Raw genomic sequence first — 70,077 nt, forward strand, 5'->3', positions numbered from 1 at the left:
CCGGCTGTCATAACTATGTCTCCATTTCCGACTCTAATCGGCACGTTGATACTTCTGTCGATATTTGAGAAGTATCTCTCTTCTTTCGTCATATGGTTTGTGCAGCCACTGTCCACCAACCAAACATCTGCTCCTAATGTTGTTGTTGATTCCTCACTTGCACTAAACAGCATATGATCTTAAGTTAAGCCTTCTTCTTCTTCAAGGCTTACATGTGCTCTCTCTTTGTTCTTTGAGCGACATTCATTGGAGTAGTGGCCCATCTTGCCACACTTGTAACACTTGATGTTACTTTTCTGATTTTTTCTATGATCATCTTTCTTCGGTTTGTTTCGACACTCTTCCTCTGTGTGGTTGTTGCTCTTGTGAAAACCACACCACTTCATGTCATGATTGACATGGCGTTTGGTGTTGAAACGTTTGAAACCGGATTCTCTTCCTTTTGAGCGAACATAGAATGTTCCCTCATTTGTGCTTTCCTCTCTTGCTGACAATCTTGCTTCGTGAGCTTACAGAATACCAATTAGCTTCGTCATTGTTGTTGAAGTCAAATCGCTAGTTTGCTCCAAAACACTAACAATGCTATCAAACTTGGCTGGGAGAGAGATGAGTATCTTTTGGACAAGTTGAATGTCGGTTTTATTTTCACCATGATAAGTTAATTGATTTTCCAAAACAATTAACTTATCGGTGAAAGTCTTGATATCTTCGTTATCATACATCTTCAGATTTTCATACTCCCTACGCAACGTTTGCAGTTTGATCAAACAAACTTGAGGAGATCCTTGGTACTCTGCCTTCAATGCATCCCATGCCTCTTTTGATGTTGTTGCTGCCGCAATCCGAGAGAAGATTTGATCTGTTACGGCAGTTTGCAAAATTTGCAGTGCCGACGTATCATTTGACATCGCTTCTTCTCTTCGCGATTTTGCCCTTGCAGTTTCAGGGGTCTCTAGTGGTTGTGTCAGTTCTACCGGCACACCTTCTTCAACCACGGACCATAGTTTTACGGTCCTGAGAATGGTTGCCATCTTGATGCTCCAGAAGTCGTACTTCTCCCCATCGAAGATAGGGATCACTTGATGTGAGGAGCCTTGCATCGTCTCTGCTTTTTGTTGATGATGATACAATCTCTCTTGTTCTCTCTTTTAGTGTTTGTAACAACTCGTCTCGTAGACCCCACTAGCCTACCCGCTGGCTTGCCCCCATAGGCCTCAAGCTGGCCCTGCAAGGCATCGATCCTAAAATTGTACATAAGATTAATAATTAAATAAATGTTCCAAATAGACAAGTTAGGAGAGTTTGAAACTTGTCTACTAGGTAAACCTGAATCTTTTTTTTTCCGGCTAATCTTTCTTCCGCTAACCTTAGATCTGAATCTGCTTATTTTGTCCAGCTTGTCTTTTGGCGCTGGAGAGGACTTCTCTAGTTGACTTTCTTTCTTAGGTGTTCTTCCATCTCACGATCTCTCTCTTTGGTTGCAACAGATCTCTTTTTGATCCAGATTTTTAATTGGGATGTTTGGTGCTCGGTCGTTCCGGTGTAGCAGAGAATTGCTTTTAAACGAAGTTTAGGTAGAAGAAGAAAAATGAATAGACACATACACAACATATACACGAGTATGGAGATGATAAACTATTAAAAAAATTATTAAAAATTGAGATCTGTATGTAATGAAAGGACATATTGGTCTTTTTCAATTATCTTTGTCGTAGCCGGGAAAATGAATTTGCAAATGTGGTAGTTGTGTTAAGTTTTAGTATAGATTGTGGTAGAATCGTTAGTTTTCTCTTAATAAAAACCAAAAGACTAACGAAGTATGCAAAAGTATACCAAAATCACAATCTAATAGATTAAGAGCCGTGCTAGAGTTGAAATTCATTTTATTTATATTGTAATTTTTATATAAAATATAATTTATGTGATTATTTTTAAAAGTTTTTTTGGATAAAATATTATGCAATAAAATCATATGCTAAATATGATGGCTTGAAAAAAGACACAGATTTTGTAAGTTTTATATTGTTAATGATTCTAGATAAGTATCCGTGCTATAACACTGGTTAAATTTTATTTTATACAAAATTTTGTATATTTTATATTTTAAAATAAAATTTTAGTATGTTGTATTAGGTTATATATGTGAAGTTATTTCAACAATGTATATTCTACATCATGACTTGAATGTCGTTATAAGACATAATTTTGTAAATTTGGTTTTTAAAAAGCGAGTTATTATATTATGAGTAATTTTATATATTATTATACTTTTTTGTTTTAATATACTTGGTTTCTTGAAATTCTTTCATATTATAGTGAAATATTATTGACATTGCTATAACAAATCAATTTAGAGTGTTTATAGTTTCTAACTTTTATATCAAGTTTCAATATATTAAAAATATTTCAAAATAAATTATTTAAAGTTTATTATATTATATAAAATTATAAAATTCAAGAAAAAAATATGAAATTAAATTTAAATATTCAAATTTTGACTCGTTACTCAGTAAATTTTTTAATTTAATAGATATTATTTTTAAAGAATAATATTACTAAAGTTTGAATATTTTATAGATTGAACAATTTATATTTGTTTTTAAAAATTCAACTTATGGTATATCCATAATTAAAACTATTTTTTAATCATAATAAATAATATGATATTTATTTGTTTCACAAAATAGACTCATATATAAAAATGAGAGGTGAAGTATAATGATAATTAATAAATTAATATGTTAAGTTAGATACCAAAAGATTTAATTTAATGAATAATTTAATAAAGGAAATTAATATGGTAAGTTAGATGATATGATTCTTTAGAATATTCTCTTTAAGATTTTTGGTATAACCTATTTGTAACCAATTAATCTATCAATTAATGTGTAACCTATTTGTAACCAACTTATTAAAATTATATAGTCTACAAAACAATGTTGTGTACTTCCGTTTTATTATAAAAGGGATTTTCTTATTTAATTAGAAAATCACATGTTTGTATTATAGTCACAAAAGTGGTAATAATTATGTCACATTCTACGACTAAACGCAAAAGTAACTAAAAAAGGTGATTAATTATGACTAAATTGTTACAAAAAAATTGTAACTAAAAGTGACATAAGTTTAGTTACAACATCGTATAATTTAGTTACCATATTTAGTTGCAAATCCGTACTTGTATTTTTAACTATATATTTTGTAACAAATGCCACCTAATTTGTGACCAAAGTTTGTTACATTTTGTTTAGTCACAATATTAAGACTAAATAGTGACGTAATTTTTTATGTAAATCGTCACAAACTTTTGACCAAACTAAGTGTCACACATTTTTATCACAATATTCCCTTTTTTTGTAGTGTATACTAGCTAATATCCCGCGCATATGTGCGGGTTACTGTATTAGACTATTAGTTATGTTAATTTATTTTAGTTTATGTAATAATCATAAAACTATAGAATTTTCGGAGAGAAGATTTTTTAATAAAGTATTTTAAAATGCTATTTCTGAAAGTTATACTGAAAAAGATTTATTTTTGAAATGCTTATTAAAAATACATATATAACAAACAAATTTCCTAAATGTCAATAATACACTTTATTTAATTAAATCATAAAAATTTATTATGATATTCAAAATTTACCTAAAACATTAAATAATTAAATTGCAAAATTATTTTTGAAGTATCAATTAAATACATTTCCTATAAAAAATCATATGAAATGCAATTAAAAATCCCAAATATTAATTTAATTTTTAATCTCTTTTATATTCACCTTAATTTAAGCTATATTGCTAGGTTAAATTCTAATGATTTCCTCTTTGTAGTAAAATTTTGGAAATGGAATATCAAATTGTTTTTTATATAGAAAATCATTAAATTACAAAATTTTTAATTAAAGAAACATTATAATGATCTTTATATAATTATATTTTGGATCACAAGAGCTAAATATAATGATGAGTATACAGATTCTCAAAAACAAATTGGAGGTAAGAGAGAGTTAAAAATTTGGATTTAATAATTCTATTATTATAGTTAATTTTGTAAAAACATTGCATACTTTTAAAAATAAAATATATATACATGTATGAAGATGATTTCTTTAGATTGATTCCCTCATTGGGCTGTGACTGAAATTAGTGTTGTTGAATTTGCATCGATAATTGTTTTTTACAGCCACCAAATTTTTATTATACATATGTAATTGAAAATTGAAAATAATAAGAAGAGAAAAAAAAAGGAAGGAAGAAATACATTAAAAAGGAAATAAAATTGAACAAAATATAAGATAAATCCAGCAAAATATATAATCACACTTTTACCATGAGTTTTGAATTCATGCAAGAACATAAACAAAACAAATAAAATATTTAAAATTTGTGATATGGTGGATGATGATGTGAGAATGGTTATTTATAGGATTTCAAGGATAGAAATTACATTCTAAAATAATTTAATTACAGGAGTTACAATTATAATTTATAGTGTGTTTGAGTGAAAATGAATGGAAAAGTCAATTATATATATTAAAGTGAATTATTTATGTGGCAAGACTCATTTTTACACAGTGATCGTTTAAAAGGAATAGGAACATCTAATTCTCAAATAAACTTGATTTTATTTGTTAAAACAACCATATGTGAATTTAAATTTAACTATGGAAATTTAAAAAATAAATATGAATAGATTAGAAAGGCAAGAAATATAAAATAAATATTTGATTAATATCGAAAACAATATTAAATATATGTAATACTTTCTAAATTAAAATATAGAATCAAACTCTTACAACACATATGAGATATAACAACATTTGATATTGGTGGGAGACGAGGAGAGAATGATTACTTATAGGATGATAATTCAAATCAGATAATGGAGATGAATCTTTAAAAAGAAGAACAATGTAAAATATATATAATGCAGTTTCTAAAATTTTAAAAGGATATTTCATTTGGTTTTTTGTAACCCATACAACAAAAATAAAAAATCAAAAACAAAAAAACGAAAAAATGAGTTAAGGTATTGTAGAAGAGAATGAGAGAGAAGTGGAAGAGAATGATAGAATATGAAAATGTGAAAGTAATATGAATATGAAAAGGCAAGAAATATAAAAGAAATGTTTTATTAATGTTGAAAACAATATTAAATATATATAATACTTTCTAAATTAAATTATAGAATCAAACTCTTACAACACATATGAGATATAACAACATTTGATATTGGTGGGAGATGAGGAGAGAATGATTACTTATAAGATGATAATTCAAATAAGATAATGGAGATGAATCTTTAAAAAGAAGAACAATGTAAAATATATATAATGCAGTTTCTAAAATTTTAAAAGGATATTTCATTTGGTTTTTTGTAACCCATACAACAAAAATAAAAAATCAAAAACAAAAAATGAAAAAATAATTTAAGGTATTGTAGAAGAGAATGAGAGAGAAGTGGAAGAGAATGATAGAATATGAAAATGTGAAAGTAATATGAATATGAAAAGGCAAGAAATATAAAAGAAATATTTTATTCATTTTGAAAACAATATTAAATATATATAATACTTTCTAAATTAAAATATAGAATCAAACTCTTACAACACATATGAGATATAACAACATTTGATATTGGTGGGAGATGAGAAGAGAATGATTACTAAAAAGATGATAATTCAAATTAGATAATGGAGATGAATCTTTAAAAAGAAGAACAATGTAAAATATATATAATGCAGTTTCTAAAATTTTAAAATGATATTTCATTTGGTTTTTTGTAACCCATACAACAAAAATAAAAAATCAAAAACAAAAAACGAAAAAATGATTTAAGGTATTGTAGAAGAGAATGAGAGAGAAGTGGAAGAGAATGATAGAATATGAAAATGTGAAAGTAATATGGATATAAAAGGCAAGAAATATAGAAAAAATATTTTATTAATATTGAAAACAATATTAAATATATATAATACTTTCTAAATTAAAATATAGAATCAAACTCTTACAACACATATGAGATATAACAACATTTGATATTGGTGGGAGATGAGAAGAGAATGATTACTTATAAGATGATAATTCAAATTAGATAAGAATTGATGGAAGTTACAAAAGAAAAAGTGAGTGCATAATTATAATTTATTGTGTTTGAATAAAATTGAATGGTGGAATATGATTAATGTATAATTTATTTTATTTCAGTTAGAATTTTATCTTAATGTGTGAGTTATAAATATTTGTGTTAATTGGGTCTTAAATATTATGTAAAGAGATTAAACAATTAGAAAACAAAGAAAAAATAAATAAATTAGAAAGCATTAAGTGAAAATCAACCAATAAGGAGAAATCAAAACCTTACTTTTATGTATATGATTATCTCACCATATGCCATCTCTATTGTTCAACATTTAAAAAATGAATAAGCATGCATAATTTAACAACACAAATAAATATGTAACTATTATCATCATACCTTTCCATATTCGTTACATATTCTTCATAATCACCGTAAACAAATGACCCTACCTAGCACTATTTGCTCTCAGCTGAAACAATAAACTAAGTCAATCTCTCTCAAAACTGAATTTAATAATAAATATTATTTCTAAATCACTTGCCAAATGATCTTACCTCTTGGATAACCTAAACCCTAATATACTTATGATATTGTTGATCATCATGAAGCGGTTATCCTATGTTATTATTAATATATCTTGAGGTGTGCGGTTCTCTGATTCTAGTCAATCCGTTATACTAGAAGCCTAAACAAAAGGACCGTACCTAGGACTATTTGCTCTCAGCTGCAACAACAAACTAAGTCAATCTCTCTCAAAACTGAATTTAATAATAAATAGTATTTCTAAATCACTTGACAAATGATCTTACCTCTTGGATAACCTAAACCCTAATATACTTATGATATTGTTGATCATCATAAAGCGGTTATCCTATGTTATTATTAATATATCTTGAGGTGTGCGGTTCTCTGATTCTAGTCAATCCGTTTATACAAGAAGCCATTGCAAAATCGGCTAGTTGGTTATTGGCGGTGCTCTTATTGTGCATACATATACATATATTTTGATAATTTTATGTAATTATTAATTTATATTATTGATGGGACCATAAATTTACAAAGAATTTTCAAAAAAAATTTGATCTTATTATATTATCGAATTTACGAATATATATAAGTGAATTTGTCTATTTTATTTGTAATTTATTGTTAATAATGTTTTCTAAATATTACAAATTCAATTCCAAAACCATAAAATTTATAACATCCGAAAGTCTAATCTTATTTTTATAAAGTCGTATCAATTCCTAATTTTCACAATTTAAACAATTAGAAAATATATCTATTAATTAATAATAAATTAATATCACTATATATTAATAAAAGAAAACCTCTATAAATTAATACTTTATAAATTAATAAACACTATAGATTAATAAATTTTACTGTTTCCAAGTCGGGTCAGTGTAAAAAATAACAAAATTTGATAAGATAATATTTTTTTTGAAATTCTCATGTAAAATACAGTCCCAATAATATCGTAAATTAATAATCATGTAAATTTACATATATTTATATATATATATATATGTTGATATATATATGTTTTAGAATTTTGAATTTTCTCATAGAGCTCATATCTAGAAAAAAAAATTGTTATGTTGTATTTTCAAACTATAATGATAGAAATCCTAGAAAATACTCTATAACATGTCATAAAAATAGCTAAGTTTTTTTAAGTTTTTAATTTCTACATATGCATCATTTTTATTTTGATATTTTTATAGATTATTTGTAATTTATTGTCAATAATATTTTCTAAATATTACAAATTCAATTCTAAATTGATAACATCGGAAAGTCTAATCTTATTTTGCTAAAATTATCTCAACTCATAATTTTTTTAAATTAAACAATTAAAATTTATATCTATAAATTATTAACAATGTCATGATCCCAACATTATTAATTTATAGAGGTTTTACATTATCTCTATATTTATTTTATTTTATTTTTAACTTAGGGTTGATTAGATAGATAATCAAAAAATTTGTGACTTAAAAAAAAAAAAAAAAAAATTGTGACTGAAATGAGTGTGAAATTGTTTTCTTATTTTAATTCGTAAATACGTAAAGTTGATTGGTGGAATACACAATTACTCATTTATGCAAAGTGCGAACAACAATAACGCTAAAGTGGGATTACAATATTCATTTTTTCAAAGTATAACTAAAAACATTAACAGAAAGGATTTAAAAAGCTATTCCCTGAGATTTCCTATTAATTTGAGGAAAAAGTAATAATATATCATCAAAACAGATTAGAAAACAAAAAAAAAAAAATCAGATATATTATGTTGTACTTGTACCATAGTTTCTTTTCTTTCTTCTACAGTTACAATTTAAGAAATCATAATACGTAAAAAAATGGCAACTAAAAATCTCAGTGCCAAGCCAAAGAAGATAAAAAGCGACTTTTGCAATATTATTCGCTAACGACTCCTCTTCAATTTGCATTAAGCTGAGAGGAAAGGAGCAAACGCTTTTTTGTGTGTGTGTGTTGTATCTCTTTCTTTTATGACAACATCTCAACGGTCTTCTCCTCAATGTCTTCTTCACCCTCAGCTTCACCTCCTTCTGTTGCTTCTTCTTGTCCTTCCTCAGCAGCGTAAACTACTTCTTCACCTTCTTCATAGGCGTATTCTCCTCCCTCTTCTTCATATCCTTCTTCGTAATAGTACTCTCCGTTTAGCTCATCGCCTTCATAAGCTTGCTCCTCTTCATTTCCTTCATACACTTCTTCCTCCCCAACGACTTCTTGTTCCTCCATCACCGTTCCTTCTTCTACTTCAGCTTCGCGGGGAAGGTTTGGTTCAGAGACAACCTCGGTTTTCTCTTCTGTTATGAGTTTGGTCTCATCTCCAGCTTCCTCTTTCGATATGGTCTCGTCCTTGTAGCTCCTACCACCAGATGCAGCCGCTCTTTTTCTCTTGAGAATCTCACTGAAAGGCAACGGAGCTGCAAATGAGTCTCCTGATCGCTTATGACTATGACGATCCTCTTCCAAGCTTTTCCTCTTCCCAAGAGACTGCTCTGGCTTACTTTCCACTTTGCTGCTTCTAGTTTCTGCAATGCTTATTGGAGTTAATTTTCTTTCTTCTTCCAGTTCTCTTCTTCTAGCCCATGGAGCCCGGAGTCCTCTTTCCTGAATACCACTATGGTTTTCCTCTAACCTACCCTTAATTCTATCTCGGAGTCTACCCTGAGATGATAACTCACTTCTGTCCCTTCCTCTCTCACTTCTCCTGTCGAAGTGACCTTCTTCGCCATTGCTTCTCTCACGAAGCTTAATTCTACCCTGAAGACGGCTACTGCTAATGGAGTTTTCCCTATGTGTGTCCCTACGAGAGTCTCTATATCCTCTGTCCATAGAAGAGTCAGGAGCAGCATAGTCATGGCTTCCTACTGATCTCTTCTGCTTAGCCAAACGATATCTCAGATCCGATTCCTGTATGTTCTTTGATCTCTCATCTTCTGCATAAACCCTTCTGTCCAAACGATCACCTCTCTCAGATGAAACTCGACGGTGGCCCCATGCATACCTGTCTTCCCTCTGCTCATATGGATCAAAACGCTGATCACGGAATCCTTCTCTATCACCATTTGCAATTGTACTGAAATCAGGGTCATATTCTGGGTTTCCTCTCTCCTGACTTCTCCGTCCATATCGATCTTCAACATGATAATACTCAGTATCTCCAGCCTCATTATCCACAAGAACATCAAACCCAGGAGACGACTCTCTTAAGACGTCATCTGCATCCTTACCATTGTTATTATCATCAGATCCATATTTATGAAGCAACTGAGTCGGACGGCCTCCTTCAGTAAAAGAAGGAGCTCCTGCACCCTTTCTCTGCACAACAGGCTCATAGCCCGCATGTTTTGGAACGTATCTCTCTACACTTCTATTATCCCTTAGTCCAGCAGAAGCGACTCTTGGTGCAGCTGATATGTCAGTACGTGCTTTAACCACCTTTGAGAGGCTAGCATCAGGAAATTTCTTCTCCCCAGTGTTATTTTCAGTTGGCTTTTTGGAAATCTGAGGATCAGTAGCTTCTACGGGATGCTGTTTCTTATAAGCAGCAGGATTCGGCATGTGCAAGAATGAACACATATCCCCTTTCACACACATGCCTTTTTGAAAGAAGACACATGGAACCGGCTGTTTTGCAACACCAGGATTCTGCACGGTGGCATGTGATGGCTGTACAGAACCTCCTTGATTTCCCAACAATCCCTCCAAAGGCTGGGAAAAACACAAAAGCACAAACATAAGCAAACTTGATAATACATCTTCAATGTCAAAGCAGAGACTTTGTATTGAGGAAGAAAGTAAACTTACAGGATGCCTAAAGCCACATTTGGGATTCATACAATTTCCATTCAGCCAATAATAGCAATCCCTTGGGTTCATACGTGCATACTCACTGTGGCGATACTCACACTCAGGTCCCTGTTAGCAAACAAAAAGATAATATAAGAATCCCTATAGCTGATCAGATCAGACTAGCTGCAGAAATTACAAAGATGATCAGATCAGACTAGCTGCAGAAAATTACAAAGATAAACTGAGGAGCCTTAGCACTGGATCTAGTTAACAAGACACCCTAAGAAACAAGCATACTTGGATTCACGAAGTTCGAAATCACCAGATCTAATGTGAAGTACGTATTATACATAAGCTTCGACGGACACAAAACCACAAAGGAACACGAAATCGAATGAAAGAAACTTGAGATCTCAAATCCAAAACCCTAATTGAAGCAGAAACTGGATAAGAACTAAGACGAAAACACAATCAAGATCAATTATACCTTCTTGCAGGTTAAAGGAGAAGCAAGAAAGTAAACACAATCGGTGTTCCACTTCAAAGCTTCTTCCTCAGCAGATGAAACAGTCTCCGATTGCTTCTGCTTCTGCTGCTGCGGCTGTTGTTGCTGTTGCGGTTGAGTCGCAGGCGCAAACATTATTATTATTACTTGGATAAATCTCTATCCCTTTCTAGTAGATCGCAAGGTTTCAGATCAAAACCCTCTAAAGCGTGAGATTCACCGATCAGAGAGAGTCTCCGTGGAAGAAGGTGAAGAAGACGAGCCGCCACAAAGAGCGAACCAGAGAGAACCTTGCGACTCTGTGTTTGTGCCCTTTAAAAATCTAAAGCCTAAAAAGTTTTTTTTTTTTTTTCTTTGTTCCTTTTGTGATGGGTAATATCAATCAATAGATGAAGTTGAGAAGTTCGGTTTAGTATATTGTGTATCAATCAACTACTGACACGTGGTAGTATCTTACTCGTTCATTCGTTAGCCACATAAATGAACCACAGAGATTATAAACTTTCGGGTTGATACAGCGACTTTGGAATGTTGTGATTTGTGAAACAGACAATATGATAAGGTATCTAAACCGAGCTTGGACCGAGTATGAAGTATTTGTAAACCGGTTGGTAGATCAAAAATTGGTAATGAAAAGACTAATCTGCTGAAATCGAACCGAAAATTCAATCCAAATTCCATACCGAAATCAAAGCCTTGCCAATCAATTTGGTAAGGACTTTACTGAACCGAGTAATTCGATTTAAACCAAACCCTCTCTGCAAAACGAAATTTGAAGATCTACGAAGCAACTAAAAAAGATCACAAGAAGAAAGTAGTTTTAAACAGCTTTTTATTATACAAACGATAACAAAGATGAGTTCTTGAGAATTAACAACACCATCCATATTAAGGATTGGATTATATGTTATTAAGAACAAAAGCTAAAGCAAGAGAACAACAATGAAGGTACTTTGCCTGTTCTTCTGATTTGTTCAGCTTGTTTCTCCGTTTTAGCTGCCTGACGATCTTTCTTTGCTTCAGCCGCTGCTCGCTTCTCCTCTGCTTTGCGCTCGATTGCAGCTAGTTTCTTCATCAACCGGTCTTGCGCTTGTCCTTTAATCCTCTCAACTTCCACCTACAATTTCAAGAATTCCACCAATCATAACTAAAGTTTTTACCAAGTTTGTTCACAATCTTCACTTGAAACTTAAGTACGTGTGTTTAGTGTACTTCACCTCGGTTTTCTTCATCTCGGCTTCAGATTTCGCCTTCTGATGATTCTCCCATGCTTGAATCTTCATCTCTTCCCGTCTGAACCTGAAGATTAGAAAAAGTTAATTCAAGCTTAAAGTTTTAATGAAACAAGAGAACTATAAAAAACAATGCAACTTTCCGGTACCTAGCCATGTGCTTAGCCTTTTCTGCTTCCTCCCAGGCGGTAGCACGAGCTTCAGAAACACTTTTAGAAGTTTGTAGAGAAGCTTTGGTCTTCAGTGATGTGGAAGCGTCTTTGTCTTCATCCTCTTTGCTAGCCCAAGCAGCAATGTTTAATTTACCAAGTTGAGTACCCAACACCATTATCTCTCTCCTAGTTTTCATTTGAAGCTCTTTCTCTGACAGTTCCTTCTTAGTCATAGGAGAAGCTGATGCTTGTCGCCCTGGACTTGAAGGTTCAGAAGATATAGGACTTCTGATAGGCGTTGTTGCCCTGATCGGTGTCCCGTTTCTTGAAGGTTCTTGGCTAGCTATAGGAGTCATTTCGGTCCCCATGTCTCTCATCGATACAGATCTTGCTGTTGAAGGCGGTTGAGCAAACGCAGTCGCAACTGACGAGTCATGTCGACTGAGATTAACTGCAAGCAAGCAAACTTTGGATTTAGAAGACAAACAAAACATACAAACTGAATAACTCAAAGAGACAGCTAACACCACCTTCAGTAACTGATCCTACAATAGAATTCTCAACCATAAGAACCGGTTTCACATATGAATCCGCAGCTGTGTATGCATCGACTTCCCAGCTAACAAACTTGTGTCCTGTCTCCTTTCTCACTTCGCTTACATCTATCCGCTTTGTATCAGGTTCTTCAACCGCTCTTTGATCAGCAACTTCAACAATCTTCATAGAAGACTGGCGACCAAAGCTAGGCCCTTTCCTCGAACCCGGAACCTGAACCTGTCCTCCAGTCTTTGGTCGGTTAGCTGTTGGACTAGCAATCCATTTCTGAGCATCATCCCATTTAGATGGGGCCGGTTTAGAGAATGATCTAATAGGCATTCTTTGAGGAACCTTTTCCTTTTCAGACTTTTGAAACTCAAAGACAGATGATGCAGCAGGAACACTCTTAATCTCATTCACATTATCATAATCAAGACTCGGATACTCTTGAAGACCCAAACTAACAGCTCGAGCCATCCCTGAAGTAGAACAATCAGCAATCTCACTCACAACATCAACATCTTTACAATCATCTAAACCACTAGCAACTGCAACATTTGAAGACAACAAAAGCAAAGCTGAGTTAAGAAGCTAAAGAGAGACCACATACATCAAAAAGAAGCAAACTTTAGATTACCCATTAAGCAAATAGAGACAAAAGCGTTATTAAAAAGAGTATTAAGAAATGATTAAGGGGCTCCACCATAAACCCTAGGGTCATCAATATGATTAGACCCAGATCTCATTGTAGGAGGAGTAGAGTCTTCTTCTTCTTCTTCTTCTTTCTTCTTTCTATCAACACCCAGAAGAAGCATACTCCTTAACTTTCCCGGTGAAAACCCGCCGCCGCTATTAGTAGTATCCTATTAACAAAACCCATCGGAGAAAATAAGAGTTCCTTTGTATATAAACTAAAAGCAAAGATTTTTTTTTCAAATCAAAGACAGAGATGAAGAAGTGATTTTTGAAAACAACAGAGATCAAAAGAGTTAGCTATGCCAAATCTGGCTTTTGATTTCCCTAAATTTACGCAAAACCCAGTTTGGGGAAACGTGAAACCGAAGCAGGAAAAAAAAAACTCACCTGGGTCTTTCCGATTCGTTCGTAATCCATCTAGAGAGAGAAACTTAAAAATCGTAGCTTTGCTTTGTTTCACTGTCTAGTCTTAAAAACTCAAATCTCGAGACCAATAAATCCTAAAAGGGAGTGATGAAAAAAGAAGATATTGGTAGATTGTGTTATTATATCAGAGAGCATTATTTTGAAAGAGTACAGTGATAAGAGAGAGAGCTTGGAAGCTTGTGAAAGTACATACAGAGACTGATACACTGTGTCTTTCTTTACTCAAAGCTTCTCTCTTTTTAATTTTTAAGCTGACAACAATATAAGGGACATTCACAGTGATGGGGAGCCTTTTTATGTTAAGCCACTGTTGTGTTTGTACCCTCTCCCAATAGCCCCAAAAAAAAACGTTTCTATTATTGTCACTATTAAAAATTTTGTATCTTAAATCATAATTCTTCACATTCAAAATTAGTTGCTATTTGGATCGAATTGGTAAGACTGTAAGTAAAACTATTATACTGTATGTAGCTAACTAAACGTTATGTATTATTGATCAGAAGTATATATTTTAATTTGACCTCAAAGAATATAAAATCATTTCTAAAAATAAAAATGGTGGCCTCGCGACCGTAGGATGCTTGCTGTCTTTAAAGGCCCGCCCATACGCAAGGCCATACGGTCAAATGATACAGTTGACTAAGATGATTCCTATTGTATTATGACTCAGAATGCCAAGTCGGTAACTAATCACTAGGATCATGTATTGTATTTATTCGAATGGGAGATGAGCGCTATCGTTCAAGTGAATTCACTTCCAATTTCCAAGCAATTCATTCAACGTATTCACATGTGGAAATTTTGGAGAACATGTTAGTTAGATTATGAATAACTTTTTTTTTTTATTGTCAACTATTGGGCCACAGCTGACCGGTTCATTAGCCAAATCCCTATATTTGTAGAGAACGAACTTGTTCACGGGTATGATGGTACCTTTTTTTATTTTTCTTTTTGAACTAAATGTAAATTCAATCACCTCTAAGCTTAAAACTATTTTATATATGTAAATGATTTACAAAAAATAGTAAAATAGTATGCATCTATTCATTGCCCTATGTATACATTATTATAAAATTAAAAATTTAAACCATTCTTTTATAAACCCAAAACGATATATAATTTCAATGTAATTGTAAAATCTAAATCCTAACCATCTCATTTGTAAACCTAAACCGACATATAATTTAATTCTAATTGTAAAATCTAAACCCTAACTATTTCATTTGTAAACTCAAACCGACATATCATTTCGTTTTTATTGTAAATTTTAAACCCTAACCATCTCATTTGTAAACTCAAACCGACATATAATTTCATTTTAATTGTAAAATCTAAACCCTAACCACCTCATTTGTAAACCTAAACCAACATATAATTTCGTTTTAATTGTAAAATCTAAACTCTAATCACCTTATTTGTGAACCCAAACCGACAAATAATTTTATTCTAATTTTAAAAATTTAAACCAATCCAATATTTAACTTTCGTTAATTAAAAGTATACATAATTTGTTTCCTTAATTTGTTTTGCTTTTTAATTTAATTTTGATTTATTTTTTAAATTAAATATTAGATAGAACATTCTGATTGGTTGAGAGGAGAGGGGGTGAATACAAAGGTTCACCCCTAGTGGTGAACCTAAGTATTTTTCAATTTTGTGGGACAAAACAAATTTTGAATTCGGTACAATTTGACCCGTTTGGCCTAGTTATATGAACTAGAAATCTAGAATTGATTATAAATTTTAGAATTATTTCTTTAAAAAAAAATATATTGGATATGTTCTCTATAATTTATAAAGAACTTTTATTTATATTTTCCACAAAAGTCATAATATATATTCAACTAATATAACTATATTGCTATATATAGAACCTACAATTTAAGTAAACTAATTAATATATTACCTTACGTTTTTGGTCAGCATATAATTATAGTCAACCAAATAATTATGTTGCTTCATCTTATCTATGTCACAACAATATATAAGAAAGGTTGAGTAAACATTTTTAATCACAAACAAAAATATAAAAATGATTATCAATCTCTCTTTAATAAAAATGGTGGTTACTCTGCTTCTTTTTGCATTTGGCCTTGTCCAGGCTAGATACCCGACTTCCTCAACTAAATCATTTCTATCTATACCAGACAGAAGTGCAAAAACATCAGTAAACCAATATCCCGACGTGACACATTCATTTTTACCTCCAACACATCCACCACCACCACATAAAAACGTGAAGATGTCAACAAACTAATATCTAGATGTGACACATCCATTTTATCCTCCATCACACAGAAAACATCCACCACCACCACCACATAAGAACGTGAAGATGTCAGCAAACCAATATCCGAGTGTGACACATCCATTTTATCCTCCATCACACGGAAAACATCCACCATCACCACCACATAAGAACATGAAGATGTCAGCAAACCAATATATAGGTGTAACACATCCATTTTATCCTCCATCACACGAAAAACATCCACCACCACCATAAGAACATGAAGATGTCGGCAAATCAATACCCAGGTGTGACACATCCATTTTTACCTCCAACACACGGAAAACATCCACCACCACATAAGTACGTTAAGATGTCAACAAACCAATATCCAGGTGTGATACATCCATTTTTACCTCCAACACATGGAAAACATCCACCACCACCACCTAAAAATGTGAAAATGTCACCAAACTAATAATATACATATAGTTTTGTCTTTCGAGTTATAAAAGTTACACCTCATAAACATATGTTTTCTAATTAAAATAAATGTAATACATGACAATGTAAAACTTGTTTGGTATTATTGTCCATTTTCTATCATAAATCTATATTACATATATATTAATTAATAATAGAGAAGCATTCTTAAAAATTATAATGAGGTGTCATCGCCAGAGAGCTCGAAACACCATTTAGCTAATCACATTCATTAGTTAAGATTAATTACAATTCATGCCATTATATATATCTCATTAAAAAAATAAAATAAACAATTTGTTATTTTCTAAAATTAATAACGTTCACCTATTTCCTAACATACTTTTATAAACATTTCAAAATTAACATATAAAATCTAATGTCTAACTCAATTATTAAAAATAGTAGAACTTATATCTCTACATTAAAATACCAAAAAAAAATCTTTAAAATACAAAAATGATTACATTTTATTAAAATGTCTTCCATACCAAATTATATTACATAATTGTTGAATATTAAACTAAAATACCAAGAGATATTTATATATTGTTAAATACTTATATATTTCATTTTGGCTTCTACCGTTAACCATTAGAGAAACAAAAAGAACAATACGGAATGGAATAAACAATTTTTGAGAAATGAAAGGAAAAGATGCAGAGAATGTACAAAATAATAAATGATGACCAAACAATAACATCTTTAAAAATATATTAAATATTAAACAAATGAAATTTCAATAAAAATTACTAATACTACTTAGCTTTGAATGTATATAAAATGAATTTTACATTTGATTTTAAAATATATTAAACTTTATATATGTCATATTAAATATTGATAGTTAATATTAACCTACAATAAAAAAAATTTAAGAGTAATTAATATATATTGACTATTCATACAATTTTCAAATAGAGCCTTAATATTAATTTAACAAGAGCCTTAAAATCTTATCCACCACATTCAAATATATGGAAAAATGATTACCAGCTACATAATTGGTTGCCAGCTATAATTTTCTGATACAAGACATTTTTATTGATTGTATGTGTAGCCATGTGTTGGCGTATACTTCATGTAGCTGACAATCATTTTTCCCAAATATTTCACGGATAACGTAATTTTACACACAATAAATGAAAATTAAAATAACAAAAAAAAATTAGTTATATATTTGTTTTAAGCAAATGAATCTTAGATCCCAAATAATAATTTTACTCATAATAATTTTATTTGAATCGATTTATTTCGCACATATTATGGGTTATTACCTAGTATTACTTTATATGTTTTATAATTATTATTACTTTAATATTTAATTTTGATTTCACAAATTTTTTTATTATTTACAAATTAAATTTACTTTTAATTATTTTATTACTTGTATCTAGCTAGTAAAAAAAATCCATAATGATTAGTTGTTTTGTGGTAGATCAATTAAACATAAATTACCATAACTGTGTAACTTAATCATAGTATTTACTTTTGCTTTCTCACTTGATTAGGAAAAAAAAATCATCTTTTTTGTTTTTTTTTGGGTCTGTGTCAAATCTATCATGCTAGCTTGTGTTTTCTTATATCACAAAAGATGATTTTCTTTAGTGTATTTAATGCATTTTCTTTTTCAAAGTCATGTAACAATTTAATGTGTTCACTTTTACAATACATAATTATTACATGTATATATGCAATATTGGAATTAAATGATCAGATCAAAGCTAAATTAATGTTTACTTTGTACTTTATGTCTCTATATAACATTCCATCGTGTATAGACATTTTTAATTACAAACAATAATATGAAAATAGTTAGCAACCTCTCTCCAATAAAAATAATGGTTACTCTGCTTTTTCTTGCATTTGGCCTTGTCCATGCTAAATATCCAACTTTCTCAGCCGTACCAGATAGGAATGTAAAAATATCAGTAAACCAATTTCCAGGCTTTACACATCCACCACCACCACATAAGAATGTGAAGATATCAACAAATCAGTTTTCAACTGTGATATATCCAGTTTTACCTCCAAAACACCGAAAACAGCCACCACCACCACATAAAAATGTGAAGATGTCAACAAACTAATATCGATACATATATTTTTGTCTTTTGGGTCATAAAAATTACACCCAATATAATCATATGTTTTCTAATTAAAATAAATGTAATAAATGACAATATAAAAATTGTTTGGTATTATTAACTATTTTATATAATATATTTATCCTCTATATTTTAATAGTGAAGCATTTTAAAAAATTGTGATGAGGTGTTGTTGCTAGAGAACTCGACACACTGTTTAGCTAATTATCCAAATAATAATTTTATTTGAATTATGTATTCCATACATATTATGGGTTGTTACCTAATATTATTTTATATGTTTCATAATTGTTATTATAATATTTAATTTTATTTCATAAATTATTTTATTATTTACAAATTAAAATTCTTTTTTATTATTTTATTACTAGTATCTAGCTAGTAAAAAATCTATAATGATTAGTTGTTTTGTACAATTCAAAGTAAGATTAATTAACCATAAACTAGATACTAACCCGCGGAAAACCGCGGACTGAACTTTTTGTTTGATGAAATTTTTTAATAATTTATTTTGTTATTATGTTATTTATAAAGATTTGTGATTAAAAATTTGGTTTGTTTATATTAAAATTTTTATATTTTAAAAATGGTTATTGAAAACCTGTCAATAAAACATTTGCATATAATGAACTTTAGATATTATTCAATTAGATTTTTAAAATTTTAGTTGTTAATTTTTTTAAAAAAATACGAATTAGTTTAGATTCTAATAATTTTTTTTTTACTTTTCTATAATTTATTTTATTTTATGTATTCTTAATTTTTGTTTTTTAATTAATTATATATATTTATTTAATTAATTAATCTTAATTAAGTTTTTCTAATTATAATTAAATATAATTTTTTATACATTTTAAAATTAATTTATATTTATACTTCCCAATTAATATAGTAGAATTACTATAACTGTTTAGTTTAATCATAGCATTTACTTAGGCAAAATCTTTCATCTTTTTCGTTTGTTTTTTTGGGGTGTGTATCAGATTCAAATGTATCATGCCAGCTTGTGTTTTGCTCTTTATCCACATGTGCCACGTGTAGCAGCGTGTCAGTCAACATTCACCAACAACTTCAATCTCTCGACTGATTTTACCGGCTATCTCCGGTTCTCACTTTAATTTATTTTCTAGACATTTTTTTTTATTTCGTCTCTCTCACTCGTCTCCGACGTCGGCCGTTTCTTTTCCATTTTTGTTGTTTTTCCAATTTTTAATTTCGGGACAAAAAAAAACAAAAAGAAAAAAAAAAAAAGAGGTGATACGAATCGAGACTTGTCATATGTATGTGTTAGTTCAAAAACAAGATCGAGAAGGAATCTGAATCGTTTTGTTAGATGAGAATCGGCGGTATTACGTCGTCGGCGATGATGATGTCATCTTCGGATGTGGTGGAAGCGTTGAATCTCAAAGAAGCTTCGAATTGGTGGTCTGATGTAAACGAGTCTCCGATTTGGCAGGATCGTGTCTTCCATGTCCTCGCTGTTCTCTACGGNAATTTCAATAAAGCTACTCATTCTTCTTCCGTTTTTTTTTTTTTTTTTTTTTTCCGTTTTCTGGGATTTTTTTGAAAATCATCGTCGCTTTTTAAGGGATTTGATTCTTCGACGGGATTGGTGTTTGTAAACAAACTAATATATTGAGTTTTGGTTAAGATTCAACTTGTGAGGATACAATTGAGAGTTCCGGAATATGGATGGACGACGCAAAAGGTCTTTCACTTTCTTAATTTCGTTGTTAATGGAGGTTGGTATTGCTACGAATTGTGTGATTTAGTATTCAGTGTGTTCTTATTGATTGATTGATTGATTTGGCTCTTCGTTTATCTCGTAGTTCGTGCTGTGGTGTTTGTCTTCAGGAGAAATGTGCAGTTCTTGCATCCAGAGGTTAATAAGTCTACATCTTGAACAAGTTACATACAGAAATGTGCAGTTTAGGTCAATAAATCTAAATTTGCAAATGTTAATCTTTGTAGATTATGCAACATATCTTGCTTGATATTCCAAGTNAAAAAAAAAAAAAGAGGTGATACGAATCGAGACTTGTCATATGTATGTGTTAGTTCAAAAACAAGATCGAGAAGGAATCTGAATCGTTTTGTTAGATGAGAATCGGCGGTATTACGTCGTCGGCGATGATGATGTCATCTTCGNCTTTGTATATAGCTATGTTTCTTTTATTTATGGTATCTTTGGTTTTGATTTTTGGCCAACACTCTTTTATTGGACAGGCGCGTGCAGTATCTACTGATGGATTGAGGCCAAGCTTCTTCACAATTAATGCAGTTGTATATGTAGTTCAGGTATACATTTCCCATCCTTTTAAGAATTTTGTGAACCTCAGACTTGAAGTTTGTTTTGTTGTTGGATCTTGTGCTTACTATATTCTCATTGGATGTATTACTTCCAGATTTGTCTTTGGTTGGTTTTGTGGTGGAAGCCTGTTCGAGTTATGATCATCCTCTCTAAGATGTTCTTTGCTGGTACATAGCTTCGATCCTATGGATACACTCTTGCAAGATAATCCATTGTATCTGTCTCACCTCTCTTGGGTATAATTGCAGGTGTTTCATTGTTCGCTGCCCTTGGATTTTTACTTTATGGTGGAAGGTAAATCTGTGGCCACTTATATGTGTTCGACATTTGACATTTCCATAGTTTCTTTCAGTACCAATAGAACTGTGTTTTCACCGTTGAGGAATGAGCTCGCAAATTGTGCTCATATTGCTTGTGCTAGCAGTCACAGTCACTTGCATTCTTGTCCTACTTTGATGCCTAGCTAGACTAGATTCCCTTGGTGCTAAGCCGAGTAAATATGCATTATGCATACCATTGAAAATGATTTTATAGTATTGCATTTGTGCTTGATTTTGTGGTCCTTTTATCTTGATCTTATGGCAGGCTTTTCCTAATGTTGCAAAGGTTTCCAGTAGAATCTAAAGGGCGCAGCAAAAAGCTGCAAGAGGTGAACCGTCATAAGTATAACCAGTCAAGTCTTTACTAGTATCTGCTGCTTGACTATTTACGCCTTTTCTCTCTTATGTATGGTAGGTTGGTTACGTGACAACCATCTGTTTCACGTGTTTCCTCATCAGATGTATCATGGTAAAGACGCACACAAACACATCGTTTTGTTGATATCTATGAATCCTTATCTTCTTGGTTGGATTATCTTCTCTAATATAGACTATGATCAGTCAATTTTAGAATTAACATCTAACCAAAAAGCTTTTGTCATTAAATATGGTTTAGATGTGCTTTGCTGCTTTCGATGAGGGGGCAAACCTTGATGTGTTAGAACATCCCATCCTCAACTTCATATATTACCTGGTAAATTTCTCTCTGACCTTTAAAATCCTTTCGTCAAACCCTCTCACTTAACTTAATCATATAATATCTGATCATGAATATCAACTTTTCCGTTTGTAACCTGATCCTGGTACTTATTTACAGTTGGTGGAGATATTACCGTCTTCTCTGGTCCTCTTCATCTTGAGAAAGCTACCACCAAAACGAGGCATTACACAATACAGTCAGATTCGCTGAAAATGTAAAGACAGGACAACTAAATGATCAGATGAAGAGAAGACCGTGTTTGTTTTATGCTTTTCTGTAATCAATAGAGAGAAAAGCATTAGATACGGAATGAAATAGATGTAATGCTGATTAAGTCGTTTGGTTGATGATGGGAATGAATTCGCTTAAATTTTTGAAAACTGGGTTTTGTTCCCTTTATAAGGTCATGCTGTAAAAAAATGTTACTGGAAAAAAAAATACATGGGAGGATTGTGCAGATTTGTGTTGAAACCTACTCTACGTAATTCATTGTGGTAATCGTTTATTGAGTAGAGAATGAGAAGCAAAATGTTCTCTACGGATGTAAGATGAAAGAGGTGAAACTGATTCTTCCTAATATGTATTATTATCTGTGACATAAAAATATCTTGCATATGAGAAAGTATTACATATAAAATGTTTTAGACAAATAAACAAATAAAAAATGAAAGCAAGCACAGTTGAATACTTGAATGAATCGTATTTTTTGAGTGCTTTTAACTATATTGAAAAGAGACCCGNTTTTTTTTTTTTTTTTTTTTTTGAACAAAACAAAGGAGGCCCAAGGCTCTTTTAGCCAAATTATCAGCTTGGTAGTTTTGGTTCCTAGGAATAAAATTAAAAGATACAAACTCGAAATTAGCAGTGTGAGAGAAAGAACATTGTGGAGAGTCCTATGAAGTTCCTTGATCTGGATCTTTTGATTCAAAGCTTGGACCAGCAAGTGATCGATATGGACCGCAGTTAGAGTTGCTATCGTTTCGGCCATCAAAACTTAGACCAGCAATTGCGAGTCGGAAGCGATCGATATGGACCGCAGTTAGAGTTGCTATCGCTTCAGCCATCAAAAGTGAGAGTATGTAGGTTGAAGAGGTGGAACTTCGGATAGACCGTGATAGCTATATATGGTATTCCCGTTCAAAATTTAGAAGATTAAAGACAATGTATATTAATAAATGATTATTTTTAAAAAAGTTCAACAAAATTATATAATATAAAATATTAAAATAATTTAAAAATTAGTCTAAAAAATTGAAACATTTTATATTATGAAATAGAATAATTTCTCTAACATTTTATATTATGAAATACAAATATATATATATATATATATATATTATCATATTGTGAGTTTTAGTGCTCTTTTTGTTTTTCCTATGTCGTGTACTTTATTTGTCATATCATGGCTGTTTTCATGTAATGTTGAATAAAACTATAAAATCTATAAGTAGACATCTTGACTATCAAAGTAGTACTCAAATCTTTATAAAAATTATAAGAAATTAATAATGATAGGATGAATACTATATATATCAATTTTCTGTCTTTGGGGATTGGGAAATCGATAGAAAGAAAATTGGAATATGCTTAAACTTTAAACTTTTCCAATGAATCATATGTTATATTTTGACCTCACAAAGTCAAAGTCTTTGAATATTTTTGGTCCAATGAGTTGAACAGTGTTTTCACACCTATTATTATGTTAATGAAAATGGATTTTTAACAAAAATTGACTATAGTTGGCCAAAAGATATTATTATGTTGAAGGCTAAAAGGAATTTTAGCTAACAAATTTAATTAATATTTCTTTATAAAAAAAGAAGCATCCAAAAAATTAACATAATCAACAGAGAATCCACAAAGCAAATCATAGAATAAATATAAAACACAAATTTTTAATGTGTTGCAAATATAAAATGCTTGAGACAGGTTTTTTCAAGAACTCATTCATTATTTCTGAAAGACTACAAAAGATTTTTTAGTTTTCTCGGACAGTACTATATGTTCTTGTCTCGTATATTCAATGTCTGAATCTTAATCATAAAATGAGATTAAAATGAAAAATAACGAAGAAACAAATTTATTCACTGGAAACTATTTACATTGTATCCCAACCAAAAGTATGAAAACCACTCCCTACAAAATGTATCACTGTTGTCTCGGGAGATTGAGAGAGATTGTTTTTTACATTCGTCTAGACATCATCAAGCCAAGAGACTAACTGTTGAGTCGTCGGTCTCTGTTTCGGGTTTTCACTTAAACATAAACAAGCAATCTCAAGAACCCGACACATCTCTTTATCTTTCTCTCTACTATAAACTAACGGATCAAAAACCTCGCTTGCTCGATTCTCAAGCTTCATCTTAACAACCCAAGAGATCAGATCCCTACATCCTTTAGGCTTACACATGTCCACCGGTCTTTTATCCGTTAAAAGCTCAAGAAGCACGACTCCGAAACTGTATATATCACCTTTGTAAGTAGCAACCGAAGCTTGCCCGTATTCCGGAGGAATATAACCTAGTGTCCCAACCAAATCCGTACTTACATGCGTCTCGTAAGGACTCATCAGCCTAGCGAGTCCGAAGTCCGCTAAATGAGAATCGAAGTTCTCATCGAGAAGAATGTTGCTAGACTTAATATCGCGGTGTAAGATGTGAGGATCACAAGCTTCATGCAAGTAAAGTAACCCTTTCGCAGCGCCTTGAGCGATCTTAAGCCGAGTTCTCCAATTCAATAAAGCTGGACCGTCGTTACGCTCGTGTAGCCAATAGTCTAAGCTTCCGTTTTCCATATAAGAATAGATAAGAAGCCTGTCGTTGTTGTAGAAACAGAACCCTTTAAGTAGAACAAGGTTCGGATGTTGTGCTCTCGAGAGTGTTTCAACTTCTGCTTCGAACTCTCTTTCGATTTGACCGCAGTCTCCAGATAACTTCTTGATTGCAACTTTTTTCCCATCTGGTAACGTCGCTTTGTAAACCATACCGAACCCTCCACAGCCGATGATGTTAGCTTGATCAAAACTGTTCGTTGAGTCCAAAAGATCATCATAGGAGAGCTCTTTATCATTGTTCTGAAACAAAACCACAAGCTTAGATCCCATCTCTCCGTGTTCTTTACGAGTCATGCTCTCTGACTCTTCTATCTCCGGATCAACTTCTCCTGACCGTCTACGAGAACGCAACACAATCAACAAGAGAAGAGTGAGAAGAAAAACAGAACCAAGCGCGATCCCAACCGCCATCCCAATATCAGCTCCTTTGCTTCTCCCTGACCGTTTGATCAATGGTCTCTCAGAACTACGATCCATTGTACTACCTCCAGAACAGGGGAGCCTATGTTCCCCGCATAGATCATTACTCTCAAAGCTCGAGTTTGGAAACGTCTGAAACTGACCACCAGAAGGGATTACCCCGGAGAGATTGTTATAAGCAACACTAAACTTGGAGAGAAACGAGAGTCTTTGCAGAGAAGCAGGGATGGATCCTGTAAGATGGTTGTTAGAGAGATCAAGAGCTTCCAAGCTAGTCATACCCGAAAGAGAGCTAGGAATAGATCCTGATAACTCATTCCACTTGAGATCAAACACATGCAGCTTCTTCAGATTACCAAACTCCTCCCAAATAGGCCCAGAGAGATTGTTATGAGCTAACTCAATCGTTGGCGGGAACCCGAATATCTGATTGTACTGCAACGCCCTCGCGCTCTCGTTCCTTTTCATGAAAAACGGGAAATCTGGAGATGGTTCATTGAACGAGATGTTTCTGCTAGTGAGACTCGGCAATGTAGTTAAGCTCCTAGGGATCTCTCCAGTAAACGAGTTGTTAGATAAATCCAAGTAGAACAGATCTTTGAAATCACCAATCCAGCTAGGGATAGCTCCAGTTAAACGGTTCCAAGAAAGATCCAACAACTGAAGATCATAACTCGAGCTTAACCAACTCGGCATTGAACCAGTAAGCCTGCAGTTAGCAACAACAAGCACCTTAAGCTTCTCGAAATGAAGAAGACTCGTTGCGTCAGGTAAAGCCTCTCCATGAAAGTTCAATGTAAGAACAAGAGTCGTCAAGTTCTTGCAATGCTGAAGTATCTCAAGCGCTGAAGAGATATTAACCAAACTCGAGTTCGATAACGAGAAGTAATCTAAGCTCTGGAAGTTCTTGAAACTCTCTGGGACTTGTCCATGGAAAGCGTTTCGAGCGAGGTTCACGTTCTTTAACCGCTTGCAACCAGGAAGATTCTCAGGTAACGAACCATTGAATCTATTAGTACCCAAATCAAGAGAGTTCAAAGCACTCATCGCTGTGCAATTCAACAGCAAAGGACCCGTTAACGTGTTGTTCCTCAGGTTAAGAAGATTCAAACTTGGTGAATTCGCCAACGATTTAGGGATTCCTCCGGTGAACTTATTGGTCTGACCTAAGAAAAACTTTAACTGAGGCATTCGATAGAAGACATCAGGGATCTCACCGGAAAACAAATTCAAAGAAACATCAAGACGGACGAGACCAGTGAGATTACCAATACTAGGACTCAATGGTCCAGAGAGACGATTCTCTTGAATCCCTAAAAGATTCAAACTTTGGAGACGGAACAGATCCTCAGGGATAGTACCGGTGAGGTTGTTCATACCAAGACAGAGATGCTCAAGGAGAAGGCATTTCCCAAACCCGGGAGTGAATTCTCCGGCGAAGTAGTTCACGGCGAGCTTCACAACCTTGATTTGAGTAGAGTTGTGGCAGATATGAGAAGGAACCGAGCCGTTGAACCCATTGGACGAAAGATTAAGACTTTGCAGAGCCGGGAGATTTATACTTGTTGGGATTTCGCCGGAGAGATCGTTAGAGCTCAAATCAAGAGTCTGTAGATTCGCCAAGTTGAATAACGAAACAGGGATCGAGTCGTTGATGAAGTTGAGAGAGAGATTAAGAACCCTAATCTCATCAAGCTTCCCGAGAGATTCAGACAGCTTCCCGGAAAGCTTTTTGTTGCCGAGCTCAAGTTTAGTAACCCTTGTGATGTTTGTAGAGGTTGAATTGCAGGTGACTCCGGTCCAGTTACAGCAATCAGTAGAAGAAGAAGGATTGATCCAACCATCTGGTTTTGGTTCGAGATTGGCTATGAAGTCACGCAAGGCATCGAGGTCACGTTGATGGCACGTGAAGGTGGTGGTCTGAGATTCCGAGGAGGAACAGAAGAAGCATAGTAGCTCTGTGAGGAAGATGACGATCACACACAAACGATGAACACGCATTTCAAGAACAGAGGAAAGAAGAAGAAGAAGATGATATTTTTTTAAAAGAAAAGTTAAAAAAGGAAAGAACTTTGAGAAGAATGATGAAGCAGTAGAGAGAATCAAGATTTCTATAAAAACCCTTGAGAAATCTGATGAGAGGATACGAGATGGGTTCTTTCCATTTCAGATGATCATCAATGAAGATGAAGCAAGAAAGAGAGAGAGAGAGAGAGAGAGAGAGAGAGAGAGAGAGAGAGAGAAGAGAGAGAAAAATGGCGACTTTTGACTTCAACACGCTACAGCAAGTAGTGGGTGTTTAAATGCAGGCAAAGTTCTAGAGAGAGAGAGATAAAGTAGAAGAGTTGTGTTTGGTCTTTTTTCTCTGTTAATCGAAAACAGTAAAAATAAAAGTAAGTCTTTAAAAATTAAAGGAAGAAGAAGAAGCTGTGAATACATAAATATTCTAATGACGGTCAATGAATATTAATCTAAGCATTGTTTAAGTTTTAATACTTGTGTTTATATTTGCCCGTTATGGAAATTTTGTTAGAAGATCCGTTATTGGTAATAACATTTCCGTGTTTTCTCAAATATAATCGAGTGCGTTTAGAAAATATATGAAGTCCAAATCAATAATTTTGACTTAAGAAAGTCTTTCTCTATTTTTGTTTTTTTTGTTTTTTTGCTTAATCATACTTTGAATAATAAGTTTGTCTAGCCTTGGTCTTCAAGGAATAGACAGAGGAAAATTTGGAACGATTAATGAATAATGAAAACGATCGAACGTTGAAAAACAATGCAAAGAAGGGAAGGGACCGGTTAGGTCAGCTTAAGGATTTAAAGATGAGGACAAGAGGAAGAGAGAAGTCAAAGCACGGACGTTGACACCTTTGCATCTCTCTTCTCAACTACAATTTTTTTTTTTCTTTTTGGTTCCATTAATTATATAGTTTCTTTCTTTGTGCAAGTTGATAGATAATGAATGAAAATAGACCTACAAGATATTCTTTAGTTTCCGATTAAAGCTTCGGCAAAAAAAATCATAGATTTTGCATATTACATGATATACTCCAAAGAGGAAAGTTATCGACCTAATTGTTGTTATTTGTTGGTTAAGGAGTTTTATCGACCTCTTACTTCTCACTCTAGCACACTGATTATGTTAACATACATGCACCATTTCATGTCCGAGTCAATACGTTATATTTCCAATAAAGATTTTTACCCCGGCCATATATGAGTGATATCAATTTAGTATGACCGAGGAATAGTTTTGTGATTTTTTTTAGTAGTATATCATTATGCAATAGTTTATTAATTATATTGTGTGTGAATTGTAAAGATTAAAAATCAAACGCCATTGTGCAAAAATATATATATATATATATATATTAATTTTATACATAAATTTTGGATATATATATATATATATATATTTTTAAATGGTTAATAACAACATTGTTCAAATATTTTTATTCAAAGTTTCATATGTATTTTAAAAAGAGTCACTAACAACATCAATTTCATCGTTCAAATATTATAGCGACTATTATGCAAAAAAATGTAATAACATATTTTATACACAATTCATACATTTCAAGAATTGGTCATTAAAAGCATCAATTTCATTGTTCAAAGATGATATTTTGTCGTTGATAGACTTTTTCTTTTAATAGCGACAAATTTAGGAAGCGTTACTGCTACATTTATGTGTACCGTTAACTAAATTTTTTGTCCTTAGAATCTGTCACTAATTAATTTGAAAGAATGGAGAAAAGAAACTTACGTCTGTCAGCGTGAAAAAATGGATTCTCTTTTAGTTATATATATGTTACTATTTATTTTATATGTAGAAACTAATAGCTTGAATTTCGTTTGATTGTTTGAAAAGAAAAAGAAAAAGAAGACAAAACAAAACCAAAAAGTCTCACAATTTCTGCCATGATTTATTGCTTAAAGAAAAATAGGTTGTTTACACAACTTTCTTTCATGTTTTACTTGATTTATAAGTAATTGAGGGCAATGTAGATGAATGGTGGAATAAACATAGACATAAAAGACTATATTGCATAATAACAACATTAATTTTATTGTTCAAAGATTGTATTTTGTCGTTAATAGATTTTTTCTTTTAATAGCGACAAATTAAGGATGCGTTTGTGCTGCTTTTACGTGTAAAGCTAACACAATTTTTGTCATTAGAATCTGTCACTAATTAATTTGATAGAATCGAGAAAAGAAAGTAACACTTGTTAGTTTGAAAGATTCTCTCATAGTTATTTGTACGTTATGTTATGATTTAGTTTATATTTATAAAATAATAGCTTGATTTTCATTGCATTCTACAAAGAAAAAAAAATATATAGCTTGTCATTTTGATAAAACAAAACCAAAAAGTCTTGGATTTTTTGCCATGACTTATTTCTTAAAGAAAAATAGGCTGTTTACACAACTTTCTTTGGTGTTTTACTTGATTTATAAGTAATTGAAGGCAATGTAGGTGAATGGTGGAATGAACACAGACATAAAAGACTATATTGCATAATAAACTAATTAGCCTACATTCAAAGTTGGTTTACCATATAAGAAAACACTTATATAGTTTTCCTAGTGTGTGCATGATCTTTTCATAAAGAGATTAAATATTGTTTTACGTAGAAAGTTAAGATACGATTCCATGTTAATAATAAAATATTAAGGTCGATATCTATATTAATGAAGGAGACAGTCAAAGCATGTGACATCGACTATTCAACATCTACAAATAATCTTCAATTCCATGTGGCTCTTAATGGCTTCCATATAATCGTTAGTCTTCCATTCTGCAATAATGTTTTTTCTTTTCTTTCCGAAATTTGACTTAAGTGGTTTAATAATTTATTTATAGCTGATTTTGATATCATATTACAAATATAATGAGTTTGAAAAGTATTTAAAATATCATAGAAAACCTTGGTTAACCATATTACTGAACTCATTATTATTATTATTATTATTTTTGGATAAGAATGTAAATATCATTTCAAATAATTAAAAGTTTATATGAACATCACTCTTGCTTTGTCACAATTCCAGAGTCTTCTAATAACAAAAAACCCAAGATTGAGAATCAAAGCCCATAATGTTGTTTCTTTTTTTTTTTATTTTTTTTATGAATAAATAATTTTGTGTCTTTCTTAAAGGCCTTCGAAGTTAGATTAGATTTTTATGAACCCACATTTACTTGCTTTTGGGTTTTATATTCTTCACATCACAGAAAGTATTTTTGGGTTTTGCTTTTGAGATCAGTTAGCTTCACCGAACTATATCTTTTTCAGGCCTGATCTTGAAGTGTGAAGATAGTGGTTAAGAGATTGCTAGATTACAAGTTTCAGAATTATAATGAATCTAGGAGTTTCAGAAACTGTAATGAATTTTGGTAGATTGGAAAGTAAAACTGGTGATTGATTTATATGAGTTTTGTTTATTGATGATACTTTTTATAAAATTATGATACTTAAATTTAAATATGCAACCAAATCCGTTAAACTAGCCACGAATACATATAGTGCGTGCTTCTGTTAAAGTTTATATGAACATTTTGTCACATATAATGTGTACATCAGTTAAAGAATGTGTTTTGGCAAAATTTAAGAAAATTTGAAATTGTGAACTACAAAAATAATAACCAGTGCGACGCAGAGCAGAACAGAGCGGAAACAAAGGTCTATCTCGTGGCGAATGTGTGAATCGTGGACACATGTTGCAGCTATCATAAGACTTAAAAAAAAGAGTTGTATATATTGAGCTTTGAAGTGTAGAATGAAGACTCAAAAATATGGGAGACATAAGAATTATGAACCATCTTACTTGTTGCTATTCAGATGTTAATTCACAAGAGAGACAATTCTCAAATCAAGAACTCCAGACACTCAAAGAGACATTTAAAAGACACAAAGTTCTTAGATCAAATCAGTTTCTTCTTTCAGGCCTTAACTCAAATCCCTGAATAATCAAACCACTCTTCCAATGTCCATTCTCAGTCTCCATCATACTAATCTCAATCTCATCACTGTCTTCATCACAACCTCCATCGCTGATGTAAAACTTCCCAAGCTCCACTTCACTCCATCCATCTCCTCTCTCCTTCGGCTCCTCCACATTCCTCCTATCACTCTTCCTCACTCCTTCATCTTCTTCTTCTTCCTCTTCTTCATGTTCTCTCCAAGCCCCCCGCATCCACGGCCGCCTCATTCTAAACGCTCTAGAAACCATCGCGTACGAAATCCCCGAGTAACCAACAAAATCGCTGCTTGAATCCTCCGCCCCGCCGGATTCAAGAAACACTGATCTCTTGGTAGCTTCTTTGCCCACAAAACCAACTCCAGCTTCCACAGGTACAGAATCAAACCCGTATGATCTATTATATGCCCTCTTGAACACTACGTAAACCGAGTAATGTGTCCCTTTCGATAACATTCCACACCTTATCTTCCCACGAACCTCAAACCAACACACATTACGCAACTCAGCCACTTTCTCAAACCTGAAAAATTCAAATCTAAGTAAACAAACTTTGCAATAGCACAATTTCAAAAACAGAGGAAAACAAAAAGATAAGAACTTTTTACTTAGATTCAGGAACTGTAATCCATTGCCAATAAGCAGAAGAATCTCCCCAAATGATCTTCAAATCCATAGCTGATAACATATAACACTTCTTCCCACTAGCTTTGTCCAACCAAAAGCTCTGATTTTTATCCCCAAAAACAAACAAAATCAGACATTTAGACAACAGAATCATAAAATTCAAAGGAAACAAAGCAAAACCCTGATTCCAAATTCCCGAATCGGATTCAAATTCGTTACCTTTTTGCCATCTTCAATCAAAACAGAATCATCAGCGAGAGATAAAAAGATCTCTTTTTTCGACAAATGATTCGCCGATCGAGGAACAACAAGTGACGAGTGCTCCGTCGGAAGAAACACCTCCCAAACCAAATCAGACTGAGCCGCCGATTTCACAGTTTTCGAAACCGAAGCCACAACGCAAGCATCTCGTGGACTAGTGTGTGAAATCACCATCGAGATACAATCTTCCGGCAATGTATCGAATCGTGTCGTCACAGCGATCTCTTCGCTCCGGCTACTACTACTCCCTCCTCCTCCTCCGCCGTGAATTTGCTCCATAGTGTTCTTTTAGGAATCTGAATTTAGGAATCTGCGAAGTGGATATTTATGAAACGGTGTGATGATGTGTTGTGAGCGTGTTAATGAAATGGATATTTATATCGGTAGGCTCGTGATTCGCGAAAGACTTAGAGGTTAAGATTTTAATATGAGTTTACGATAACACCCTTGTAAGTAAGTGTTAACGTCTTCATAATAGAATCTCAAAAGTTTTTTTTTTTTTTTTTGAGAAAAGATTTGGTCTTTATGAAATCAGGCAAAGCAAGTGACTTTGTAACGTGTTTAACTTACCTATGAAGTCTTTCTTTATTACTCAACGAGTTTATGACGAAGAGATATGTTTAGAATTAATCCCCAAAGCCAAAATCTTTATCAAGATTCATGTAAGTAAGGTTTTTATTCATGTGTCATTCTATTTCTAGCTAAGTCTGTAAAAGCATTGTGGATGACTGGATGATAAGAAGATAATAAAAATACAAACTGTTTCATGTGATGATGCATTGAGAATGATGAAATAATAAGATAAATTACTTCTAGCCAAGTGTCATGAATAAAAATCCAAAATAAAAGATAAGTTACTTCTCTTACTCCTCCTTACTAAGTAAACAAAGCATACAAAAGCATTGAGAATGATGAAAAAATAAAGACAAGTCTCTATAGAAGTTTATGCATTTGAGAGTGATGAAATATATATCATACATAATCAAAAACCCAAGTTCACACACATTACAAATCCAAAACGTTAAGAAGTTAGTCATGGTACAATACAACAAAGTGTTTCATCACTTGCTTAGATATATAAGTGAAGCAAACAAACATAAACCGGAATGGCTTTGGTTCTTACTTTTAAGGGGTTTTTTTTAATTTGCAGGGCGGAATTCGATTCCTTGAATGATCAAACCTCGTTTCCAATACGGTGACTTGATCTCAATAACACTCAACTCAACTTCATCACAACTTGCTTCGTTGAAGAATTCACCTAGCTCAGCTTCCATCCACCCATCCTCTCTTTCCTCCGGTTTCGTTACATCTCCCGTTTCTCTTTCTCCCCTACGAGCCCGAGGTCCAACAAAATATATGAATCTTTTAGAAGTTTCTTGTCCCACCAAACCAAGTCCAACTTCTACCGGCAAATGCCCTAATCGAGGACATCCGTCTTTTGTCTTGAAGACAATGTAAGCCGAGTAACGAGTTCCAGGAGATAGCACACGAGTGCTTGTCTTGCCACGAACCTCAAACCAACATACATCAAGAAGCTCTGCTATTTTATCAAATCTACATCACAACAATATATTGTGTTAACATCATCATCATCATCATCATCTCATCATTGCCAATTCTGAGAGGACTAGTACAATCAAAGGGGCAAAAAAGGGAGTTACCTAGCTTCAGGGATTGAAATCCATTGCCAATACTGAGGACTACTTCCCCATGTGATCCAAAGTTCCTTTGAAGATAACATGATACACCTTTTCCCACTAGCTTTTTCTAACCAAAAGCTCTTTGGTTTTTGGAAAAGATAATTAAAAAAAAAAAAAAGATTTAGAAATTCACATCTACACCAAAATGTTCCATCGTATCAAGAATATTATGAAATAAGGTTTTCAATCAAATCCTTTTTCCATAATTTACCTAACAGAACCCAATCATTCAACACATGAAGTTCAATTTGAACCCTAGACAGTTCTATAACCTATGCTTAGAATTAGATACATCTGACAATATATAAATTAAATATACCTTTCTGCCATCTTCGATTAGAACAGGATTGTGGCAGAGAGCGAGATAAAGCTCCTTCTTCGATGCAAAAACTGGCGATGGAGGAATCAGAGAGGAATAATCCGGCGGAAGAAACTTCTCCCATACGTTATCGGAGTTAGCAGCCGATTCAAAGGTTTTCGAAACCGACGCAGCGACGCACGCGTCTCGTGGACTTGTGAAAGAGATTATGTTAGAGATGCAATCCTCCGGCAAGCCATCAAAAGGTGATGGCCCTGGACCAACGATCTCTCCACCTGTATGATTTTGCCCCATCATCGATGATCGATCTGTGTCTTTGATCAAAACTCGACTGTGTTTATAGATTCCTCGTGAGTTCTGTCTGACTCTTTCAAAAACTCGCCTCTGTTGTCTTAAAAGGAAGAATATGGGTGCAAATGGTTGCAAGGTTGAAGAGATTGAATAAGTTGAAAAAAATTATTCAACCAATTTTCACCATTTGCATTGTAAAGGTTGAAGATGTTGGAAAAAATTATTCAGCTCGTTCAACTTAAAAAGTTGAAAAAATAAACTAATCCTACAACAAAAATATTCAACTTGTTCAACCACTATTTTGGAGATGAATAAATTGAATATTATTTAACCCAATTTTGTTCAACCCATTTTTTCAATTTTAAATAACTATTTGCACCCTATGATTCGTGTAAAGGTAATGTCGTGTCGTGCGCAGATATTTTGCAAAAAGTTACCCTTTTCGCTTCATGGTTTAATGTTGGTTAGTTGGTTTTGCTCAGTGGTGGTTATGAAAAATTATACACTAATTAACCAATTGAACCGACTATGATAGATTTTATCATTTTAATCATTTTAAGGCTTGGTAAAAAAATAGCAAAGGTAAAAGTGATTTTATGATTAAAATGTTCTTTTTAATATGGAGATTTCCAAAACGCCATTTATTCAAAAATACATTTTCTCTCGAAAGTTTATTAAATATTATTTGATTCAGATATGACACCACTAATTTGGTGTTTTGTTTTACATCATTGGAACAAAATTAAGCTGTTAAAAATTTATTAATTTATCAGTTCCAATAAATTAAACTGTTATAAATAATTTTTTTGACATACTATTTTTTATATGTATGATAGTCAAAATATAAATTTTGAATAAATACATGATTCATCAACCTTATTAGTAGTTATCATATTACGCTAAAAAGTAGGAAAAGAAGATTCAACAACAATTCTATTTTCAATCCATTAACTCAAGTAATAAACCAAATCCATTAGAGAAATCTTTGTGTCAAACATATTTTTCTGGTTTTTTTCATCTATTTATATGAAAATTTGGATCATTATTCTTCTATATATTTAAGATATAGATAACTAAATACATATTTGTTTTACTTCTAATATGTTGAATTAATATTGGTTAATTATCAAAATTTGAGTCTAATTTTTTTCTTTAACTCTTTCAAGAATGTCACAACCACTATTAAAGATGTTCATTTTTTACCTGTAAATTAGATTATTTTAAAATTTTTTTTTATGTTATTCGTATTTTAACTATTAGTATATATGCACTTAATGGTTTTTTTTCGGCTTTTCAATGAATGGAACATATATTTTTATTAACTATTCGAATATATATATATTTGTTGTTAAATTAGTTTCGACTTATGTAATTAAGATGTTTACTTTAGATTTTTTTTTTTATATTTGTCTTATTTAAATATTATGTTTGAATTATATATCTCTCACAATGCAGTTATCATGCAAGGTGTGACATTTGTCGCTTTTCTTGTGAACATTCTTGTCAGAATACAAATGTCATAGTTCCAATATATAGTCTTACTCGTCAAAGAACTTAGAGATGAGTTTTTTCGTCAAGAAAATATTTTGTTTTCTCTAATTTAGATAAATTTCTTTCTCGTAAGGTTGTTTATACTTACACATTTTATTGGTTGCTATATGCTTTTCTTATTGTTGATGATCATCTGGTTTTGTGATAGATCAAGTTGGTGAAGATTCTAATCGAGAATGGTGAGAATAATGGTAAAAATAATGATTTGTACTAGCGCATTGCTCCTTATTCTGATAAAAAACAATAGCTTTTTTTCAGATCATTTTTTTTTTATCCTCATCTTTTCTTCTTCTTTGTCTTAATTTTGCCTTAATGTAGGAGGTTGGAAATTGACAAAATATTTTTGAAACAATTTGTTTAATTAATTTATTGACCAATGTCCAAGATATCTTGCTTAATTAGAAAAATGCTTTTATCTACTAAACAATAATTTATTGGTACTAGAAAATAATATTTTTATGTAGCTTAAGATTATTGCGTTGTAAATAGTCAGCTATTTTTCAGTAATTTTATATTTTGTTGTACATTTGAGGTACAAATAAAGCCTATTGTTTTACTCCGTAATCGTATTATATTAATTAGGAAGTACAAATATAAAACCAACCTTAAAATGTGTAAAAAATTACATTTAATTGTCATTAGAAAAACTTAATTACAATTAAATAAATATTTCTAATTAAAAAAACGAAAATAGGGGAACATCAAACAAAATAAATTCTAGAAAAGAAAAAAAAAATCTGTTAGAGTCGCTTGCAAAACTAGACCCCTAACTTGAGTCAACTGCAAAACTGACTATCTTTTTTTCTCTCTCCAACATTTGCCACTTTCTCCCAATTAAATCCTTATGTATTCGTTGTATTCACAAAAATGTCATTATTTCTAATTTATTTGAATTTCTTGCGAAAATGTTTATTACATTCATATCCTCATCTTCTTCTTTTATTTACGGTTGTGTCACCGCCATCAATTTTCCAACAACCATGAACAACCAAATTTGAAGCTCTTAAAGCTTCAACAACCTGAATTTGTAAGCTTAAATAACATCCAATGCTATGAGAACTTCATTTTCTTCCATTTCCTCTCCATTTTAATCCAAGAAAATTTGAAAGTGCATTCATCTTGTTATATGTCATGATTCTTGGATAGTGATTAAATTGGTGTTGGGTTTCTTCCTCGGTGCTTGACATTGCGAAACAACCACCGATAAGGTTATTTTCCGGTAGATTTCGTGATTTTCTTTGTTTTTTTTTGCGAAATTAGACTTCATTTGTTAGTCTAACCGTCATAATATCATGTAAAGTCTACTATGTGGTCAATTTTGCAATTAAAAATTTATCGAGTTTCGAGCCTATAGACTGAAATTTCAGTTTTCTTAATTTCATTTGAAAACAAAAAAATATGGTTGAGACTGCATTATAACCTTTCTGTTGGATATTGCGTTTGCAGTCTACTAAGGAGTATTTTTGCAATTGATCAAATTCTTGACTTTTTAGTTATGACTGTCGGACGAAGTCTTCTTCCGATAATAAAAGAGTAGACTTCTATAGTGGCTATTTTTGGATTTGACCAAAATATAAAAACATTGAATTTAATATTATTGATATAAAATTAATTAGTTGACTCCAAAAGAAGTCTACTAGTTAAAAAAATTAAAATGTTGGTCAACTCCAAAAATGACCACGGCAGATTGCAAACGAAGTCAACATTCCTGGAGACTTCGTACGTAGTCCACTTGGCGAAAGTCAAACTTGGTCAATTGCAAAACTAACCACAACGAAGTTTACTTTTTTTAGTTGACGGATAGATGAAGTCTACTTGTCAGCTAGAAGTCTACTACCAAGTCAATGGTTTGGTCAATTGCAAAAATAACCAGAGTTGACTGTAATCGAAGTTAACTTGTTGAAACTTCCTAAGAAGTCTACTCTGTTCTATGTTTTTAATTGCAAAACTGACCAAAAAATTAACAAAGGAAGATAACAAAAGAAGTCAACTATCCTAGTAGACTTCATCCGGTGTCTGCTTTATTAAATTGTAATTGCAAACATAGACCACACAAAATAGACTTCAAGGGAAGTATCTTCATAGAGGCTAGTTTATGTCTACAAGGTTGATATTAACATGAAGTCTTCATAATTTGAAAACCAATTTATTGCAAATTGGTGAATAATTTTAAAGATTTTCTTGTTGTATTCTTTGATATATGATATGTATTTGCCTCTGTATGTTTTTGAAATGATAATATATTATACATATGGAAAAATCAAGTTTTTGGTTTTCTTAGGCAGTTAGGTCATTAACTTAGACTTATTTTGGAAGTCAACGTGTGGGAGTTCTGTGTGAAGTCTGTATAATTGAAAAAGTCTTTAATTGAAAATATAAAAAGAACTTTTTTGATTTTTTAGTTCGAAGATGAAGCGGCGGGGTTGAAGAATACAGAGTTCGGCGAGATATGGTACAAATTATAATAATTATAATAATCCTGGTTTTAGAAAACCAATTTCGGTTTATTTGTAATGATTATGTCGACGACTTCTCTGGCAGACTTCTGCATGGGAAACTGAACCATCTGCAAATCAATCAAATCAATTTAATATTTGTAATGATTATGCTGAAGACTTATCTGAAAGACTTCTTCTAAGAATATAGAATTCTACAATTATAAGTATGAAATGAAGTGATATATAAATTTTTTAAGAATTACCCAACTGTGAATGATTTCAGTCTCCAACACTACAATTAAGGGTATTCTTAGCTATTAGTTGTTACACTAAATCTTATTGAAATTATAAATTTCTATGATTTTTTTTTCCAGTTTTTGGATAATTTGACAAATTAGAAGAGAAATCTGACTTTATAAAAATGTCGACGACTTCTCTGGTAGACTCTGCACGAGAAACTGAACCGTCTCCAAATCAATCAAATCAATTTAATATTTGTAATGATTATGCTGAAGACTTATCCGAAAGACTTCTTCTAAGAATATAGAATTCTACAATTATAAGTATGAAATGAAGTGATATATAAACTTTTTAAGAATTACCCAACTGTGAATGATTTCAGTCTCCAACACTACAATGAAGGGTATTCTTAACTATTAGTTGTTACACTAAACNTCTGTGTGAAGTCTGTATAATTGAAAAAGTCTTTAATTGAAAATATAAAAAGAACTTNTAGAAGAGAAACCTGCCATAATTTTATAAAAATTATATTTTTTATTATGTCGACGACTTCTCTGGTAGACTTCTGCACGAGAAACTGAACCGTCAGCAAATCAATCAAATCAATTTAATATTTGTAATGATTATGCTGAAGACTTATCTAGAAAACTTCTTCCTGGGAAACCGTACTTTAAACTACAAATCTCAAATTTTTAATTAAAAAATACAAAAATAATTTATAATAATAATTAAATTAATAAAAAAATAAAAAAAATCAAAATCTCAATTATTTACAAACATATTCTGGGTAATTCTCTTCCACTGTCACTGCTCCACCGCCCCATCTTCTGTTTAATCTTCTCCTCCGGCTGTAAAATTCTCGGTCTCCACCATTTCTTGTTTAATCTTCTCCTCTGCCTGTAAAATTAAAGACAAGAACAAGCTTTGGTAAAAAATCTGACTTCAAGCAATTAAATCATAAAAATCCAAATAAAAGTTGAGATCAAACTCGAAAAAGAAAGAACTAAACTTTTTCCAACAGATTACCCAATAACAATTCTCAGATCCAAATAAGAAAACCATGTAGAACCCAAATTCAACCAACATAAAACTAAAAACCTAGATTTGGTAGGTAGATATGAAAACAAAACCTTTGGGATTAGATTTGAATATGAATGAAGGTAAGATCTGGAGGGAGATTCGTAGAGTCACATTTGCATAACTTCTTCAACAAAAAACAAGAGAGAAAAAAGAGGATAGATTGGAGTTTTCATATTTATCTTTGTAACTACTAAATATTTTGTGGGTATATGTAGCTGAATTTTTGAGAGCAACAATATTGAAAATTTTGAGAGAGAAATTTTGGAGAGAGAGAGATCACATAAAAAATTAGGGTTGACTTAGAGAGAGAAGTATATATATGGTTAAATTAAATTATCCGGTTAGGTTAAAATCAAAGAATCAGTACGTAGCTATCGGTTTGGTTAAATTATCGGTGAAATTAAAATAATATAATATTAATAGTTGATGGCATAACAAAGTCAACCACCAATAATCTGTAGAGAAATCTACTTAAGCAAACCCTAAATCAAATAATTTTTGCCTAATCAACCTTTTCTTGTTAAATTTATTTTACACGTTAGTTATATCTTTTTACTTACTTTACAACTATATCAAAGATTTCACAAAGGTTTAAATAATTTTATTCATTACATGCAAATGTTTTATTGACATGTTTTCAATAAACATTTTTAAAATACAAAAATTATAATATAAGCAACAAATTATTAATCACAAACCATTATAAATAACATAATAACAAAATAAATTATTATACATTTTCATCAAAAAAAAAAGTTCAGTCCGCGGTTTTCCGCGGGAGAGTACCTAATAACCAATTATATTCAGTGACAAAAACAGAAATTGAAGCTGTTTGTGACAGCTTAAAAAACGTTGGGCATTAACATTATAACTTAGAAGATATCTAAGTTGAAATAAAAATTAGACATGGCTAATGATAAACCAATTTTCTGTTTTATTTTCTCACGTTTAGACATTACCATAATTTATATGGTCATGGTCAGAGATTTATTGTTCCTCGATTTGATTTAGTTAATATTTTTCACCATTCAACATTAGTATCAAATAAATTCAGAAAACGAATCTGCCGGAAAAATGTAAACTTTATTGACTGGATCATATGATTATTTTGCCATTCAAGTAAATATTAAAGAGAAAAAGAAGCATTCATTATATAGAAAATACGTATCTAATGAATGACATAATGTCCACCAAAACTATTTAATTTTTTTTTGAAAAACAGTAAATGAATAAATGATAGTTATAATATTGAACACATAACTTATGTTAATTCGTTTTCTCTATCAGAAATGGTTTGTAAAGTGTCGAAACGAGGCATATATTTTATATCCGTGACCGTAAGTGATGATCTTTGCTGGTTAAAGACTTATTGTCATACTCCGATCATAGCCTTTTAATATATCGTCTTCAAAGATTCTGAAAAAAAATTCAAAAAAAAGTTTGCCTTTATCTAATCACTCAAAGCAAGTAATTAAGTACCTTTTGTTTCGTGTTTATCTTACTTGTGAAGTCTTTGAACCAGAGAAAATTATATAATCAAACTTTTAGTCAGGAAAAGTCAACAATATATAAATTGATGAATCTTTGTTAAGATCTGTGTCATGTCTACAAAATTTATACTTTTTTTATTCGATTTCTGTTGTTCTCGGCTAAGTAAAGTGTACAAAAGCATTGTAGATGATATAAGAAAATAAAGTACAATTTCTTTTGTTGAGTTTGTACATGTGAGAAAGATAACAACAGAATACACAAACGAGCATTTAATACTTTGTGCTACAATACAGCAAAGCTTTTCACTAGCTTTAGAAGCATACAAACATAAACCGGAATCAATCATGGAAACCGGGTATTACTTTACCGGATTTTGGTAGGGCGGAACTCTATCCCCTGAATGATCAAACCGCGCTTCCAATAAGGAGTCTTAGTCTCAAGAACACTTGTTGCAATGTCATCAATACCTGATGCATTGAAGAATTCACCAAGCTCAGCTTCCATCCATCCATCATTTCTCATTTTTGGTTTCGTTACATCTCTCGTTTCTCTGTCTCTCCTTCGATCCGGAGGCGGCCCAACAAAGTATATGAATCTTTGAGAAGATTCTTGTCCCACTAATCCAACTGTAGCTTCTGCTGGCACATCCCCCAGATTAGGGCATCTATCCTTTGTCTTAAACACAATGTAAGCCGAGTAACGAGTTCCAGGAGATAGGTATTTAGTACTCATGCCCCCTCGGACTTCAAACCAACACACATTGAGAAGCTCTGGTACTTCTTCAAACCTGCATGCGTGTGCAACATTTTACCCATCATCATCATCATACTTGTGTGATTACAATAGATTTGAGTGATAAAANAACCGCGCTTCCAATAAGGAGTCTTAGTCTCAAGAACACTTGTTGCAATGTCATCAATACCTGATGCATTGAAGAATTCACCAAGCTCAGCTTCCATCCATCCATCATTTCTCATTTTTGGTTTCGTTACATCTCTCGTTTCTCTGTCTCTCCTTCGATCCGGAGGCGGCCCAACAAAGTATATGAATCTTTGAGAAGATTCTTGTCCCACTAATCCAACTGTAGCTTCTGCTGGCACATCCCCCAGATTAGGGCATCTATCCTTTGTCTTAAACACAATGTAAGCCGAGTAACGAGTTCCAGGAGATAGGTATTTAGTACTCATGCCCCCTCGGACTTCAAACCAACACACATTGAGAAGCTCTGGTACTTCTTCAAACCTGCATGCGTGTGCAACATTTTACCCATCATCATCATCATACTTGTGTGATTACAATAGATTTGAGTGATAAAAAAAAGGAGTAACCTACCTAGCTTCAGGAAGTGAGATCCATCGCCAATACTGAGGAGTATTAACCCATGTGATCCACATATCTTTCTTCGGAGATAACATGATACACTTTTTCCCATACCCTCTCTCTAACCAGGAGCTCTTTTATTTTTCCAAAATAAAATAAATAATTAAAAAATCAAAACAATTAGAAATATTCAATAGATACATGGATTATAACTTCTGAAATCAAGTTTTCAAATCAAATCCATTTCACCATAATTAAGGATTATTGTAAATGTAATCCTTAATTATGGTGAAATGGATTTGATTTGAAAAACTTGATTTCAGAATAACTCGTAATTATCAAATCCATTTCACCATAATTATCAAACATAACTCGTAATAATATATATATGTACCTTTTTGCCATCGTCGATTAGAATAGGATTGTCGCATAAAGCGAAATAGAGCTCCTTCTTTGATGAAAAAACTCGCGATGGAGGAACTAGAGATGGATAATCCGATGGGAGAAACTTGTCCCATACGCTATCGGATTGGACAGCTGATTCAAAGGTTTTAGAAACCGTAGCGGCGACGCAAGCGTCCCTTGGACTAGTAAAAGATATTATGTTGGAGATGCAATCCTCTGGCAAGTCATCGAACGGTGAAGGCCCGGAGACAATTGCTACTCCCCCTCCATTTCTTAAGTCAACGCTTTGTTTGTGGCCCATTTGTTGTTGCTTCTATCTGTATAATCTTTCTTCGTCTGTAAGCTCAGAATTTAAAGACATCGTCTAAAGTCCCCTCTCTGCCGCTAAAATATTCATTAAAAAAAAGACTCGTTTTAAGTCGTCAACTCATATTTACGAAAGATTACCCTTCTTTGCATCAGTGTGCACGTTTTAATTATTGTCTCCTTCCGCCACGCTCCATGTGTTTAACGTCGGTTTTGATTTTTAGTACTATATTCTAACTAAGAAAACAAAACCATATAATAAAATCATTGCAACATTGTTAAGGAATTGTCTTAAGTCGCCTCTATTGTTAAAGGAATATCTGACTCTTTCTAAGTTAACTCCGTTTTTATCAAGGAATAGATTAATAGAAAATGACTCAAACTAGCCTCCTTGTAAGTTCCCCTTTCACGTTGCATGTTTTTTTTTTCTAACTGTTGCATGGTTGGTTTATTTTTGTAAGAAAGCCAAATTTACTATTTGCTTTGGTTTGCAAATTTCTAAGTGAAATCATGATTCACCTAGAGATAGTTTATTACGCTAACAAAATTAATCTCTTTTACCTAAGAGAAAGTTGAGAAACAATAAAAAGTTTAGTTGAGAAACAATAAAAAGTTTTAACTTGCTTTATACGTATGTGATCCAAAAACAGAACCGGGTAATTTTCAAACCGTTCTTCCACACAGTAAACCGGTATTACGTTTTGGTAGGCCGGAATCCAATTCCTTGAATGATCAATCCACGCTTCCGATAAGGTGAAGTAATATCTACAACACTTAGCTCAATTTCATCACATCCCAGTGATGATCCTCCTTCATTGAAGAATTCTCCAATTTCTGCTTCTATCCATCCATCGTCTCTTTCCTTTGATCTCATTAGCTCTCCCTCTTTGCCCACTTTTTAATTTTATCCGTAGACTCATCGAAGCATATGAATCTTAATATTAGGAGGTTTTTGTCCCACCAATCCAATTCCAACGTGTATGGGCAAATCGCGGAAGCCATGACATCCAGTGTTTGCGATGTACACTACATAAGCTGAGTTATGAGTTCGTGGAGAGAGGATTCGAGTATTCATCCAACCATGGATCTCGAAAGTGATAACAGAACAACACCAAAAGAAGAGTTTTTGGTTCCTACTCAAAACGACAGTACTTTGGGAAAGGAAGTAATGGGCCAAACCAAGTTATCGAAGCCCAACAAGACAAATCAAGTTGTCGAAGCCAAGTCCAAGTCCAGCAAGCTTGAATCACCTTCTCCAACGGTTCTCTCACAAGAAGACAAACGACGAGGCAAACAACCTGTCGAAGACCGTACAGAGACAATTAAGCTGTCAAACCGTTTTACCACTCTTGATCCGTCCTGCTCAAAAAGATCATGACATCTGACAGAACACTCTATACTAGTCCAGAACATATCTAGGGTTTATGGTGTCAAGTATAAATAAGGTTGTAAATCATCTCTTGTAACTGTCGTTTTGAATAGGAACCAAAAACTCTTGTTTTGGTGTTGTTGTGTTATCAGAAAGCACATACATCAAGAAAGCTCCGGTACTTTTTCAAACCTACATACTGTATATAACACATTAGGTGCAACATTTTTTCCTATCATCTTGATTACGACATATCACTACATAAATCATGTGTGTGTAATATATTTTCTTATTTTTATTCTCCTGGATTTAGAATTCAAATCCTAATATGAATTATAATATTGCGAGGATTACCTAGATTCAGGAATTGAGATCCATTGCCAATATTGAAGACTATTTCCCCATGTGATCGCGAGTTGCTTAATAACATGATACATTTCTTCCCACTCGCTTTCTCTAACCAGAACTCTTTGATTTTTTCAAAATAAAGAAGCTCGTTTAATCAAAATATTCGTCGACGGCTCAAATTTAAAACTCAAATATCTAGGTATACTATACCTATAGCCCATCTTCTATTAGAACATGGACTTCGCATAAAGCTAAATAGAGCTCCTTCTTTGACAAGAAAACTTGGGATCCACGAATTATTATAGATTTAGCAAAAAATTTAAGAACAAAGAACTGTTTAAGAATAACTACTCTCTTGTTAGCTTAAAGAAAATATCTCAAAACTTTAAGCTCTCACACAATCTCTCAATCTTAATCTCTCAAAAACTTATATGTTCTGCAACACAATTACATCCAGTTATAACACCAGAAAAACCTCTTAGTCCTAATCCTATTTGGAAATATTTGTTTAGATAACTCCTAAACAACTCCAAGTCTTTATCCCTCAAGAAACTTAATTCCAAATAGGTTTAGGATAACCTCAAGCTCTGTTCAAGCTTAATCCAACATACTCCAATGCTGTCAAGTCCTTAACTCCCATAAGCTCTCTCATTTCTTTAAACTTGGTTCTCCCTAATGATTTAGTGAGGATATCCGCCTTTTGATTAGTACCTGCAACATGCTCCACTTCTACCTGTCCGTTTTCAACGCATTCCCTTATGAAGTGATATGGCCGGTGAATATGTTTACTAAGCCCGTGGAAAACCGGATTCTTTGTCAATGCAATCGCTGATTCGTTGTCAATTCAAATAATGACCTTTTCAAACGAACTCCCAGTAATCTCTGCCAACAAATCTTGCAGCCAAATTGCTTGTTTTGCAGCTTCAGTCCCTGCCATAAACTCAGCTTCACACGATGACAAAGCCACAACATCTTGCTTTCTTGAACACCATGTGATCAGACTATTACCGAAGTAGAAAACATGTCCATAAGTGCTTCTTCCATCAACCGGATCACCACTATGACTAGAGTCACTGTAACTGATCAGCTTAGGCACCCTCGATCTTTCATAAGAGAAACCCAAACCAACTGTTCCCCTTAATTATCTTAAACACTGCTTTAACGCTGCACCATGTGATTCTCGCGAACTTTGCATACACCTGCTTAATATTCTAACACAATACAAAAGATCAGGCCTAGTATGAAGTAGATATCTCAGACAACCAACCCTTTTCCGATAAACTGTTGCATCGATCTCCCTTTCATTCTCTGCTTTCGAAAGTGTCAACTCTGTTTCCATAGGTGTGTGAACAAAGTTGCAGTTTATTAAACCAGCTTCCTCCAGAATCTTCAATGCATAACTTGATTGATTAAGCGTTATTCCTCTTTGATGTTGTTCTACCTTGATTCCGAGATAATATGACAGCATGGCGAGATCACTCATTTCAAACATAGACGACATCTCCTCCTTAAACCTCACAATGATCTCCAAACTTGTTATTGTGACAAACAAGTCATCAACGTACACTCCCACAACCAAGAGATTATGATCCGAGCTTTTTCTATAAACAGAGGGTTCCTTTGAGCATTTAACAAAACCAAATTCCATAAGTATTTGATTTAGTTTGTTGTTCCACGCTCTAGGAGTCTGCCTTAGTCCGTATAGTGCCTTGTTGAGTTTATACACCTTTCTCTCTTCACCTTTCTTGATAAACCCTTCTGGTTGACTGACATGTACAATCTACTTGAGTTCGCCATGGAGGAAAGCTGTCTTGACATCAAGATGATGTATCTCCCAGCCATAAGATGCATCAAGATTAACAAGAAGTCTGATTGTTTCGATCCTTGCAACTGGTGCAAACACTTCTTCGAAATCAACACCATATTTTTGGACATAACCCTTAGCTACTAGTCGAACCTTATACTTGTTGATGCTCCCATCCGAGTTTCTCTTGATTTTGAACACCCACTTCAGACCAATTGGTTTCGTTCCTATATGTAAGTCTACAAGATCCCAAGTTCTGCATTTTTCGATTGAATCAATCTCTTCCTCACAAGCTCGTCTCCACTCTATAGACTCCCTTGCTTCTTCATAAGACCTCGGTTCATTGTTCAAACAAAGTAATGCCAATTCCCCTTCTTCTACCGCAAGTTGAAAGCAAACATAGACTTCTAGGTACTTTGGTTTGGTACGGTGTCTCTTTTCTGCAACTTCAGGTATCATTGCAAGTGAATCTTCCATGTGTCTGGTCTCGCTGTCCGAGGTTTCACCAGTTTGCTCATCCTCTCCGGTTTCCTCGCTATCAGAGTTACTTTTAACAAAAGATTGCTCAGGTGACTCACGTTTTGTACTCTCTCCTTGATCATGACTACTTATCCCATCAATTGTGAACTCGAAGTTCTCATCTTTTCCATCGCTAAGGTTGTTCCTACTCCAGTTCCAGCCTTTGTTTTCGTCAAAAACAACATCACGGCTAACAATAATCTTCCTCGTTTCTGCATCAAGCAACCAATAAGCCTTGGAACCCGGTTCAGTTCCCAGATGGACAAGACTCGAGTTCTATCGTCTAATTTCTTCAAATGTGCTTTCTCTGTCTTGGCATATGTAATACATCCGAAGACTCTAACATATCCAACTGATGGTTTTCTTCCTCGGTAGCATTCATATGGAGTTTGATCCTTAAGTGATCTTGTCACAACTCTGTTTAGCAAGTAAGTGGAGTGTCTTACAGCTTCTCCCCACAAGTAATTTGGCATCTTCATGTGCTTTAGAATGGTTTTCGCCATTTCCATGAGTGTCCTGTTGCGTCGTTCCACCACTCCATTCTGCTGCGGAGTATAAGGAGCTGTCAAGTGTTGAGTGATTCCATAATCTTCGCAAAAATATTAAACTCAAGAGATACAAACTCTCCTCCTCTATTAGTTCTAAATGTTTGTATCTTTTCTTCTGTTTCCTTTTCAACCATAGCTTTGAATCTCTTAAACTTCTGTAATGCCTTGCTTTTCTCTTTTAGTAGAACAATCCACATGTATCGAGAATAATCATCAATAAGAAAAAAGATATATCTATTTCCAGCACTTGTAGATGGTGTTATGGGACCACAAAGATCTCCGTGTATTAGTTCCAGCTTCTTTGTTGCTCGAAAGGTAGTCACACTTGGAAACGTCTGCGTAGGTTGTTTTCCAAGCAAGCATGAACCACAAATCTCTTTTGCAAGAGATTTCTTGAGACCACCAATCACCTGTTCATTAGTGAACATACTCGACAAGGTGACATAGTTAATATATACCATTCTAGCATGCCAATTACTTGATTCACTTGCAACCGTGAGATTCAAACAAGCATTGTTCGTTAATCCCATGCTCACCTTATACAACTGATTCTTGGTTCTCTCTGTTTTTACTAGCAAGTTTCCTTCTTGATCACACATTGTAAGATGTTCTCCTTTCAATCGTACTTCACAACCAGCCTCTGTAGCCTGTCCTAGGCTTATGATATTGGTTCTTAGATCAGGGATAAAGTACACCTCCGACATTACTCTTGGCTTCCCATATGAATCAATAAATGCAATTGTCCCTTTTCCTTAGATATCAATGTTCGAGTCATCTCCGCATCATGAGGTGATCTGCTTCTTTTGTGTCCTTATGTTCATTCTCCTTATGTTCTGCTAGACCAAGTTTAAGAAACCTATATGGGAATTGTGAAGCAAAGTGACCTACTTTGTCACACCGGAAGCAGGCACGTCCAACTATTACGGCCACGTCCTCATCCTCTAAAATTTCTTCTACCACGTCCTCTTCCTCTATAGTCTCCGCTGTAATCTCGATTTTGTGGTTCTAAGTTAGTATACATCAGCTTGCTTTGGTCTTCTTCGACATCTTCTTCCTTTGAGATGTGTTCCTCGTAAGCTTTTAGCCTACCAACAATGTCCTCGAAACTTACAGTATTAAGATCTAATACTTGTTCAAGGGAAGCAACCATATGTATAAACTTCTTCCTTGGGAGACTTTTCAAAAACTTTTTAACAAGTTTTGATTCTTCTATGGTTCTCCGAGACAGGCAGTTTTGATTCTTGTATCCCAGACTTTCTTTGCTATACTCAAACCTCCAACCTGTAGAATCAGTGCCTCTGGTATAGATTGCAAGATCAAAGCTATGGCCAGATTGTTCTTATCACCATCGCTTACTCAGCTTCAATCACCTCCCAGACCTTTTTGACCTTAAGCACATAGCTCATCTTTATCGCTCAAACCGTGTAGTTAGTTGAGCTGAGCATAGGACATGAGATTGAAGACGATGCTCCTCCTTCTTTTGGTTTATCTCCTGTGACCGCAAGTTGTTTGTCCTTAGTATCCATACTTCCGTCTCCTGTCATCTTTTCTCTTTCTCACAGATTCTTGATCTTCTTTACTTGCTCTAATACCAAATATAGATTTAGCAAAAGATTTAAGAACAAAGACTGTTTAAGAATAACTCTCTTATTAGCTTAAAGAAAATATCTCAAAACTTTAAGCTCTCACACAATCTCTCAATCTTAATCTCTCAAAAACTTATATGTTCTGCAACACAATTGCATCCATATTTATAACACCAAAGAAACCTCTTAGTCCTAATCCTATTTTGAAATATGTGTTTAGATAACTCCTAAACAAATCCAAGTCCTTATCCCTCAAGAAACTTAATTCCAAATAGGTTTAGGATAACCTCAAGCTCTGTTCAAGCTTAATCCAACAATTATGTAGAATTTTGATATCAAACCAACTTGTTTTATTAACATTCACGATTTAGGTATTTATACACAGCCTCTATGAATAGGATAAGCTCAAAGATGCTAAACTAACGGACTACATGTCCTTATCATAATAGAAAGATAAATTATTAACATTATACGAGCTTATCCGCAACACTCCCCCTCACGTTGGAGTGTGAAGATCCTGAAAACAAAACTTGGACATAAGGTAATGGAACTGATCGCGACCAAGAGCCTTTGTAAAGATTTTCGCTAGCTGTTCAGTGGTACGAACATGTTGAGTAGTAATGATGCCATCACGAACTGCATCACGAACAACATGACAATCATTCTCTATATGTTTAGTATGCTCATGAAAGACCGGATTAGAGGCGATATGGATGGCTGCCTTGCTGTCACAGAACAAACGTGTAGGCGCAGCACGGTTGATACCAAAACCCTTTAGCAACTTATGCAGCCATTTAATCTCCTTAAGTGCAAAGGACATAGCCCGATATTCAGCCTCGGTAGAAGAATGTGAAACTGTATCCTGCTTCTTTGCTTTCCAAGAAATGGGCGAGCCACCAAGTAACACAACATAAGCACTTAAAGAACGATGAGTGTTTGGGCAGGAACTCCAATTCGAATCACAAGAGATATTGAGGGACAAATCCGTGCCCGCCTTAAGCATAATACCCTAACCAGGAGAACCCTTAAGAAACAGATTTAATTCTCTTGTGCCCTCATCTCAAAAATCATTTTCTCATATCTCCCTCCTATATTAACTTATTTATTTTCGATTTTTCTTTAAAGAAAAAATTGGTGAAAGACCATAAAACTTTGGGAAATTCTTATAATTATCAACCCAACCAAGTTTAATTTGGGTTATCCACCCGTTATCCACCAAAACCAGATCTACACTTTCTTCTTTCTTCTCGATTCAAAACTAGACATTTCTTCTTTCTTCTCCAAACAACTAAAAACAAATTGAACGATTTCTTCTTTCTTCTCTGGTCAAACATCTCATCTCCATTCTCAAAATCTTTATCAAATCTGATCTATTTCTTCATTTTCTGCTATTTTTCAAAGGTAAATCTATAAATCTCATCGAAAATTAGGGTTTATCAATTTAGGGTTTAAATTCAAAATTAAAGTCAAAATCTCTATAATATTTGTGTTTCTTTTGTTAATCCCACCTATAGCAATGCCTCCTAAAACGAAAAACGGTATAAATTCGAAGAAAATGAGATTCATGGATCCTCCAACAGAAGAAGCTCCTCCTTCGCCAGCCTCATCCGCTCCTCCTCCACCAGCCTCAACCGCTTCTCTTACTCCAACGACAATCACATCCCCTGAGCTAGTAGCAAAGGATGAATCAACTCCTCTTCATTCACCATCCAAAATCTCTCCTCCTCATCCAGTTGCAACTTCTCCTCCTCAACCAACATCAAACGAAGAACAATTGAATCCTCCATGGCTACCACAGGTAAATAAAATGAAATTTTGGTTGATGAATTTTGTATAGGAGCGGAATAGAGACCTTTGTGTTTTGGTACAAATAATTTTGCTTGTATAATTGTGGGTACAACTACGGGTACAACTATTCATTACAGTTGTATTTGTAGATTTGCAGGATAATGATGAGGATACTCAACCAATACATTCAGAGTTTTACTTAGACCAAAGCAATTATACAAAGTGTTGTAAGTTATCGTCAAAGTCCGAGGAGAACAAAACCATAGCTGAGTTAGATAAAATCCTTGGGGAAGATGAAAAGGATTGGTTTCATTCACACCCACAATTTCAGCATATTGGCACATGCATAGGGAGGAGAATCACAAGTATACGGGTATGTGGTTTCTTTTGCTTCGAACGGTTTCTATGGACAAAGATAGGATATGTTGGTTTGTGGTGAATGGAGTTCCCATCAGGTATTCGCTTAAAGAACATGGCCTCATGTGTGTTTTAAATTGTCGTATTTATCCACCAAATTATGAGAATTTGCGGAGTGTCAAGTTTGTAGAAGAAGACGCGCCAAATAAAATAGTGGTAAGAATCAAGGATGTGAAAGAAAAGCTACGCTCCATGAAAGCATGTGGAGACAGATTAAAGATGGAGATCCTCTTATTCTTAAGCACCATCAAAAAAGCATGGGTACATTGATCCTTTTTAACTTAGAATTGTGGATGATGTTGACGCATGTGAAACATTTCCATGGGGGAGGTACACATTTGACAACACGATTACAAACATCTTCCGTACGATGAAGCATTTTAAGGGTCATGTGAACTCATCATGGTGTTTTCCAGGATTTTTTAACTCCTTTGGAGGTAAAATTCATTTTTGAAGCATTTCTAATTCGTTTGAGTTATTGCTTTGATAATTTGTGTTTCTTATGATTAAATGTTTCTTATCTTGTGTAGATATTGGCGTGTGAGTGTATTCCTAATTTGAATAGTATGTTTCGAGTTGATGTAGTAGGCGCACTCACAAACTGTCCAAGGATGTGCAAGCAAAAATGGAGAGATAGTCACATGAAAGGCTATCCAATTGAAGATGTAAATAGCGCCCTTGGAAGTACAACAGTTAGATATAGTCATATGTTTTTTGTCTTGTGTAGATATTGGCATTTAAGGTTTGTTTTAATTTTGAAAATCTCAATATTCACATGTAATTCATAGCATTTTGGAACCTGAACTGTCGGAGGTTCCTCTTATGGCCAACATTACGGAAGATGATGAGATACAATCGAGTGATCCACTTGCTATGAGTTGGGAGCAGCATCATGTGTAGAAAAAAAAAAGATATGCTGGAAAGGACTACATGATTTAGATGTGGCTTCTTGAGGACGAGATATGACAGAAAAGCAGCAAGAAGATGAGATTATCCAACCACGGTCTTCCAAAGTTGTGAATAATCTTAAATCTCTTGAAAGTAAACTGATGAGGGCGATGAATGCTGGGTTTAAACTGCTCAATAAGAAGATTGATTAGCGGTATAATCTGTTAGACAGAAGGGTGAAAGATATTGAACTTTCTGTGAACGATGCATTGAATAGAGGTAAAGGGTTGAATCTTGAGGCTAGTGATGATTTGAACGGATCTGGTTCTGTGTTTGAGAAGGATGCATCAGCAGAAACTAGAGAAGAGGCTGGTGAAGAAGATGAAGAAGAAACAAGAGAAGAGGTTGATGAAGCATCATCATAAACTGGAGAAGAGACTGGTGAAGCTTCAGCAGGTGCAATATCAGAAAATGATGAGGTGGGTAGTGAAGAAGATGAAGCAGAAACATGAGAAGAGGCTGGTGAAGAAGATGAAGCAGAAACTAGAGAAGAGGATGGTGAAGAAGAAGAAGCAGAAACTAGAGAAGAGGCTGATGAGATGGTTGGTGAAGAAGAAGAAGCAGAAACTAGAGAAGAGGCTGGTGTAGAAGAAGAAGCAGAAACTAGAGAAGAGGCTGATGAGATGGTTGGTGAAGCATCAACAAAAACTAGAGAAGAGGCTGATGAGATGTTTGGTGAAGCTTCAGCAGATGCAATACTATACTAGGAAATGAGGAGGTGGCTGCTGATATAAGCAATGGCTGGATGTTGCTGAAGGTGAAGACTTGTGTTAAGAAGATGAAGAGAACAGACCAACCTTCAAAATACTTGAAGAGTCCGTATACAAAGGGAAAGAGGGGAAAGAAGGGAAAGACGTGAATCATAGTTGTGAGTGCAACTCGTAATAAATTACTTTTGGTACTTTTTTGTTATGGATTTGGTGGGATTGTATTTGGATGTTTTTGGTTTGGATTGTATTGGATGTTTTTGGTAATGAAATTTTTAGGTACAACTGAGACCGTTTTAAAATGAATTATTGAAATTTATTTATTAAAAGTGAATTTTAAACGGATTAAATAGAAATTGTGTAAAAAATGGATGAAAAAGAAATTTTTGTTATAAAAATGGATTAAATTGAAAATGTGGATGAACATGAATCTCATTTAACTCATTTACCACATGTTTTAAAAAATAATTAAATTTTGCCAAATTTTTTCATGTAATTGTACTTCAAACTTATAGTTGTAAAAGCATAAACATAGTTGTACAAGCATAAACATAGTTGTACTTTACTACTTTTACCTTATTACCAGTAGTACTTTACAATAAATTAAATTTTTATAGTTGTACTTTTCATATTAGTTAATTATATTACATTTTATACAATTTCATAAGATAATATGTCTAAAATAACTGATTTTCAGGTTTTGACATAATTACTTGGATGAAAATAGCAAAGTGACCATGAAAGCATTATGAATATTTGCTCTATGTATGACCATCAAAGTGACCATAAAATTTACATGGTCAAAGTGTCCACAATAGTTGTTCCCTTTGTATTAACTAACATAGAAATAGATGGATTTAATTGAATTTTAAAATTTAGTAATTATAAAGTTCAAAGTTATATTTAGTCGTACCTTATTTGTTAAGTTTTCAATTAAATGTAGGTGTACCCTAGTTGTAAATGTTACAGTCAGTTGTACTGTAACTGCAGAAACTAGTTTTGCAACAAAAAAACAGAACAATCGAGTCTTACAACAAAAAACTGTTACGAACATCAAAATGATATAGAAATTAATCACGGAATACATCATACAAGCTTCCAGTCGTAATTTTTCTCTTCTTTCTTCCATGTTCTCCTAGGGAAGGAATCCTCTCGTCCGTGGTCTTCCTCTTTTCTTTTTATTTTTATCAATCGGAGGAGGAAAAGCAACCTTCTCTCGTACCTGATCAGGTTGAACCCACTGAGACATATGTGGAACTAGATATATCGTTCGACAATACGCCAATGACCACTGATCCATCCAATAATATTTGGAGCATAAATCTTGTAGCTGAATCTCATTTTCTATATTCTTAGCTGCTTCCATCGCAGCAACTATTGCATGCTCACACAAATAATGATCAATATCAAATTGCTTGCAAGAGCAAGTTTTATTTTTCAGGTCCACCAAATAGCCAACGCCATCAACTCCGATCACATTGTACTCCAAAAAGTAGCTATTTAGTTCATTCACCGGTAACAACTTCGCATCTGCACATCTCGAGTGCAACACTTTCTCAACATAAGGCACCATCATTTGCGTAATTGGTGCATTTGCTGCTTCCTTTCTATGTTTGTTAAACCACTCTGCCAATTTATCAACAATAGAATCAATCATTGGTAAGAGTGATAACTGTCTCGCTTCTTTGAAAACACCATTAATCGATTCAACAAAATTGCTGGTGTTATGTTGTATCTTTCTCCTGAAAAATAACATCTTGCCCAAATACACAAAGTTGATCATAATCTGGCTTGCTGTGGACATCGTATGGAGAACAACCAGAATGAATAGAAGACGGAGTACGATTTATCAAAATTGCAGCCGTTAAAACTGCTTCACCCCAAAACTTAATTGGTAGGCTTGCCTGAAATAACAGAGCTCGAGCAACATTAAGGATATGGCGATGCTTGCGTTCGACACGTCCATTCTGTTATGGTTTCTCAACACAAGATGTTTGATGAATGATATCATTTTCATGGAAATAGGAAGCAAGACACATAAACTTTGTGCCATTGTCGCTAGGCACCGTCTTAACAGTTTTTCCAAACTGTTGTTCAATGTACTTTAAATTAGTGAGGACTCCTCAAACCTCTGATTTTTCGAGTAAAAGATAAGTCCACACTGCTCTCGAAAAATCATCAACAATTGTTAAAAAGTAAACAGCACCACAAGAGGATGGAACACGGTATGGTCCCTAAACATCACAATGAATCATTGAAAAACAATCTTGAGTTTTATTAAAACTATCGAGAAACACTTCTCTCTGTTTAGCTCGAAAACACACGTCACAAGACGAAGAACTAATAGTAGAGGAAACAGGGGTAAAATGAGGTAAAGCCGAAAGAACTAGAAAATCTCGGATGACCTAAACGCCTATGCCATAAAGCTTGATCAGGGATCCCTTTAGCCATATGAATCTTCGCAGTAGCTACATCCGTCAGGTAATACACACCATCACGCTCTCCACCACTTCCAATCAAAGTCTTCGAGAAACGGTCTTGTAGAAAACAAATTGTGTTAGTAAACGTAGCAAGACACTTTGTTGTTTCAAAATTTTAGAAACAGAGATCAAAGTGCAGTTTAATGACGGCACAAAGAGAACATTAGTCAACTTGACATTGTTCGAAAGTGGGAAAACGCCCACAATAACAGCAAACGATGTACTGCCACCAGCAAATCCCACCGGGCTATGTTGGATAGGCACGACATTGGATAAAAAGGATAGCGTCCCAGTCATATGGTGAGACGCCCCTGTATCCAAGATTACATCGCCAAGGTTAAGCTTACCGGACAATTTATCGAAACCCGCAGGACTTGAATTGCCAATGTTGGATTTGTCTTGGAGAAGCTGAGTTAAGGCGCGCAAGTGATCTTGTGTAAATTCTGGGAAAACAGGAGTTGGAGCTTGTTGCGTGAGCAGCAGCAACCTGACCGCGTCCACAACCACCACCGGTAGAACTAGAACCACGACCAGCTCTTCCTCGACCACCTGTACCACGACCACTGTTACCCTTCTCATTCTGTTCTGTCCACCAATCCGGAAAGTCAACAAGTTGCCAACATTCGTGCTTCTCATGACCGGTACACCCACAATGAGAACACGACAAACGACCCTTGCCTAAGAGAGAGTCTGGTCTGTTTCCACCAGAAACATTGGTATGGGCAAGAAAACCCACTGCCTCGTCCTTTTGTTCCCGAACACGAACAGAAGACAACCTCTGTTCTTCACGTATCACTCTGCTATAAATTTCACCAAGGGAAGGGAGAGGATCCATAGCGACAAGAGTAGTACAAAGACCACCATATCTGGATTCATCAAGTCCCAACACAAACTGATGAATCTTTTCTTCTTCCCTTTCTTTTGATGGCGCAGAGGTTGCTCCACAGGTGCACAAGCCACATGAACACACAGTGATCGGCTTGTAAAGTTGATATTCCTCCCACAACGAACACAACCTGCCATAATAATCGATGACAGACTGTCCTTCTTGACGACATGAGGCGAGTTGGGCTCTAATCTGATGGACACGCACCTTGTTTCCCACTGAGAAACGTTGCTTCAAGTCGGTCCACAGCTGATGAGAATTGGCGATGAAAGTGACAGTAGATCTCACCTTTGGCTCAATAGAGGTTTGTATCCACCTAACAATCATCGAGTTTACCGTCAACCAATTCTCAAAGTTGGGATCATCACGAGCTGGTTGTAGAATTGCTCCATTGATGAAACCAATTTTACGTTTGGCTTGAAGAGCATTAAGCATCTCTGTTGCCCACTCATTGTAGTTATCGCCGGTTAACAAAACAGATGAGATCATAGCCCCTGGGTTTTCGGAGATAGACAAAGTATAAGGAGACACCACCGGTGTTTCTGGTTGCTGTACCACAGTTCCAGATTTTAGTGCGGAAGCACTGCTTTCTTCTTCGTTGACCATTGTAACTTGTCACGCAAGACACAATCTATTAATCAAGAACAAGAGAAAGAAATGAAAAAAATAAAAATTTATGTGTTGTTTTAAGCAGATCTTAGCTCTGATACCATGTAGAATTTTGATATTAAACCAACTTATTCTATTATCATTCACGACTTGGATATTTATACACAACCTCCTTGAATAGGATAAGCTCAAAGATGCTAAACTAATGACTACATGTCCTTATCATAATAGAAAGATAAGTTATTAACATTATACGAGCTTATCCGCAAAGATGCATATTCCTTTGGAAGAAAGATTATATTAGAGACAGTCTTCCGGTTACTCATCAAAAGATGACAAACGAGAGACGACGATTTCTCCCACGCCTTTGCTTCTAGAATCAATAACGAGTTTTTGCCCCATTGACAAACTTGAAACATTTTTCCCCAATGGGTGCATCGATCTGATATTTTATCAATCGAGACTTAGTACATTATATGACTAGTCCGAAAGTCTCATCTGCCGTTATTTATATATAAAAAGCCTGGTCCTAAAGTGACAAAGTCGTCCTTAATTATATATTTACTAATGTCGTTATTGGCACTAATGAGCACGCACGTCTCTCCTCACAGCTCCATATATATCTCTTGGTTTAATTATGGTTAATTTTACAGATTTAGGAGTATATAAAACACTATTCAGGGCTTATGCCACATTGTCTTAAATCTGATCTCCGGCCGGTTGAAACTTACAAAGTCTACAAAAGAATTTTTTTTTTTGTCCATGATCAAAGCAAAGGACACTCTTTCTCTTTATTGAATTTGTTCAAAAGAGAATGATAAAACATCATAATCAAAAATGCAAACACTACATTAATCAATGAATCAAACAAACATTTTTTTTTACTTTCTTAAGATACATGATTGATACAAAAGCTTGTAACTGGAACCATCCAAGCCCTCTTCCATGGTACTACTTTACGGGCTTTTCGTAGGGCGGATATCAATTCCTTGAATGATCAAACCACGTTTCCAATAGGCATAATCAATCTCAATAATACTCAACACAATTTCCTCACAATCAAATTCAGTGAAGAATTCCCCAAGCTCTGTCTCCATCCACCCATCTTCCCTCTCCTCCAGTTTGGTTAGATTCTTTCTTTCCCACCTTTTGGTTACACGAGTTCCTTGTCCAATAAATCCAACTCCAATGTGCTTCAAACCGTGAAATCTATCTCTTGTCTTGTACACAATATAAGCCGAGTAACAAGTTTTGGGAGATAGGGTTTGAGTACTCATCACACCGCTTATCTTGAATGGAACTTCAACAAGAAGCTCTGGTACTTGATCAAACCTTCAAAACACATTGCGCAAAAAATTATCAGAGTGAGTCCATATCAATCAAATATAGCGAAAAACGTAAATTAAAGGAAGTACCTAGATTCAGGAATTGAGATCCATTGCCAAAAATAATGACTATCAAATGTGATCTCCAATTGCTTCGCTGATAACATGACACATGTCTTCCCACTCTCTTTATCTAAACATACACTCTTTAATTTTCGAAAATAAGTTTCGATAACAATATATATAGTTCAACAGCAACATTAATTTTAATACTCAAATAATGAGAGATACCTTGCCACCATCTTGGATATAAACAAGATTGTTGCATAGAACGAAGTATAGCTCCTTCTTTGATGAGAAGATTCTTGATTTAGGAATCAGAGATTGATGCCCCGGAAGAAGAAACTTCTCCCACACGCTATCGGAGTCAACCGCCGGTCCGAAGAGTTTTGAGAGGGAAACGGCGACGCAAGCGTCCCGTGGACTTGTTAAAGAGTATATGTGGGAGATGCATTCCTCCGGCAATGCCTCAAAAGGCGACGACTTGTACAAAATCTCTCCTCTGCCTTCAACGACGTGATCTTTCTCCATCGCTTGCGTGAGAATTATTTTTCTGACTTGTAAGAACTCGTCTTAACATAATAAAATATGACGATCCCAACTTATATTAAATTTTTCAGGGATTTGTTTCTGCTAGTGAGATGGTTCATTGGAAGAGTGGTTTAATATTGGTTTCTTATAGGTAAATAAGAAACAAAAATTTAATATAAGTTGTAAGAACGAGATGTTTCAAGAGGACGCATCTATATTAACATTTTTGAAGTACATTTTGTGTTATATTGCTTATTTAAAAAGTTTTTTACAACATTAACCCCTAAAAAAATTCCAAAAATAACATTGCAAAGAAACTCAATTACTAAAACTTCTTGAATCGACCAAAATTTATTATGTTTATTGCCATAAAATCTTGACAACATCTATACATTTTGATTTTTCCAAAAACAACTCTACCTATTAAAGTTTTATCCCATAAAATCTCTCAAATTTAAATGATACAACCAATTTTCCATAACAAAAGTTTACAATCTCTATAATTATTTTAACATTAATAAAGTTCCTAAAAACGAGAACCCAAATTTCGAATGATTAGAAAACCAATATTCCCAAATATTTAACTTTAGCAAGAAGAAATATATTTAATTCAGTATATATCTTCTTTATAAATTGAATATTGTTCTGCAATAATATCTTACTATATTAATTGAGAAGTACAAATATGAAACTAACCTTAAAATGTATAAAAATTACATTCAATTGCCATTAGAAAACTTTAATTAAGATTAACTAATTAATTAATTAAATATAATTAATTAAAAACGAAAATTATGGATACATAAAATAAAATAAATTATAGAAAATTAAAAAAAAATCTATTAGAATCAAAATTAATTCATACTTTTAAAAAGAAAATTAACAGCTAAAATTTTAAAAATCTAATAGAATAAAATCTATATAACTATTAATTTTATCAAAAAACTTTTCCAGCACAGATTGAAATTTTTATCAAAAATCAAATCGAATAAAATTGTAACTATATTCTAACTATAATTACAATATCCTCATCAAATCTTCGACCTATCAATATGTTAACTACACATGAAGATTTAATAGGAGAAGTAATAGGAAAAGGAAACATGATATACTACACCCACATTCATAATTAGTGGCGTATTATATTACTAGCATATATTATAACTATTTCCAAAATTGTAATATTTTCAAGATATTGTATACTTGATCATCAAGATTATCTCTACACATTCACACAAAAAAAATCCTACGATCTTTTTATAGTTTAAACACTATAAATACTTTCGGTTTACAGCAGCTAATATCACCACACCCATCTCACTTTTTCATAGCATACGCAAAAAAAAATAACTAGTCCAATTACGTAAAGGTGATTATCTGTTACTTCTTATGTTTTCTTTATTTCATATGTTATCATAGATTTCTTTGTTTTCATCCTGTCATCGGTTACAATTAGTCTATTGCTTATTATGTGATCCAACTATCATTATGATTATATTCACTGAATATTATTGTTCTTTGTTTAGGAGATGTCATTGGCCAAGTCGGTAACATTGGGGAGATTGAGATCCCGAAAGCAAACAACAAACCAACTAATAAACTTAATTTTAAATTGAAAGATGAAAAATGAGTTTTAAGTGAATAGTTATGTATAAATATAAGCATGTAATCATTTTCTTTATATGAGATTGTAACATCCGCGAACTCAAATCCCGATTTAGGGATTGCATCGACCTATGTGCATCGGTCGATGCAAGGTTAGTTTTCTGCGGACGAGTTTAAGTTAAACGTTGCGTTTTGGGTTAGGAAAACCCTTAACTCGAGTTTTTGTCTCATTAGTCGTGTTTAGCCGCTTTTGAGAGAAAATAAATGAGAGAAAAAGTTTTCTAAGTGTTCTTGAGTGTTCTTGGTGATTTATGGTGATTGGAGGCGTTTCCTGTAGATATTTGTAGCTGAGATCGTTGTAGGAGCTTCCTAAGAGCTTGTGTTCTTGCTTGTTTAAGGTTTAGAAACTTCTTGGCAAAGGTAAGTGCATGACCATGGCTTATCTAAGCTGGAGATCTCTCTGATTTGCTTGTTATGTGTTGTTAGGCTTGCTAGATTGTTATTTGGGACGTTATGAAGCTTTCTTGTGGCTTGGGATCAAGTTTTGTGGTTGTAGAAACGAAAATCCGGCGAGAAGCTTCGAGGGAAAACGATGCTCGGCATGTGCATCGGTCGATGCAAGTGCGAGGACAGCGCGCAAAACCTTAGGATTTTCGTGTTATGTTGAGCATGCGTCGGTCGATGCAATGGGAGTATAGGTCGACGCATATCATGCATCGGTCGACGCAACCCCAACTGGTGTCGGTCGATGCATGCTTGGTGTCAGTCGATGCAGGGTCCTGGTTTGTTATTGTTGATTGTTGATTGTTGGTTGATGGTTAGGATGTCTCTATTGCTTGTGTGTATAGTCCAATAGATGAGAGGATTGCCTTACTGAGTGTTTATAAAATACTCATGCATTGCAATTTGTCTTTGTGGTGCAGGTAAAGGCAAAGTGTGATCGTGGAATCAAGGCAATGAAGAGGAGGATGTTCTAGGGATTCGATTGGTTGTTGTCTGACATTGCTAGGTTGCTAGAGTTGGATCATTAGAAACATTGCTAGGTTGCTAGTTCTATGATTCTTGTTGGTTGATTTTTGGTTATTGTTTATGATATAATTATTGAATTATTCTTGGATATTAATTTGATATTGATATTGGTTATTTCCGCTGTTGATTGTGATTGTGATTAGGTAGCTAGTGGGTATGAGACCACTAGTTGTAATTTATTTATTATTTTTTATTATTTTTTATATATTATTTATTTATTTTAAAAAGAAAAAAACTGGTGGGATCGAGATTTATCAAATTTGTTTTGTTTTTTTTTGTCATAGTGACGAGAGACTTGGGTGTAACTTGTAGGGTTCACTTGGTTATTCAATAAAGTATTTTCAGAATACTTACAACCTACTTTATTAATTCAACTGATTGAATGTCAATTCACTTATTAATCTGCCTATAACTAACTAACCTGGTAATTCGTGTTTGGGGTTTAGGTCATACTTCCATCTCTTTCATATTGTTAGTTGCTATCAGTGTCAACCTGTATAATACAAAACCCCGTATCAACTTAGTTTTTTGTTAGGTGAATGTAAACTTTATGCGTTACTCTGCCATAAAGTTGCTAAGGTGAAATAGCTTTTCAAGAAGTCGTTTCTTATAATACAACTAACCTTATAATGGGTCGATATCTAATCTCTTTGCACAAAAAAAATAAAATCAATTAGATTCCTAAAATGTCTATACCAATTGGTTTATAATTTCCTAAACCAATTTATATATTTAGAAACTTAATACACTTAATAACATATGCCAAAAATATGTATACAATATTTTTTCTTTTAAAAACTCTAATATTCAATAATAACTATAATTTGATATGAACAATTAAAATCTTTAATAGTTACTAAGATGGTGATAAAAATGTAAAAATAATTATTTCACGGATTAAATCTAATAAATTGTAGTATTTATAATATAATTTATCCCGCTGTATAATGTATAATAACTTTATTGATATAATTTTTTCACGGATTAAATCTAAAAAATATTAAACTTACGGGTTAAATTTAAAAATACTAAAATTTTTAAAATATATTAATGTAAAAATAGTTTTTCACGGGTTAAATCTAAAAAACACTAAAAAAAAATTTTATAGCCATAAAAAAAATCAATATGGTCATAATGTAATATTACTATAAATAAAACTAAATAGTTGTTCCGTCATGTCAGTAGTATATAGCTGGTCAAATTTTAAAATTAACAATTAAAATACAATTATACAATTTTAAACACTAAATAAAAGAAATAAAACAAATATAATTTTTAAAAATTTAATTTTTTTGTTATAAAAATATTGTCTCGCGATATACAGTAGATTAAAATCTAGTATTTTATTATTATAGTAACATAATAAAATATGACGATTCCAACTTATATTATTTTTTTCATGGATTTGTTTCTGCTAGTGAGATGGTTCATAGGAAGAGTGGTTTAATATTGGTTTCTTATAGGTAAATAAGAAACAAAAATTTAATATTTAATATGAGTTGTAAGAACGAGATGTTTCAAGAGGGCGCATATTTTATTATTATAGTAGCATAATAAAATATGACGATCCCAACTTATATTAAATTTTTGTTTCTTATTTTACCTATAAGAAACCAATATTTAACTATTCAAAGTCAATAATCCAAGTATGTGTAGAAAAGAAAGCAAAACACAAGTTATTTACTGAAATTTGTTCACGTGAGAATGATGAGCGTTAGAAACAGTACAATCCAAAAACCTTAAAAGATCGAGTTACTGTTAAAACATGTACAACAAAAAAAATTCACTTAAAGCAAATAAACATAAACCGGAATCATCAAAACCAGATAGTACTTTACGGGCTTTTGGCAGGGCGGAATTCGAATCCTTGAATGATCAAACCACGTTTCCAATGTGGAGACTTATTCTCAAGAACAGTTGCCGAAATTTCATCACAACTTGCTTCGTTGAAGAATTCACCAAGCTCAGCTTCCATCCATCCATCCTCCCTCTTGTCTGGTTTCATTACATCTTTCCTTTCTCTTTCTTTCCTTCGATCCGAAGGCCCAACAAAGTATATGAATCTTTGAGAAGATTCTTGTCCCACCAATCCAACTTCAACTTCTACCGGCACATCCCCCAATCCAGGACATCCATTCTTTGTCTTGAAAACAATGTAAACCGAGTAACGTGTCCTAGGAGATAAGTAACGAGTACTTATCCTGCCACGGACCTCAAACCAACATACATTGAGGAGCTCTGGTACTTCTTCAAACCTGCGAGCGAGAGCAACATTTTTTGACATCTTCATGATCATCATCAGATTGAACGATTACAATCGAAATTAATGGGAAAAATGGAGTTACCTAGCTTCAGGAATCGAAATCCATTGCCAAAAATACTGAGGACTACTAACCCATGTGATCCACATCTCCTTTGGCGATAACATAATACACTTTTTCCCACTCGTTTTCTCTAACCAAATGCTCTTTGATTTTCAGAAAAAGGAAAAATAATAATAATAATAATAATTTCAGAAATAAGAACCAGAAATATTAAATGGATGCATGAACTAAAACGTCACAATCTTAATGATATGGAGCACCGACAATTTTATTTTTATTTAATTTTAAAATAATTTAGTTCACAGTTTAATTTTATTTTTGAGTAATTTGTAATAGTAAAAATTAATTTCTTAAATAAACTTAACCTTTTTGCCATCTTCGATTAGAAGAGGATCGTCGCAGAGAGTGAAGTAGAGTTCCTTCTTTGACAAGGAAGCTTGCGATTGAGGAACCAGAGATGAATATTCCGGGGGAAGAAACTTCTCCCATACACTATCGGAATGAACCGCCGATTCAAAAGTTTTCGAAACCGAAGCGGCGACACACGCGTCATGTGGACTAGTAAAAGTGATTATGTGTGAGATGCAATCCTCCGCCAACTCATTGAAAGATGTTGGCCCGTGAACGTTCTCTCCTCCCTCTTCGTCGCTAGATTCACTGCCCATCGGTGCGTTTGTCAAATCGTATATGCTTTTGGAGACTTTAGGCTCGTGAGTTTTTTTTTTCTTTTTTCTTTAGCGAGTATACTTAATAAGCTTGTGAATTACGAGTTTATGATAAGAAACAGAAACATGCTGTCCTGCAAAGCGTCCACGTGCCGTTGTGCGTCCATATTTACGTTGCATTGTTTTTAGACAATCGAGTAGTTCACGCTATATTATATATTTTTATATTTCTACATTTACAATGAATATGATACATTGATACATATAACATATATATAATAAACTTGGTTGCAATCCAAACCATATTGTAAGCTATCAAAACCATAATTAAAACATATAAAACCCACACCCTTTTTGAAAAAAAAAAAAAAGAAGAACATATAAGGTCCACAAAAAGCGTTGTATAAAGGATCCACTTTGACATTCATGCATATACTTTCCTTATTCGGACGTATCTAAGAAAGTTACGTGAGACATTTTAACTCATTCAGAAGCCTGTCACAGTGTTCCCTCATCACCCACAAGATTATGCAGATCCTCTCCTCACACAATAACTGATCCATAAAATAGATGTCTAACTTGTTGATTTTTAACATAAACGTCTTACTCTCCTAATTAATTATCTCCAATACAATTTCACTTTATTCAACTTCACAAACATTACAATCCACACTTTAAATCATGTAAATATAGTCTCTCATTTGTTTGGTCTCTTTCAAAGGTATTAACCCAAAAACATAACAGGCAATATCATCAAATCATTCTTCCACTTCAGGACACCGATATCAATTCAACGATTATTCTTTGGCCGGAATTCAATTCCTTGAATTATCACACCACACTTCCAATTGGGGGAAGTAATGTCTACAATACTCACTTCAATTTCATCAAAACCCGATAATCCTCCTTCATTGAAGAAATCTCCAATCTCTGCCTCCATCCACCCATCTTTCCTCCTTTCTGATTTCATTAGCTCCCTCCTTGGCCACTCTTTGATTATATTCGTAGACTCATCAAAACATATGAAATTTTTTGGTTTTTCTTGTCCTTTAAAACCAACTCCAACTTGTATGGGCAAATCCCGTAAGCCATGACGTCGATACCTTAGCTTGTACACAACGTAAGCTGAGTAATTTGTTCCCGGAGAAAGGATTTTAGTATTCATCCCACCACCCATCTCGAAAGCACATACATTAAGAAGCTCCGATATTTCTTGAAACCTGTATATAGGTTTGTTTCCAATCATATATGTATTAGATGGATAGTCCATTTTATGTTTTATCAATTCAGAAACATAACTACAAATTTATAAATAGTAATTTCATTGTTGTTACATTCAATCGAGATATTTACTTGTGAGATTGTAAGAGCTTAAAATGACAACAACCAAAACAAAAGGCACTATGTAATAACACCACTGTGCTTTCGCATTCCCAAACTATATTAGTATCATTAATGGAGTAAATGCAATGTTACTAACTGAAGTAATTAAAATGAATCATTACAATCAAATTTAAGGAAACAAGGAGTTACCTAGATTCACGAATTGAAATCCATTGCCAATACTCAGGACTTTTCCCCCAAGTGATCCACAGTTCCCTCGCAGCTAGCATCACACACTTCTTCCCACTCGCTTTTTCTAACCAAAAGCTCTTTAATTTTTGGAATTATACATGAATTAGAACTGAATTCCACATTACAAAAAAAGAAAATAAAAAATGAAATCTAAAATATTATATTTTTGATTTACTATGGACTTCCAACTCAAAAGTAATTGATAATAAATGGATTGGTCTAATTTTTATATATTCTTTGATAATTTCTCCAACTACCATGTAGGACTTTCTTTCATTAAATTAAATAATTTTTTCTATTTTATAGTAATTATGTATATTTTTTTTTTAGGTTTATTTCACAAGAGTAAACATTTTAATATGTCTACTATACTACTATTTACCCATGGATTCTTTAAAACAAATATGTGGATTTTAATTCAAATCACATGAATCAAATTCTTGTTGCCATTATTTTCTATTAAAAGTTGACAATTTCTCTATTCATAAGTAGCAATTCGAAGGCGAGAGACACTATATACATGATATTATCATCCTCAAATCATATAAAGTAGCTACGGATGTATAAATATACCTTTTTGCCATCTTCAATAAGAAAATGATCGCAAAGACCGAAATAGAGCTCTTTCTTCGATGAGAAAACTCGCGATGGAGGAGGAACCAAAGATTCATAATCCGCCGGAAGAAACTTCTCCCATACACTCTCGGATCAGAGTAGTGCTAGAGTTTTTAGGATGAGATACACTAGGTGGAGGATCTTAGAATGTAAAGTGTTTAAGCTTTGATTTGTATGATTCCCTTTTGGACTAGTGTTAGAATTATTAGTTTTTCTCTGATCGATTGGAACTAAGTCTTAGACATTTCCGCACTCAAAAGGTGTTCGATGAAATGTCTGACCAACTAGTGCCAGAGACTTATATTCCTAACCTAAGAGATTAGTTGCCTAGGATGTTTGTTGACGTGAATGAACTTGTTTGTCATGCCATGCTTGATCATGTTTCTCTAGCGAGAGCTAGGTTTTGAAGTGGTTGAGTCTGAGTAGCTTCTGTCAAGAGATTAGATTAGCTAAGTCGTGATGTTCATTGTCTATGGATAGTTTGCTTGTGGCGCGTTAAACACTCTGTAGACTAGGAGACTCCACCGACATCAATTACTCCCATCCTTAGGACTTCTTTCTTTCTGATATTTATTACCTTCCTGAGACTATTTCGATTCGTGTTGTTTAGTTCATGCGTAGACTCGTTTCTGTTTTCATTCATTTTCGCTTCTTGTCATACATTCTCGTTTCTAGTTCTAGAACATTTCCGTTTTGCATTCTGATCATTCTAGGATTGTTAGATAAAAACACTCTCTTTGAATTGGCTTGACTTGTGATACCTTGATTGCATCTTGAGTGATAGTAAAGTTTCCCAACTGGATTGACACCTTAAGTATTACAACTGCATAAGGTTAATTGAACATGCTAGGACATACAAAAATCCTAGTATCAATTTGGCGTCGTTTCCATTTGGGATTCGTTTTGCTACATTTAAGATTTCAAGTTTTGCAAGATTAAGTTCTGTTACACTTATCACTCTGAGTACTGACTTGTTTTGGTTGTCTGTTTGTTTGTTTTGCATCTCAGGAACCTGTTGATTGCGACCTTGCATGCACACCAGATCAAGAGGGCATCATAATCTCCTTCCTGCTATCGACGACATCAATCGATTACAAAGACCACGACAAGTTCGTCAACTCACTGATGATCCCGCACCAATCACTATGGAACAACCGAATGGACCAAATCCGGGACCGCGAAACATTGGTGCTGGGGATGCACCGAACACTCATACTCAGCGTGTGGAATCGTCCCTCCCGCCGTGCAGAACAACAATTTCGAAATCAAGAGTGATCTCATCTCCATGATCCAAGGAAACAAGTTTCACGGGTTGCCTATGGAGGATCCACTCGACCACTTGGACGAGTTCCACCGTCTGTGCAGTCTCACCAAGATCAGCGGCGTGAGTGAGGATGGTTACAAGTTGCGCCTCTTCCCATTCTCCCTGGGAGACAAAGCTCATCAATGGGAGAAAAACCTTCCCAAGGGATCAATCACCACCTAGGATGGTTGCAAGAAAGCATTTTTGGCCAAGTTCTTCTCCTAACTCCAGAACAGCACGTCTCAGGAATGAGATTTCTAGCTTTACTCAGAAAAGCTCTGAATCATTCTGTGAAGCCTGGGAGCGTTTCAAGGGTTACCACAACCAGTGTCCACACCATGGTTTCAGCAACGAGTCACTGCTAAGCACTCTATACCGTGGTGTACTTCCAAAAATTCGCATGCTACTTGACACTGCTTCTAACGGTAATTTCCTTAGCAAAGACGTTGATGAAGGATGGGAACTGGTTGAGAATCTCGCCCAGTCTGATGGCAACTACAATGAAGACTATGACCGCACAGTTCGCGGCGAAGCTGGGTTTGAGGAGAAGTACAAGAGGGACCTTAAGAATGTCAATGACAAGCTTGACCGCCTCTTGCTAAGTCAGCAGCAGCATGTCCATTTCGTAGCTGAGGATGACCCTTTCCAAGTTCAAGATGGGGAGGGTGAGCAGTCTGAGGAGATCAACTATGTCCAGAATCAGGGTGGTTACAACAAGGGCTACAACCCCTATAAGACGAACCCCAATTTGTCTTACCGGAGCACCAATGTTGCAAATCCACAGGATCAGGTGTACCCTCCTCAGCAGCACTAACAAGGTCAGCAAAAATCTTTTGTGCCTTACAATCAGGGATTCATACCCAAACAACAAATCCAGCAAGGTTACCAAGCTCCCTCAGGACCACCTCCAGGATTCCACCCTCAACCAGTTCAACCTGATCAAGAAATGAAGCAAATGATGCAACAACTTCTTCAGGGTTAAGGTAGCGGATCTATGGATATTGCTAAGAAGTTTGCTGACCTTAGACATAGGATGAAATGTTCATACAATGATCTGAATGTCAAATTTGAAGCTCTGAATTCGAAGATAAGATATATGGAAGGCCAATCCGCTTCTAGTTCTGCACCAAAGCCTGGCCAATTCCCAGGGAAGGCTGTTCAAAACCCCAAGAAGTTTGCAAACGCAATTACGCTGAGAAGTGAGAAAACATTGCCTCCCAGGCAAGGAGTTCTAGTCGTCACTGAGGACAGTGAGGGATTAGATGGAGAGGATTTTGTTCAAGATGAAGCTCAGATCAAGGAACCTATTGTTTTTGATGACAAACCTGCGAGGTTCATACCTCCACCATACAAGCCTCCTCTACCATTCACAGTGAGGTTCAAGAAGCAGCTTACTGAGAAGTACAAAGCATTGTTCGAAAAACAAGTCAAGGAGATTGAGTTGAAGATGCCATTGATGGATGCATTCGCACTTGTTTCTCACTACCAGAAATTCTTCAAGGACTTAGTGATGGAGAGATCAAAAGAAGTTCAAGGCATGGTGGTACTAAGTCTTGAGTGCAATGCAATCATCCAGAAGAAGATTGTACCCAAGAAGCTCAAAGATCCTGGATATTTCATTCTACCTTGCTCCCTTGGACCTATGTCTTATGACAGGTG

The 70,077-nt window shown here is 33.8% G+C and overlaps 11 protein-coding genes and 1 long non-coding RNA gene across 12 annotated transcripts in view; 2 read left to right on the forward strand and 10 right to left on the reverse strand.

The window, feature by feature from the left end:
- On the reverse strand, positions 8,351–11,269 carry LOC104779563 (zinc finger CCCH domain-containing protein 17-like). Its single transcript, XM_010503928.2, has 3 exons — positions 10,898–11,269; positions 10,426–10,536; positions 8,351–10,329 (listed from the first exon to the last, which is right to left on the reverse strand). Exons 1-3 carry the CDS (start codon positions 11,048–11,050, stop codon positions 8,596–8,598), a joined length of 1,998 nt encoding a protein of 665 aa, XP_010502230.1. The 5' UTR covers positions 11,051–11,269; the 3' UTR covers positions 8,351–8,595.
- On the reverse strand, positions 11,731–14,235 carry LOC104779564. Its single transcript, XM_010503930.2, has 6 exons — positions 13,920–14,235; positions 13,540–13,699; positions 12,830–13,384; positions 12,297–12,750; positions 12,133–12,214; positions 11,731–12,032 (listed from the first exon to the last, which is right to left on the reverse strand). Exons 1-6 carry the CDS (start codon positions 13,947–13,949, stop codon positions 11,826–11,828), a joined length of 1,488 nt encoding a protein of 495 aa, XP_010502232.1. The 5' UTR covers positions 13,950–14,235; the 3' UTR covers positions 11,731–11,825.
- Positions 20,391–20,783, forward strand: LOC104779565. The gene is made up of 3 exons (XR_766498.2): positions 20,391–20,521; positions 20,609–20,661; positions 20,751–20,783. It is a non-coding gene; the product is annotated as an uncharacterized LOC104779565 (long non-coding RNA).
- Positions 20,958–22,569, forward strand: LOC104783463 (tobamovirus multiplication protein 3). The gene is made up of 7 exons (XM_010508617.1): positions 20,958–21,077; positions 21,185–21,257; positions 21,339–21,384; positions 21,676–21,739; positions 21,826–21,879; positions 22,027–22,104; positions 22,228–22,569. The coding sequence occupies exons 1-7, from the start codon at positions 20,958–20,960 to the stop codon at positions 22,318–22,320; spliced, it is 528 nt and encodes a 175-aa protein (XP_010506919.1). The 3' UTR covers positions 22,321–22,569.
- On the reverse strand, positions 24,168–27,708 carry LOC104779566 (phytosulfokine receptor 1-like). The gene has a single exon (XM_010503931.2). It carries the CDS (start codon positions 27,362–27,364, stop codon positions 24,305–24,307), a length of 3,060 nt encoding a protein of 1,019 aa, XP_010502233.1. The 5' UTR covers positions 27,365–27,708; the 3' UTR covers positions 24,168–24,304.
- LOC104779567 (F-box protein PP2-B1-like) lies at positions 31,103–32,581 on the reverse strand. Its single transcript, XM_010503932.2, has 3 exons — positions 32,195–32,581; positions 31,957–32,075; positions 31,103–31,871 (listed from the first exon to the last, which is right to left on the reverse strand). The coding sequence occupies exons 1-3, from the start codon at positions 32,513–32,515 to the stop codon at positions 31,298–31,300; spliced, it is 1,014 nt and encodes a 337-aa protein (XP_010502234.1). The 5' UTR covers positions 32,516–32,581; the 3' UTR covers positions 31,103–31,297.
- LOC104779568 (F-box protein At2g02240) lies at positions 33,171–34,707 on the reverse strand. The gene is made up of 3 exons (XM_010503933.2): positions 34,256–34,707; positions 33,898–34,016; positions 33,171–33,790 (listed from the first exon to the last, which is right to left on the reverse strand). Exons 1-3 carry the CDS (start codon positions 34,550–34,552, stop codon positions 33,376–33,378), a joined length of 831 nt encoding a protein of 276 aa, XP_010502235.1. The 5' UTR covers positions 34,553–34,707; the 3' UTR covers positions 33,171–33,375.
- On the reverse strand, positions 41,710–43,375 carry LOC104779569 (putative F-box protein PP2-B2). The gene is made up of 4 exons (XM_019244028.1): positions 43,061–43,375; positions 42,679–42,800; positions 42,212–42,588; positions 41,710–42,089 (listed from the first exon to the last, which is right to left on the reverse strand). The coding sequence occupies exons 1-4, from the start codon at positions 43,370–43,372 to the stop codon at positions 41,710–41,712; spliced, it is 1,191 nt and encodes a 396-aa protein (XP_019099573.1). The 5' UTR covers positions 43,373–43,375.
- Positions 45,675–46,742, reverse strand: LOC109132421 (uncharacterized mitochondrial protein AtMg00810-like). Its single transcript, XM_019244029.1, has 3 exons — positions 46,294–46,742; positions 45,951–46,197; positions 45,675–45,827 (listed from the first exon to the last, which is right to left on the reverse strand). The coding sequence occupies exons 1-3, from the start codon at positions 46,740–46,742 to the stop codon at positions 45,675–45,677; spliced, it is 849 nt and encodes a 282-aa protein (XP_019099574.1).
- On the reverse strand, positions 58,343–59,302 carry LOC104783464 (F-box protein At2g02240-like). Its single transcript, XM_019244030.1, has 3 exons — positions 59,003–59,302; positions 58,802–58,917; positions 58,343–58,718 (listed from the first exon to the last, which is right to left on the reverse strand). Exons 1-3 carry the CDS (start codon positions 59,300–59,302, stop codon positions 58,343–58,345), a joined length of 792 nt encoding a protein of 263 aa, XP_019099575.1.
- LOC104779570 (putative F-box protein PP2-B2) lies at positions 63,613–64,987 on the reverse strand. The gene is made up of 3 exons (XM_010503935.2): positions 64,626–64,987; positions 64,282–64,403; positions 63,613–64,191 (listed from the first exon to the last, which is right to left on the reverse strand). The coding sequence occupies exons 1-3, from the start codon at positions 64,923–64,925 to the stop codon at positions 63,771–63,773; spliced, it is 843 nt and encodes a 280-aa protein (XP_010502237.1). The 5' UTR covers positions 64,926–64,987; the 3' UTR covers positions 63,613–63,770.
- Positions 65,571–70,077, reverse strand: part of LOC104783465 (putative F-box protein PP2-B6) — a 14,201-nt gene continuing 9,694 nt past the window's right edge. The window contains exons 3-5 of the mRNA XM_010508619.2: positions 67,074–67,202; positions 66,459–66,577; positions 65,571–66,145 (exon numbers count right to left, since the gene is read on the reverse strand). Coding sequence (XP_010506921.1) covers positions 65,716–66,145; positions 66,459–66,577; positions 67,074–67,202 — 678 coding nt within the window. The 3' untranslated portion in view covers positions 65,571–65,715. The remainder of the gene's footprint in view (positions 66,146–66,458; positions 66,578–67,073; positions 67,203–70,077) is intronic.

This window comes from Camelina sativa, chromosome 4, assembly GCF_000633955.1.
Source record: "Camelina sativa cultivar DH55 chromosome 4, Cs, whole genome shotgun sequence".
In the NCBI taxonomy this organism is placed as follows: domain Eukaryota; kingdom Viridiplantae; phylum Streptophyta; class Magnoliopsida; order Brassicales; family Brassicaceae; genus Camelina; species Camelina sativa.

Bases quoted from the DNA above. Each gene is read 5' to 3' on its own strand.
- LOC104783463 (XM_010508617.1), top strand. From the start codon at position 20,958: ATGGTATCTTTGGTTTTGATTTTTGGCCAACACTCTTTTATTGGACAG. The intron at 21,385-21,675 runs GTAAATCTGTGG...ATCTTATGGCAG, and splicing joins TTTTTACTTTATGGTGGAAG to GCTTTTCCTAATGTTGCAAA. The intron at 21,880-22,026 runs GTAAAGACGCAC...AATATGGTTTAG, and splicing joins TCCTCATCAGATGTATCATG to ATGTGCTTTGCTGCTTTCGA.
- LOC104779564 (XM_010503930.2), bottom strand. From the start codon at position 13,949: ATGGATTACGAACGAATCGGAAAGACCCAG. The intron at 12,215-12,296 runs GTACCGGAAAGT...TCTAATCTTCAG, and splicing joins AAGGCTAAGCACATGGCTAG to GTTCAGACGGGAAGAGATGA. The intron at 12,033-12,132 runs GTGAAGTACACT...TTGAAATTGTAG, and splicing joins CCGAGATGAAGAAAACCGAG to GTGGAAGTTGAGAGGATTAA.
- LOC104779567 (XM_010503932.2), bottom strand. From the start codon at position 32,515: ATGGAGCAAATTCACGGCGGAGGAGGAGGAGGGAGTAGTAGTAGCCGG. The intron at 32,076-32,194 runs GTAACGAATTTG...GATAAAAATCAG, and splicing joins TGATTGAAGATGGCAAAAAG to AGCTTTTGGTTGGACAAAGC. The intron at 31,872-31,956 runs GTAAAAAGTTCT...TGAATTTTTCAG, and splicing joins ATTACAGTTCCTGAATCTAA to GTTTGAGAAAGTGGCTGAGT.
- LOC104779568 (XM_010503933.2), bottom strand. From the start codon at position 34,552: ATGATGGGGCAAAATCATACAGGTGGAGAGATCGTTGGTCCAGGGCCA. The intron at 34,017-34,255 runs GTATATTTAATT...CAAAAACCAAAG, and splicing joins TAATCGAAGATGGCAGAAAG to AGCTTTTGGTTAGAAAAAGC. The intron at 33,791-33,897 runs GTAACTCCCTTT...GTTGTGATGTAG, and splicing joins ATTTCAATCCCTGAAGCTAG to ATTTGATAAAATAGCAGAGC.
- LOC104779566 (XM_010503931.2), bottom strand. From the start codon at position 27,364: ATGCGTGTTCATCGTTTGTGTGTGATCGTCATCTTCCTCACAGAGCTA.
- LOC109132421 (XM_019244029.1), bottom strand. From the start codon at position 46,742: ATGGAATTTGGTTTTGTTAAATGCTCAAAGGAACCCTCTGTTTATAGA. The intron at 46,198-46,293 runs GTGTATGCAAAG...CTCTTATGAAAG, and splicing joins TGTGTTAGAATATTAAGCAG to ATCGAGGGTGCCTAAGCTGA. The intron at 45,828-45,950 runs GTCATTATTTGA...GAAAACGGACAG, and splicing joins CTGGGAGTTCGTTTGAAAAG to GTAGAAGTGGAGCATGTTGC.
- LOC104783464 (XM_019244030.1), bottom strand. From the start codon at position 59,302: ATGGAGAAAGATCACGTCGTTGAAGGCAGAGGAGAGATTTTGTACAAG. The intron at 58,918-59,002 runs GTATCTCTCATT...CGAAAATTAAAG, and splicing joins ATATCCAAGATGGTGGCAAG to AGTGTATGTTTAGATAAAGA. The intron at 58,719-58,801 runs GTACTTCCTTTA...TGTGTTTTGAAG, and splicing joins ATCTCAATTCCTGAATCTAG to GTTTGATCAAGTACCAGAGC.
- LOC104779570 (XM_010503935.2), bottom strand. From the start codon at position 64,925: ATGGGCAGTGAATCTAGCGACGAAGAGGGAGGAGAGAACGTTCACGGG. The intron at 64,404-64,625 runs GTTAAGTTTATT...TGAAAATCAAAG, and splicing joins TAATCGAAGATGGCAAAAAG to AGCATTTGGTTAGAGAAAAC. The intron at 64,192-64,281 runs GTAACTCCATTT...TCTCGCTCGCAG, and splicing joins ATTTCGATTCCTGAAGCTAG to GTTTGAAGAAGTACCAGAGC.
- LOC104779569 (XM_019244028.1), bottom strand. From the start codon at position 43,372: ATGGGCCACAAACAAAGCGTTGACTTAAGAAATGGAGGGGGAGTAGCA. The intron at 42,801-43,060 runs GTACATATATAT...GAAAAATAAAAG, and splicing joins TAATCGACGATGGCAAAAAG to AGCTCCTGGTTAGAGAGAGG. The intron at 42,589-42,678 runs GTAGGTTACTCC...ACACGCATGCAG, and splicing joins ATCTCACTTCCTGAAGCTAG to GTTTGAAGAAGTACCAGAGC.
- LOC104779563 (XM_010503928.2), bottom strand. From the start codon at position 11,050: ATGTTTGCGCCTGCGACTCAACCGCAACAGCAACAACAGCCGCAGCAG. The intron at 10,537-10,897 runs GTATAATTGATC...GTTTGCTAACAG, and splicing joins CTCCTTTAACCTGCAAGAAG to GGACCTGAGTGTGAGTATCG. The intron at 10,330-10,425 runs GTAAGTTTACTT...TGTTTTTCCCAG, and splicing joins AATGTGGCTTTAGGCATCCT to CCTTTGGAGGGATTGTTGGG.